This window comes from Triturus cristatus, chromosome 12, assembly GCF_964204655.1.
Source record: "Triturus cristatus chromosome 12, aTriCri1.1, whole genome shotgun sequence".
NCBI classification, from domain to species: domain Eukaryota; kingdom Metazoa; phylum Chordata; class Amphibia; order Caudata; family Salamandridae; genus Triturus; species Triturus cristatus.
The window spans coordinates 381,859,954-381,932,042 of NC_140595.1; positions in this window are offsets into that span (position 1 = coordinate 381,859,954).

Below are 72,089 nucleotides of genomic sequence, written 5' to 3' on the forward strand. Positions count from 1 at the left end.
CAGCTAGAAGTGCATTAAACACATTGCTATATGTTCATTTCATGTTAGTTTTGCTTTATTGTACTTTGTAAAAGCCATTTTATAGAATGAGTGTCCAATCCCTTCCTGTGATTCTCTCCATTGGGTTTGGGTGCATTCCCAGGACTGTCACTATGGGGTCACTTGGTATCCAAAATCTTATCACCTTTTTAATGTGGCTTAACAGCTCTCACCCTATATGGTTAGTTTCCGACATGACCATGCTATGGGTATCATGCCACACTCCCTCCAGTGCTTGCCAATGGAATTTTCGTACATTTTCTTAAGGTTTTATTAAGTCATATACCAATAATAAATTATGTTGTGCCATGTTTCTCTGTTCTAGACACTACGTGAGATATCTGATACGTTTTTCTAAGTACTACTTCATTCAGTCTCCGTTATTTCCTGCTGCCCCATTTTTGCCTCCTGAGTCATAAGTGGCCAACTCGGGGTTTTCTCACATGAAGATGAGAACAGCATATATTTTACTAAACATTCATTTCATGCAGTCAGAGGTTACAATTAGCTTTTCGAAAGGCATCAGATCTCCCATGAGGCTCTGTCACATTTCAGTGGCAAAAATAATACAGTTCCAGTCAATTACCCTTGTCTCCCTCCCCCCACCCACCGTACATGCAAAAACATACTGTAACCCTAGTAATATAACTCCCTCAGTGGGGAATAGAAATACTCAGGGTGTCATTATGATGTAATTCTTACTGCCAACCCCCACCTCTGTATTATTCCACTCCCAACATGAAACCCCTCGCATATGTTTTCAGTGTCACTGTTCAGCTTCTCAGTTTACAAAGACTTATCTACGTAGTTCCAATCTTATTAGAAGTTCTCCAATTCGCAGTTTCTTTTAGTCGACACCGCTGGGTCACTTGCCTGACACTTTACTCTCAAAAGTGCTGTAAATCATGGAGTGTACTCTCACTCGTGGTCACTGATGTCATGTACTGGATCTTGTTTGCGTAGGCCTAAGATGACAAACGCAACAGTGTGCCCCGGACATCTAGCCTAATTATGCATTCTCCCTTCCTGCCACAAACTGGAAAGCCCATACATCGTCTCCAACACCGGTATCACCCCCCATTTCACCATCCAGTTTTGCTGCTGACACGCTGTGGTGTAATGGGCCCTAGGCCCACCTGCTAATAAATGATTGACACAGACACCGTTAGTAGGGTACTAAAACTGGGCACAAACACATGCACCCGGGCTCTTTATTGGCAGGGTCACCTGACCGGTGATGCCTGTGTTGGATGGGTGTGGGGAGGGTGTATGGGTCAGCCCTCCTGGGAGTGGCTGATAAAATACTAGACTGTGTCCAGCAAGACACAACATTCCGCCAAAGTTTTATTAAAAACAAAAAACAAAGTCCAACTTGTGGGAAGAAAGGAAAAGCAACTACAAAACAACTGAAGTCTCACAGCTTCGTGAGGCAGTCCGCAGGAAAGTGGTGGACAGGTGAAGCTGGCGGCACCCGGGCATCTCGGAATGCACCCATAATTTAACCAGGTACTTCTGGACACAAACTCAGTGCTGAGGAAGTCCGGATCCCTCTATATCATGCCAGTTAGGGTGACAGTCCGCCTATGTGATACTGATCAGTCCAGCATGCTCTTGCTGTGATGCAGTTGGCAGTTTTCCTGTTCAAACTTGGTGCATCATGAGCATCGGCCGAGTCCATTGTGAATGCTTAACAATGGTGTTGCTTGATCCACTGAAGACGGTTTTGGTGTGCTGTGACCTGTTGAAGTCTGGGTTACACAGCCTGGCTACCTCCTGAAATCCATCGGTGGGGCAAAGTCAAGTCCATCACTCATGCTTGTGGGAGGGCCCTTGGTTGGGTTGCCATGGGACTGTCTGCGGGCTGCACTGGGGGTGCATATGAGTGCATATTGACAACCGCAAAACCACCTCAGAGCCACTACCTAGTCACTCGTGCAGCATCAGGAGTGGTTGTGTCCTGGTCAGAACATGCTCTCACTACCGGGATCAAGATGCAAGCCTGTTGAGCAGGTGTCACTGATTCTTCAGATCATCACCGGTGGTTCTTGTCATTTTGCATGGTAAAGGTACAGGACTCAGGCTTGTTATTTGATGCTCCCTGGGTGGTAGTGATGCACATGGCAAATGATGGAGTGGAGGTCATTATACGACTTGTACGGTAGGTGGAAATGACTCATATGGAAGAAGGGTGACTGGAGGGACTTTGCAACCATGTAGCTCGTGGTATACTTGGTGCAGCTTTTGTTTGGCATGTGTGTTTGCAAGCAGGGATGCCGCTTGCTCTAGGTCGCCGGTGACAGGTGGCTGGACGGTCACACTGTGAAGCATCAGCCAGATACACAGTTTGCGCATGCAGGCTGCTTACGTTTGATACTCATTTGGTACTCCCGCTGAGCTGTCTCCCGTGATGACACTGCACCTCGGTGGCTGGCCTGTGTTTGCAGGTGCACTCAGATAGCGGTATGAGTCCTCATTCTTGTACCCTTGTTAATTTCCCCTGCGTACCTGTGGTTGTCCTTTCTCTCCACTCCTTTTCTTCTTCACAATGTGCCAATGTGCCACACTCTCCTCTTCTTACTTGCTGTGAGATGTGACAGCAGGCCACATGTTATCAGCTCTTCTCACAGGGACATCCTGACAGCTCTGTCGTGTCCATTGGAGTGCGCATCTTCTCCCATCATGGGCCACTCACCGGTCTGGTCGTGTCTGTAGTACTGGGCCTCTTCTCAGGTGTGTCAGCCATTTAGTGGACAGCAGCATTTTGAGGACGGCAGTGTGCTTTGATGGATCCTGTCTGCATCCTCTTCCATACCTTCTTTCTTTTCCTCAACAAGGTATTCCAGGTGCAAACTCAGGATTGCTGTGGGAGATTAGGGTCTCATCGCATTTGTGGTAGTGGCAGCATGCCACTAGGGGACATTCAACTCTCTCTATGCCTGTAATGGGCCGATGCATGACACAGTCTAAAGGCAGTGTTGGGGGTACTCTCTGAATAGTCTCTGGCCCATTATGGGCAGTGTTAATGTAGTTAGGGTGAATACGATCTCCTTTTCATGTTCGAGCCACACAGGACTCCTCCTCTGAGATCTCCTTGGTGCTTTGCTTTATTGATGGCGGGTAACCACCTTTCTGCCTCCTCTTCACTCGAGGGTGCAGTGCTTGCGCCTCAAAGCTGAGCCATTGTGGTGCTGGATCCTGCCTAGGTTCATGCTTGTTTGAAAGGTTTGGTCACTTCGCGTGACACTCCCCTTGATAGGCCAACAATAGCCATTTGGTGCTAGGGTGGCTGACTGGTGCAGGCTCCTTTGTGCAGCCATTCATGGTCTATGCGTCCCACTGAGTAAATGCTTAGTCTGTTTCACACCTTGCACATGGTGGCTGCTCCTCTCTCATTCTTCCCACCACTTACACTCTTCCGCCACTCTCCTTTTAATGTAATGGCTCCAGTCTACTTTTCCTCCGTGCTCCTTTTAATGTATCGGCTCCAGTCTTTGGCAGAGCATTGTGCAGTGGTGGGTGTAATGGTGCTGGCCAATGCAGCAAGGCTGCTGCTAGAAGCACACGGTCTCTTGCGGCAGCCACTGGGGGGTGCTGTTGTACTGTACCATGGGCCTGTAACAACCTCTCACTTTCTATGCCCAGGTCCGCCTTCCACCTGGCTGAGCTTGCAGTGGTCTTGGTGCTTCTTGGCAGCTGCATCTCCTCTGGTGTATGGGAGATTGGGAGCTGTTCATTCAGGTACTTGGGCTGCTATGGGGAGAGGGTGCAGTTTTTCTTCGGGTCAGTCTCTCAGGCTGTATTTGCTCCTGTCGTGTAGTGGTGGGCACTTGCCATCAGGGTGATAATGCCCTCTTCCTTCTTTACTGAGAGTGACAGCCAGCATCTCTCCTCTCCTAAGGCGCTTGTAGTGACTGGCGTTCCCCACCAGGAGGTGTGCAGTGTAGTTCTCACTGTGCCAGTCTCTGTGTGCAGCGTTACAACAAACAAATGATGGACGGAATGCTGACAATGCAGACATTCTCCCCCAGTCAAGAGATCTGGGTTAAATCCATCGTTCTTTTGCCCACTACGCCACCCCAGTTCAGACATGGCCATATGCAAATCAGTCTTGACCCTGTGCCTCAAGGGAACAGTCCAGCCCGAACTGCCAAGCCATGTCTTCCCTGGACCGGAATCAAGCATCCTAGGGCCGGTTTCTGGCTATCAGCCGTCATCAGCCAGGATAGCTTGACTCCAGTGGCGTAGTGAGCATGGGTCCCACGTCTGGGAATACCCATCCCACTTAGGGCGAAAAGCGTTACAACAAACAAATGATGGACGGAATGCTGACAATGCAGACATTCTCCCCCAGTCAAGAGATCTGGGTTAGATCCATCGTTCTTTTGCCCACTACGCCACCCCAGTTCAGACATGGCCATATGCAAATCAGTCTCGACCCTGTGCCTCAAGGGAACAGTCCAGCCCGAACTGCCAAGCCATGTCTTCCCTGGACCGGAATCAAGCATCCTAGGGCCGGTTTCTGGCTATCAGCCGTCATCAGCCAGGATAGCTTGACTCCAGTGGCGTAGTGAGCATGGGCCCCACGTCTGGGAATACCCATCCCACTTAGGGCGAAAAGCGTTACAACAAACAAATGATGGACGGAATGCTGACAATGCAGACATTCTCCCCCAGTCAAGAGATCTGGGTTAAATCCATCGTTCTTTTGCCCACTACGCCACCCCAGTTCAGACATGGCCATATGCAAATCAGTCTTGACCCTGTGCCTTATGGGAACAGTCCAGCCCGAACTGCCAAGCCATGTCTTCCCTGGACCGGAATCAAGCATCCTAGGACCGGTTTCTGACTATCAGCCGTCATCACCCAGGATAGCTTGACTCCAGTGGCGTAGTGAGCACGGGTCCCACGTCTGGGAATACCCATCCCACTTAGGGCGAAAAGCGTTACCACAAACAAATGATGGACGGAATGCTGACAATGCAGACATTCTCCCCCAGTCAAGCGATCTGGGTTAAATCCATCGTTCTTTTGCCCACTACGCCACCCCAGTTCAGACATGGCCATATGCAAATCAGTCTTGACCCTGTGCCTCATGAGAACAGTCCAGCCCGAACTGCCAAGCCATGTCTTCCCTGGACCGGAATCAAGCATCCTAGGACCGTTTTCTGGCTATCAGTCGTCATCAGCCAGGATAGCTTGACTCCAGTGGCGTAGTGAGCACGGGTCCCACGTCTGGGAATACCCATCCCACTTAGGGCGAAAAGCGTTACAACAAACAAATGATGGACGGAATGCTGACAATGCAGACATTCTCCCCCAGTCAAGAGATCTGAGTTAAATCCATCGTTCTTTTGCCCACTACGCCACCCCAGTTCAGACATGGCCATATGCAAATCAGTCTTGACCCTGTGCCTCATGGGAACAGTCCAGCCCGAACTGCCAAGCCATGTCTTCCCTGGACCGGAATCAAGCATCCTAGGACCGGTTTCTGGCTATCAGCCGTCATCAGCCAGGATAGCTTTACTCCAGTGGCGTAGTGAGCACGGGTCCCACGTCTGGGAATACCCATCCCACTTAGGGCGAAAAGCGTTACAACAAACAAATGATGGACGGAATGCTGAAAATGCAGACATTCTCCCCCAGTCAAGAGATCTGGGTTAAATCCATCATTCTTTTGCCCACTACGCCACCCCAGTTCAGACATGGCCATATGCAAATCAGTCTTGACCCTGTGCCTCATGGGAACAGTCCAGCCCGAACTGCCAAGCCATGTCTTCCCTGGACCGGAATCAAGCATCCTAGGACCGGTTTCTGGCTATCAGCCGTCATCACCCAGGATAGCTTGACTCCAGTGGCGTAGTGAGCACGGGTCCCACGTCTGGGAATACCCATCCCACTTAGGGCGAAAAGCGTTACCACAAACAAATGATGGACGGAATGCTGACAATGCAGACATTCTCCCCCAGTCAAGCGATCTGGGTTAAATCCATCGTTCTTTTGCCCACTACGCCACCCCAGTTCAGACATGGCCATATGCAAATCAGTCTTGACCCTGTGCCTCATGAGAACAGTCCAGCCCGAACTGCCAAGCCATGTCTTCCCTGGACCGGAATCAAGCATCCTAGGACCGTTTTCTGGCTATCAGCCGTCATCAGCCAGGATAGCTTGACTCCAGTGGCGTAGTGAGCACGGGTCCCACGTCTGGGAATACCCATCCCACTTAGGGCGAAAAGCGTTACAACAAACAAATGATGGACGGAATGCTGACAATGCAGACATTCTCCCCCAGTCAAGAGATCTGGGTTAAATCCATCGTTCTTTTGCCCACTACGCCACCCCAGTTCAGACATGGCCATATGCAAATCAGTCTTGACCCTGTGCCTCATGGGAACAGTCCAGCCCGAACTGCCAAGCCATGTCTTCCCTGGACCGGAATCAAGCATCCTAGGACCGGTTTCTGGCTATCAGCCGTCATCAGCCAGGATAGCTTTACTCCAGTGGCGTAGTGAGCACGGGTCCGACGTCTGGGAATACCCATTCCACTTAGGGCGAAAAGCGTTACAACAAACAAATGATGGACGGAATGCTGGAAATGCAGACATTCTCCCCCAGTCAAGAGATCTGGGTTAAATCCATCGTTCTTTTGCCCACTACGCCACCCCAGGTAAGACATGGCCATATGCAAATCAGTCTTGACCCTGTGCCTCATGGGAACAGTCCAGCCCGAACTGCCAAGCCATGTCTTCCCTGGACCGGAATCAAGCATCCTAGGACCGGTTTCTGGCTATCAGCCGTCATCAGCCAGGATAGCTGGACTCCAGTGGCGTAGTCAGCACGGGTCCCACGTCTGGGAATACACATCCCACTTAGGGCGAAAAGCGTTACAACAAACAAATGATGGACGGAATGCTGACAATGCAGACATTCTCCCCCAGTCAAGAGATCTGGGTAAATCCATTGTTCTTTTGCCACTACGCCACCCCAGTTCAGACATGGCCATATGCAAATCAGTCTTGACCCTGTGCCTCATGACTGGGGGAGAATGTATGCATTGTCAGCATTCCGTCCATCATTTGTTTGTTGTAACGCTTTTCGCCCTAAGTGGGATGGGTATTCCCAGACGTGGGACCCGTGCTCACTACGCCACTGGAGTCAAGCTATCCTGGCTGATGACGGCTGATAGCCAGAAACCGGTCCTAGGATGCTTGATTCCGGTCCAGGGAAGACATGGCTTGGCAGTTCGGGCTGGACTGTTCCCATGAGGCACAGGGTCAAGACTGATTTGCATATGGCCATGTCTAAACTGGGGTGGTGTAGTGGGCAAAAGAACGATGGATTTAACCCAGATCTCTTAACTGGGGGAGAATGTATGCATTGTCAGCATTCCGTCCATCATTTGTTTGTTGTAACGCTTTTCGCCCTAAGTGGGATGGGTATTCCCAGACGTGGGACCCGTGCTCACTACGTCACTGGAGTCAAGCTATCCTGGCTGATGACGGCTGATAGCCAGAAACCCATCCTAGGATGCTTGATTCCAGTCCAGGGAAGACATGGCTTGGCAGTTCGGGCTGGACTGTTCCCATGAGGCACAGGGTCAAGACTGATTTGCATATGGCCATGTCTAAACTGGGGTGGTGTAGTGGGCAAAAGAACGATGGATTTAACCCAGATCTCTTGACTGGGGGAGAATGTATGCATTGTCAGCATTCCGTCCATCATTTGTTTGTTGTAAGTCTCTGTGTTCATTCAGACAGGGAGCTGTTCATGGACCTTGTTTGCAATGTAATTTGGGTGGAGACATGGGCCTTGAGTCTCATGCTCCCACTAACTGATTCTGCGCTGATGCAGCTTGTGTGAGCGCATTGGGGCTTCTTTTACATGCTTCACTGTTTTCAGGGGCTTATGTGCTTTACTGGCTATGGGGGGCCTCCCTCAGTCTCTTTTTAGGTCTTGCCTAGCGATGCAGCACATGCATTGCTCGCCTTGACGAGACCTATTGTTGTCGGTTTGGTGGGCGAAGAGGGACAGGACATGTGCACGTGTACGGGCGGACAGAAGATGTGCACACTTATGGGTCATGTGTACGCGTGCACTTCTCCTGTCTCGAACGGGTCATGTCTCTGCGTGCACATCTCCTGTCCCTCTCTGTCTCTTGCTCGCTGTGCCTGCGTGGACAGGAGATGTGCACGCGGAAACAGCTTGTTAAAGCTGGCAGCGCACGTTTGGAATAGACACAAATCTGTCTGTGCCCCGCACCCTTGAAGACACGTGAATGCCGGGCAGCTGGGGTTTCAAGCCGCAAATCCATTGACTTATTTTTATTTGAGTCTGTTTGATTCCTATCTTTTTGCTGCATTGTGATGTCCCTGTGTGCACTTAGTTGAATACCTCATGAGCATTTATTAAAATTGCTCACCGCGGCAGGGACAGATGACTGACATGCGTCTCGGGCGCCCTCAATCGGAAGTCTGGCCGTGGCTTCTTTTGCCGTCCTACTAGATGGAGGGCCAGTGAATACACTAATGTAAAACCTGTAAATATAGGCAATCAAGTAACACCAATGAAAAATTCAAAGGGGAGGAAACATCTTACCCAGCTCTGCTTCAACCCAATGTAGCACCCAAATAGCTTTCCCGTTCTCTACCGGGCAAAATACGCCTGCACAGCACGCCACAAGATTTAGTTTCATAGTTTATTAAAAGGAGGACACCCTTTTAATAACCCCAGAGTGGGATGTCCTGTTACGTCACAGGGACACATAGTGGTAACAACTAGACCACCTACATGTCTGAGACTGTCTAAATAGCTGCGTAGAGGTAACAACTAGACCCCCTACATGTGTGAGAGACTGCCTAAATTGCAGCGTTCCAACAGATAGCTGAGGCACTATAAATGCATGACAATGCAGTGCAGTGATGCGCACCACCACACTGAAATGAGTTAGTCAAACACCTGATACTTGGTAGGGCTGGATAACCACTTGATCACCCTGTCCTTCATAGCTGTATGTGGTGGCTGTTTGCTGTGCAGATAATCCCAGAGCTTGCTGTTCGAGCTCACCTCTACCGTATCAAAGCTGCCACCAGAAAGGCGACACGGGCGTCGAGGTGCACTGTGGAAGACCAGCAAGCACCTTAAAGGATTTTTTATCATTCCAGGGATACAGGAGAGGATAGCGATCACAAAGGAACACAAGTTTTCTTTCTTTCTTTCTTTCTTTCTTTCTTTCTTTCTTTCTTTCTTTCTTTCTTTCTTTCTTTCTTTCTTTCTTTCTTTCTCTTTCTTTCTTCCTCTCTCTCTTTCTCACTTTCTTTCTTTCTTTCTCCCTCCCTTTCTGTCTCCCTTTCTTTATTTCTCCCTTTCTTTCACTCTCTCTTTCTTTCTTTCTTTCTTTCTGTCTTTCTTTCTTTCTTTCTTTCTTTCTTTCTTTCTTTCTTTCTTTCTTTCTCCCTCCCTTTCTCCCTCCCTTTCTCTCTCCATCTTTCTCCCTCCCTTCCTCCCTCCCTTTCTTTTTTCTTTCCTTCTCCCTCCCTCCCTCCCTCCCTCTCTTTCTTTTTTCTCCCTCTTTCTTTCTGTCTTTCTCTTTCTGTCTTTCTCTCATTCTGTCTTTCTGTCTTTCTCTTTCTCTCTCTTACTTTCTGTCTTTCTTTTTTCTCTTTCTTTCTTTTTTCTCTTTTTTTTTCTCCCTCTTTCTTTCTCTCTTTCTCTTTCTTTCTTTCTATCTAATTGCCGATTCCTCACCGATCCCCCTCCTCAGAAAATTGGCCTCTTCATCCAAAAGATCCTCTTAAACTCTGCACACTGGTCAAAACAAACATTGTTTTTTTATGCAACTTTGTGTTCTTGGCACGAAAACAGTCACAAAAAAACTGATGTCAGCGGACTGCGGTGGCACCTATAGGAGCACTGTGAAGTCATTTTCAATGCAGAGTCGAATGACGCCACCTATCCATGCACAGATGTACTGCTTATGCTTTTTTGCCCATTACATCATGCTGTATGGAGTAATGTGTCATTTGCCATTAGTTAACTTCATTCTGTATGCCTCCAAACACTATTTTCTCTACGCTTTCTCAACGTTTTTTTCAATTTTTATAACATGGGCACCGAACGCATTTGCAATGCAATAGGTCTCGCATTTGCAAAAGTTTAAGCTATTGCCATTGTAAATGACAATGCCTTTTAATTATCTGCTTTAAAAACAACACATAAATAAAAGGCATTGTCATGTCAGTAGCTCAAACTCTCATAAATGCGAGACCTATTGCATTGCAAATGCTTGTTCTCTTTTCTGATGGAGGAGTGGGGGCCTGTTGCCATTAGTGGGCACACAGTGCACAGTGTCTCAGCTCCATGTTGAAGCATAGGCTGGTCACTGCTTCATTCCTCCGGTGCCCTGGGATGGGGTGTGTTGCATCATGCGTGTGGGGTTGGAGACAGTATTCATAGCTGTTCAGGGGTTAACCAAAAAAGTCCCCTCCAGCCTCTCTGGAGAGCAGGTAAAAAAATTGGGGGGGAAGTGCCCGATTGCTGGGCTGCAACTCCTGCAGGCTATGCTTTTGTATTTCAGACAGGATAGAGGGGGTACTGCATTCAAATGGGATGCAAGAAGGTTTCTCTTCTTCCTTCTAAATGTTTTTTTTACTGTGTGTCGAGGCTGCCTTATTTCCAGTCATTACTGTATGCAGCATTTTTCACAGGCCTCGGCAACTGTCCTGATGTAGCGGGCCTCGCGAGGCCTCAATATTTCACCACAAGCCACTATGGGGTCACACTCCAGGCACTGGACAGGTAGGTGCAGATGCTCTCTGGAGTCGCGAAAGCTTTACAGATGATGCAAGTCATTTCAGGCCTCGCAGGAGCGGATGCAGGACAAGTCACGGCCATGCAGGTGCGACCTCTGTCATCGCCTGCTCCAGGGTAAGTGCTGTTCCTTGACAAAAGAGGGCTGTAGAGGCAGGTGTTATGCATTCAGGGCAGGTAGCCGTCTCAGGCTACAATGTAGCACTCTCCTGGGCCCAGGAGTGCTGCTGCATTTCATGTGTTCTGCAGCAGCCTTCCTAGCGCTGCAGTCAACCCTCCTTTCCTTGGGTTTTACTGTACTTTCTGCGGGGGTGATGCCCCTAGGGAAAACAGCCATGAGCCAATCCATGCTCTACTACCTTGCTGGCGGAGCCTCATCAGGCCACCGTACACCGTTAGTCTCAGCAGGTGAGTGTAGAACAGAGTCCAGGTTTCTCCGGGGCTGTGAATGTTTAGGGGGCTTTTTAAAACCTGTACTGATCATCCTCTGCGGACAGGGCCTCCTCTCCACCGGTATCAGTCGGTAGCATGCAGGTGTTTCAAGCACAGTGCTGGATATGCCATTCACCCCTGTTTAGGGAACCTCACTGCAGGGCCGGTCAATACGGCAGGTGTCAGCCGATATGCTGGGCTTTGTCTCACCTCAAGGGGGCCGGGCACATCTGACATCGGCGTCCCCACAATGGTGCTATCTGGGCTTCTTCGCACTGCACGCCGACTCACTCAAGCTCACAGCAGAAGTCCGGCAGCAGTAGTGATGAGGGGTAGGAGATAAGCAGTCTCCATTTCCTCCTCCTTCACGGAGAGGTGACAGTCCACCCTCTTCTCAGAGCAATGTGTAGGCAGTCGCAGCAGGGCCTACAGGAGTTTTTGTTCCTCCAGGCATGTGATAGCAGTGGTGCCTTAATACAGGTATCCCGCCATTTTACAGAAGATGGCAGCACAGCAGGTGGGGTCAGACACACTCATCCCCAATGTGGTGTTGGGGGCCCCAGGCCCACATGCTAATATATGATTGACACAGACACCGTTAGTAGAGTACTAAAACTGGCCACAAGCATGTGCACTGGGCTCTATTATTGGCAGAGTCACCTGACTGGTGATGCCTGTATTGGATGGGTGTGGGGTGGGTGTATGGGCCAGCCCTCATGGAAGTGGTTGGAAAACACTAGACTGTGTCCAGCAGGACACAACACATGCTATTTTAAGACCTTTGTTATCCTTGGGGTCACCAGATGCAGCAAACTACAACAGCCAGTAGGGTAATGCAAAATGATGGACTCCCCTGCAGAATGTGAAGCTGGATCTCCCATATTGTACAGATATTCATCGGTTTTGATCTGAAGGTTTGAGTGGCCCCTGAATGGTTGGGAGCCCCTTGCACCGAAGGGGCTAAAGGGTCCTGCGTTAAACCCTTCACAAGAGCATCCACATTTCTGCAGTGCTACCTACACTGAGTAAGGAGCTATTTTACACTTTTGTTCTACCACAGCCAAAATAAATTCCGTCAGTAGTTTTTATGGTCAAAAGTAATGTATATATAGCACTGCACATATTAAAAAATGAAACACAGAAATAGGCTAGGGGCCATATTTATGACCGAGTTTGCGTTGCTCTTGCACGACACAACATGGTGCATGAGCAACGCAAACCTAAAGTCAGATTTTGGAAGCCATGCAAAGCCATTTTGCGTGGCTCCAAAAATCTTGAGTAGCGCAACTCAGCACAAATTGCTGTGTTGCATCACTCTGCCCTGGGAAGGCGTTCCATGGGCACTGCGTGGGTGTTCCCACGAACCTCCATGATTTTTGACACATTGTCAGATTACAAGACCTTGTAAACCTGGGAATGCACCAAAAAGAAATGCCTGCCCTGGAGAGACATAACAAGGAGAAATATCTTTATTTCTTCTTGTTACTCCCACTTTCGATGAGAGGAATATGCCTCATATCAGCATTGTTTATATGCAGGAAGGTGTCCTTTCCTGAACAAAAACAATCCTGCATGCAACGTAGGCACCCTTGCACCATGGTGCAAGGGTGCCTGCATTGATGCTAGTCAGACTGTTTTGCGCCAGTGCAGGGGGAAAAGTCAGGACTGTGCTGTATGCCTTAGATACAGCGCAATGCTGCCCTTTCCTAGTGATGCAGTGCAACGCAGCAAGGTGTCTTGGTGCACTGCACCACTATTTCATAAATAGGTCCCTACGACTAAGCATCCTTCTATTGAAGCTTAGCCACTGAAAGAAGGAGGGCTTGCTGCTTCTAACAGGCTGTTTGATACCAGACAATTCCCAACAGGTGACAGAGCGGCTGATGACCCAGCTCATGTAGTTTGATATCACCTTTACATACGCGCTTATCACTTCAAAACTCTGCCACTTTCTCAGGGAAATCTGCTCATAAGACTGGCAAAAATATTCTCCTCACCATCATGTCTTTAATTACTGTTATTGTGAATATAGGTGCAATTATTGCAAACAAATTGTAAGCCTCCACATTCTTCCATGAATGCCTATGGAACTCACATTGTCCTTCCCACTAAATCACATAATTAACATTGTCCCTGCAGCACCAATAAAATACACCCAGGAATCTGTGGATGTCCCTGTGTGCAGCACTGCTCATAAACAGTATGGGTCACGTGTCCAGAAGTGAAGAAGAATCTGGAATTTCAGAAGTCAAGGGGTGAGAGCCAGTTTCAGTTCGCTTAACGTGCTGGCAGGGGAGAAGCACGGGGCCGGACTGACTGTAGCGGGCACCAGGCATATCTGCAATATTGGCCCCCTGTTACAAAAGTGGCGGCAGTGCTAAAGTGGCCAGCAGCAGTGCTCCTCACTCCCCCCGGGGTAGTCCAGCTGAATTGCCAGGGTGGTTTGTGTTCCCAGCCCGGCCCCTAGGAAGCATGAACAACACAGCGGACCCTGCCAGCCGCCATCTTCCCCTATCCTCCCCCATTATACTTAGCTATCTCATTAGATGGGAGTTTTATCATAAATAAATATTAACAAATGAGCAGCACTAGAATAGGTAAACTAATCTGATTGAGGTAATCAGTTAATGCACTGACGTTTCTTGGTCTGAATTTAAAAAAAAAAACGGTTATCTTCGGTTTCCTTGGCCCTTTAAATAAAATTTAAAAAAACATGTATTATTTCAACATCATTTTTTTTATTTCATTTTACACACAATACGCATCACTTCCCATGGCAGTGCCACGTATCCACACAAAAATGATTTTTGTATACAAAGAAAACCTCTGCGTAAAAAACATTGATGTCTGGAAAGACGTTTTACTCTTTCGTCTTGCTTTTTTAACTGGAACTAAAGCAGTGCTCTGACAAGGTAAGCACTGCAAACAAAGAACCGTGAGAAAATAGAAATTATTGAAGTCCTGAAAAAGACTGCTGTAGGCTACTTTTTCACACTTTGCTGCTTGAGTTTAGGGATTATAGTGTGACAGCTCTACTCTCCTGCAGGCATCCTTACAGCCCCAATTACATTATTTACTACTTGTAAAGCGGTATTCTATCACAGGTCCTTCAAATCCTGCTGCTAGTTCAAGTTCAAGGGAACACAGTTCTCCTAAAAAATGGATTTCTGTCCAACGCACATTAATACTGGTCATAATATAGAACATTGATAAGAGGCCTATATATCCTATTTCATAATTTTCTTTATGGAAGGCTCTAAGTCTTGGCTGCCAAAGTATAGTAAAAGCACATAACATTGACCACAAAAGGGTGTATTTTTAGGTATGACTTAGAATTTGACTTTTTTTAAGTTCACACCAACTTTTTGTTATTCTTTTAAAATGCTGTTAGCATGAGTTGTCGTTTTGTAAGTTCTCCCCCACTTTTTGTTATTCTTTAAAAATACTGTTTGCATGAGTTGTCTTTTTTTAAGTTCACACCTCCTTTTTGTTATTCTTTTAAAATACTGTTAGCATGAGTTGTCTTTTTTTACGTTCACACCTACTTTTTGTAATTCTTTTAAAATACTGTTAGCATGAGTTTCTTTTAGAATGCACAAAAACTAAGACCGTCCTTCTGCCTAGACATTTTTAAAACAAAGTTAATTCTTTAGATACTTTCAAACACATTCTTTGGATCAAGCAGGGTTAATAGCAGTAAGATTACTGGAGCACCTTATTTTCAAATTTGCCTCAGTTCTTTTTCAGACCCTGGGTATAATCAGACACATATTTCGTCTGGCAGATCTGGATTCTGTCGAAACATGTTCAGCTGGAAATTGGTTCCAACACAATTATTATATCTTGCAAGAGGGTTTTGCTGTTATCAGAGGGTTCCTAAACAGACACACATTTCTTCACTTTATAACGAGAGATGAGCTGGAATTAAAAATATTCACTTCCGTACAGTGAGGGTCATGCCAATTTAAAACTGCATTTTGAAATTGCTTCATTTCACCTCCTCATTCTACGTCTCTAATTCCAGCTGATGGTAGGAAGAGTGAAAACGTAAGATATTCAGCACCCATCCTCTGCAACCATGGAGCGGCCTACCCTTGTTTACCAAGTAGAATGCGGATGTGATTCTCGAAACACAGAATGGCACATTTACTAAACTTTCCCACATTGCCAGGCAGCAAGAAAAGTTGCTGGAAAGCGCTGTGTGACAAAGCGAGAGCAGAAATGCTCCATATATACAAAAATATAGCGCCAACACAAGCACCCTTACACCATAGTGCAATAGAGTGGTACAGGCAGGATTGTTTTTCTGGAGTAAGGGGGGCAATTCCTACACACAAACAATGCTAAAGGAATTTTCCTCTTTCTATGTGTGCTGCAGAATGCAGCACAAGTTGAAAGAGAAAAAACAAGGAGAAATAAAAATATTTCTCCTTGTTACTCCTCACTTGGGAAGTAGTAGCATTTTGATGCATTCCCAGGTTTACTAGTGTTAATAAATATGGGAATTCGCCAAAATCCATGGTTTATGCAAGGGAACGCCCATGCTCCACTCATGGAATGCCTTCCAAATTGAAATGCATCGTAACACAGCAAAAGCAGCTGCCTTGCATTGCATTGATTTACGAAGTCATGCAAGGTCGCACAAATCAGGGCTTGCGTCGCTTTGTAAATATTACTGAATCCTTTGGGTTGCCCTTGCGTCCCCTTGCGTGAGGCATAGATATTGAAAAGGCTTCATAAATGTGGGACAGGGTACTATTCACAAATTAATTGTGAGTATAATCATTCAAGGTACTAAAGGGATTCAAAGGCCCTGATTCATCGAATTTATCTGAATCAAGGAGCTATTTATTTCACCTCATAAATAACAATACCCAATGTTACATTATTTATTGGGTGTGATAAATAGAGCTAATAATAACGTTTTTGTGGAATAACATATGGATTTTGGTGATTCATGGTAAGATAAATGCCATAAACCTTTTCCCTCAACAGGCTTGACATGTCTAAATTTAATGAAGATTGAGGTATTTTATGCACCCCGTCATTATTGGGTGCGGTAAATAGCACCCAAATCGGAATTCCGGCCACTGTGCAAACCAGAATTTGTGCAGGGGTAAGAAAACACCAACCCACTCATAATCAGGCCCAAAGTCAGCTAAATAATAAACACAATTCTTTTCAGTGTGAACGACAACAGTCACTAAATTAACCTGTGCTAAACCCTCTGGTAGTTTGGCACTAAATCAGTCAGGCTTATCTTAGATGCAATGTGTAAAGTATTAAAGTGTGTAAGGTGAAAACACAACACGAGAAAAATAAATAAACATAATAGATAAAATTACACCAAAACAACAAAGATCCAATCAGAAGAACCTTAGATATGAGTTTCTAAAGTTCCACTCAGAGCTATATGGTCATGCTGGACTTGTAGAGTCACAAATTATGGCCGACCGTGATAGAGTGCAGGTCAGATACAGGAACCAAACTAGAACCATTGAAGAGTTACCTTCTTAACTTCAGAGCAAAGGGTACCATTTGTGCTGGTCAGGGCCACAAGAAGAAGGTTGTCGACGCAAGGAGCAGGCTGAATGTCACAGACTGTCATTTCTGTAGCTCAAAAAGTCAGTTGTCGCTGGAGCTTTGCGATGTCGATCATCGCGGGCTGTTACTATTGGCACAAAGTGCAGGTCCTGCATTGTTGATAGTCGCGGACCCTCACTGTCGGCAAGTAGAGCAGGGCCAACTGGGTGTTCGCGTTGGCGGTTGTCATGGGCAGTCGATCTTGGTACAAAGAGGTCACTGCACGGTTACGAGGAGCTCAAAATGTCTGTATCTTTACTTTTTTCTCTGGAGGAATTCACACTGATGGCACAAGCGTCCAGAACCTGGGGAAGCAGCTCTTGGGGAACAGGGCTAACTCCAGCAAAGTCCAGCAGTAGGGCTCAAGCAGGTCAAGGCAAATCCAGTTGATGCTGGTCATCTGGGCAGTTGCAAGGAGGCCTGTGGAAGCTTGTTGAGTAGCTCACAGAGGAGGCAAAGCAACTGACTCCTGGAGTCCCTATGGGTAGCCTAGATTCAAGGCAAGCAGGTCCAATATTCCTTCTTCAGTTAGCAAGGCAGTCCATTTACCTCAAATAGCAGGACAGTCCTTTTCCTAAATCTTTAACAGGTCCAGGAGTCTTTTAATAAGAAGTTCTGAAGGTCCCACATTTACATCTAGGCTCAGTCTTTGTGTGGAAAATTCCCTGGCCTACCCTTAAACTGATTCCAGTCTCTTCTTTCCCTGTGTTTGGCTTCAAAATGTCCAGTGGCAAAATCAAGGGCAGGCCTGGTGTCAGGTTATTTTGTGTGTAATGCAGGCAGGGCCCTTTGAAGTGTAGTCATTGTAGGGCACAACTCCTCCCTTGCCATTCTGTCAGGACCTCAGTGAAACAACCTCAATTAAATTAAAAGCCTGACCCCAGGTGCACCTCCAGAGAATCAATTAGTGGGTCGAACAACAATGGGTTTGCATGTAGGCTATTGTGTCATTGAGGCTTGTGAGATTAAGCATGACCATGGGCGAATGGCTACTCAGCAGTGCTCCCCCCCCCATTACGCTGTGGTACCTTTCACTTTTTTCAGCTGTAGGAACTATGCACTTTGCTTCGTTGCTGTTGTTTTAAAACATGTTTGCAGAGTTTTGTGTCATAGTCCTAATCAACATTACAAATCCCAAACTATGACTGTTACTAATAGGAAACTCGAGAAGTCTTCTATTAGCGAGTGATATAGCAAATCAACTACTGTGCATAATAAACAATAAGTGTCATAGTAGTCTTTCAACTATGTCAATCATAAGTCGCACAGCACAGACTTCCTAAACACACTATGTTATGTAGAACATGGAGTCGGGCTGAAGCTGACAGCAGTCTGTCTCCTTTACTGGCATGAAAAAAAGTAACGCTGGGGAGCTTTCCATCCCATGTAGTGAAACATAGAAAAGCATAAGCAGGGTCTTCAAAAGTCTTTGAGAGCATAATATTCCCCTATAGCAAAAAGGTCCAATATGCCATGGTTTTCAAAATTCACATTTTTACTTCACCTTGTGCTACAACTTGTCCTTTAATAAGTCTTTGGATTCTTCCGCCCTTTTACTGGAGGAAAAGGTTTGCACAATGGCTTTGTCTGTAACATTTAGCTCCAAATACTAACATTTAGCCAAGCTATGCATACATAGCCAAGTCACTAGAGAAGCTATAATGATGCTATTAATTATGTCAATTGCATTTGGTATGTTTGGTATTTGGTATGTATCTGGTGCAGTTCGGGTTACTCAATTTCCCCTTACTTCCACGGACAGAATGATTCCTCAGTCACACGCACATACACACATCACACGCTGGTGGGGCCCATAACACCAACATTCATTCTCTCAAACTATCCGTGCCTACAAAGGGACATCAGATCCGAACCACAACTGTTCTCTTCGATAGAGGAAAACCACTTCTCCTGAATCACCCTAACGATTCCTCCATCAATAGGTCGATCGAATCATTTAGTTGTTATTTAGTTCAATGATACTTTAACTCTCAACTACTCAATAAACATTTCAATGAAATAATCACCCAACACAGTAATTCAAATAATGATTTTCTTTTATCTCTTTTAAATGCAGGTTAAATCCTAATAATGCAATATCATCTTTTGTCATATTTACCTATTCTGGCTAATTGTCGTTTTCTAAGTCAGATCTGGTCCTCAGCAAATTCGTCAGAGTTCTCGTTTATCATATAAAGTCACCGTCCTCTCCGTCAGCATAAGGATCTCTGATCATTTATTCTCCGTCAGTAGCTTCTGAATAAATGGTGCGAACCTTACTTCCCTCTCTAGTCTACTAATATTTATACTAAAATTTACATATCAAAGTTACATTTTCTCATTTCCCAGGAATACGATTGGCTGAATTCAAATGCATCTCAGTACATTAGGAAACATTTTCAAATGTTCCCATGCGGAAGAAGTCTCAAAGCAAATGTATGGGAAAGAATAATCCGTGGTCCTAAATGTATCAGTTCGTTGGAAACAGGTTGGGTTGGACAGTTCATATTCTCAATTGCAACAATTTCTTCACGTTCAGGGGCATTGGCACCTCGCCCAGGGTAGTCTTCATGGGCATGGTCTGACAGGTCACCCAAGGGACACGAACGAAGTCAGTGCAGGCGCCTTTCTCCATTGTTCAAATGGTGAAGTAATGTACTTTAGTTAGGTTTCAGTCAGCGGCCATCTTTTGGTAGGCCAGAATAGTCAACTTAAGCAAAGAAACACAAAAATCGTAATTAATACATGGAAATGATTAAAACAGTGTTATTCCCCTGCTAATACCCTTATGTGTATGCATTTATCTAGCCATATGCAACATCCAAAGCCGTTAATGCTGGTTTATTTAAGCGCAAATCACATTAACATTACTCAAGCAACATTTATCGTTTTAATATGCATACAAACTTAGTTCACCTATTAATTTTAGCCATGCAATGCATTCCCACGTATAGTCTTTCTGTTAATAAGGTTGGTTTAGTTCTGTCACATCAAGCTATTAATTATTATAATTAATTATTCATCATTTTAATATAAACATATATAAATGGATTGGGTATATAAAAGAAAATATTTTACCCGCTCCATCAATCCCCCCTTTGGTGATTTTATCACCACAAACAAAACCCACAAAAATCTATTTATTTTCCCCTTTAATGGAAATTCAAAATGTTTTCTTGCTCAATTAAAATTCTGTCTCTCCTTCATCTTCTCTTTTTGTTTTGCCATACATACTCTCCTTCCATTCTTCCAATTCTATCTCGTTAAAATCTCTTTCTTGTTTCTTTTCCTTCTTTTTGATAATTTCTCGTCTAATTTTCTTTTTATTTCTTCTATGTCTGCAACACATACATCCTAATCTAAGCATTAATAATATGAAAATCACACACGTTAATGGAAATAATATTTTCCCTAATATACTACTACCTAATTTACTTAAGAAAGTTTTAATAGCAGCCATCTTATTACTAATTTTAGTCCAGATAATTTCAACCTCCAGTGGTTTTATTTCATCGTGCAGTTCTGTAATATTTTTAATATATACTTTTAGATCTTTGCTTTCATCAGGAATGTAAGTGCAACAATGTTGAACTTTCAGCATTCCACAGACTCCACCCTCTTTTGCCAATAAGATATCAAGGGCAAGTCGATTTTGCATAATCATAGCACGCATAGCAACCATTTCAGTATTTACCAAAAGAAATCCTCCAGCGGTGCTTGTTGACAAGCGATCCACTATGGTTGACAATTTCCGAATATTATTTGCATTCAAAGATATTCCCACTGCTGGTATCAAGGCTCCAAAAATATCACCTACAATTTCTAACCAAGTTTCTCTTCTGCTACGCATTAGTAGGTTATGTGGTACACTATTTTCTACTCTATCCATGTGAAAGATTTTTGGAAAGACCAGGCCAACATAACATGTGCCATACCAATGGTCGGGCAACCTGTAATAAGCCTTGTTCCCAGAAATATAATACAGTCCAGGAAAAACTGGATCTTCTCCGCCTCTAAATCCCCATCCAGATGCAATAAAATATGTATCATGACACTCACTTGTCCCTATATAATAATAATCCTCTTTCTCTTATAATGCATAATTTGCCTTTCTGTGGTGAATCTATAGCTATTGTTGGTCTAGCATCACCCTTTATCTCCTTTTTCCCATCTATTTCCCAAATGTTTTTCCCCCTCTTTATGTCCTTCTGCATTTTTATGTATTTTCAATCTCCTTTCTTCGACCATATCTAAAAATGTTTTCTCTTCTGTCTTCAAACTGCAAGTTAAATTGTTCCTAAAAATATATTCTAAAGTTAGTTCTTTAGTCTCTCTAAAAATCTCACCTAGTACATTAGCAGTTTTAGCTGGATTCAATTCATTATTCATGGGCAATTGTCCAAGAATGTTATCTATATTAGACAGATTATATTCTAATTTCCCTACTTGATAAAATATACTGGTTAAGACGCTACATATTATTCCATAAGTTGCTGGAAGGTGATGATAAGTCACCCCTTCTGAAACAGAGGCAGGTAACTGCATACATACGTAGCAATCCCTTACGTCCATTGTTTTTACATATTCATACAATAATTTTGAAAAAACGTTGCTAGAAAAATCAGTTGTAGACCTATCCTTGTGCATATGCTCAGTGCTTGTTTTAAATGGAACTACCTTTTGTGGACTCTTCACTATGTTAGTCATATTCTCTGTATGCCCTTCTAGTGTATCTAAAGTTACTTTGAAAGAGATCAAAAGAGCGAGTACGCTCCATTGAAGCATTAATAGTCCTGTACAACAACAACATGTCTTGCACCATCTCCTCATAAAGGTACATCTACTCTTGTTATCATCTATGTTAGCCATCTTGTTAAAATTGACCGTGTCTTTTGACTTAGCCTCTTCTACTCCGCTTCTTGTATTTTCCCTGCAAGAGTTAGGCCCTTATCAGATTATCCAAAAATTCTTCAGTTTCTTTTTCACTCCTTTATATTTTCTCCAAGAACCTTCTTGAAATCACTCAGCTTGGCCTCTCATCGTTTTTCACCTCCTTCTCATCATCCACATACAGAATTTCCTGATCTTCCGCTTCTTCTCCGATATCGGATAGGATAACTCTCAGGATTTCCGCTGTTTCTTCTTCCTTCACCACTTTCAGTAAAGTCTCCTCTGGATTTCCTTGACTATCTACCTCTTCTCCTTGTTCAGGCAGTGCCACGTACGTCCATTCAGGTGACTTATACTTCTGGTTTGTTTGGTTTTCTCGATCGTTTGTTTCCTTCAGTCACTTCTGTCTCTCCCTAATTTTTCTCTGTGCTGACTTGTTACTTCATTCACTTGTTCAGCTTCTGAGGGTTTGACTCGTGTCAATCGATATCTCAGTCTCTTTATTTTGTTTGGCCAAAGGTCTCCTTTAGCATTCCTTCTTGTTTTGCCGTCTTTACTGTTTCTTTCCTCGATCCAAGTTCTCTTCCTTAGAATTCGACCTTCTGGTTCACTGTCTTCAGATTCTGTCTCATTTGACATTTCTTTTTCACCAGCTACTTTCTCCACCTTTTGTGTTGGCCCTACTTCTGTCCCTCCTTGGGTCTCCGACATGCAATATTTCTGTTTGCTGATTATCCCTTCACCCAACTCAGTGTTGGTTGTCCCTACACCTCCTCGGGGGTCTTCCGCAGCAATCTGTCCCTCCCTCTCTATTTCTGTCCCTTCTTCTTCTACAAGAATCTTCTCAGGTAGAACTTCTTCTACTCTTTTGTCTGGTGTAAATGTCACTTCTGACTGGACATTCTTTTCTTTTCTCTTCTTCTTTCTGTGCTCGCCACTGGCGTTTTGCTCGTCTCCAGAATCTGAACCATCTGAAATCTGTAATCTTTTCCTCAAAATTTCTTCTCTTGGAGTCGGAACTAGTCTTGGCTCCTTTTCTCCCCTTTCAGGATTTTCTTTTGACTTTGCATTCTCATTGCCTGAATCATCACTCAATTCTGAATCATCTAAATATTATTTTCCAATGCTATCTGCTGGATTTGGAACTCTCAAAGTGTGACTTGCATGTATCCAATTTTTCAGTCCAGCACATTTCACAGCAGTTGTTGTAGTCAAGATAACTTGCCTTGGCCTTCCCCACCTTGGAACCAAGCAATTCCCTCTTCTGTGAACTTTTATTCTCACCCAGTCACCTGGGCTCAGGTCATGGGCTGGTTTTCTCTCAAGGGTGGTGGCGTCCGCTCCAACCTGGTGAAACAAAGAATAGACTGCGTCAGCCAGGCCTTTACAGTTATCCAAAATCATGTCATCAGTTATTGTCATCAATTTGTTGACTGGAACAAATATGTGTCTCATGCCTCGTCCCATGATAATTTTGTGGGGACTCAAACCTGTAGTTCTGTCTGGAGTAGATCTGATTGTCATCAGGACTAGAGGCAAGACATCAGGCCATTTCATTCCTGTGGCTAAACACATTTTCCCTATTCTGTTTTTGATCGTACCATTCATTTGCTCAACCACAATGCAGTTTTTGTTGTACACCCAATGCTTCACAAATGAATGCCATGATCTCATTGTAAAAGTGTCTTTCTCTGTCTGATTCTATGGTCACTGGGAACCCGTATCTTGGGATAAATTCCCTCAACAAGAGCTTGGCCACTGTGATTCCATCATTTCTTCTTGTTGGGTAAGCCTCCACCCACCTTGAGAATAGACAAACTACCACCAGAACATACCTCAACTTGTTATAAGGAGGCATTTCAATGAAATCTATTTGCATTCTGGTGAAGGGTCCTCCCTCTCGGCCTATTGTACCTAGGCTCACCACTGTTTTCCTTCCAGGATTGTACTGCTGACATATTAGGCATCTTTGGCAGAGACTTTCTGCTATCAACCTGAATTTTGCATTGTACCAGGTCTGCCTAAAAGCCCTTATCATGGGATCTCTTCCCAGATGTCCTTGGCCATGATACATCCGTGCCATGGTTGACATCATGCTATCAGGCATTACTGGTCTTCCATCCCGATAGACCCACACATGATCTTTTTCCCTTGGTGCACAACCTGCTTTTACCCACTGCTTCATTTCTTCATCTCCTGCTTCATCCTGCAACTGCCTCACTTCTTCCCATGTTCCCACAACGTTAGTAAACTTTATGGAGCAAGAAAACATTTCCTTCTCCTTTGCCCTATTGATTGAATACTGATTTCGGGCACAGTACTGAGCCATGTCATTGGCATATCGATTTCCAGTAGTGATATAATCACTACCTTGACTATGAGCAGCACATTTTACTACTGACAGTTCCTTTTGCAACTGTATTGCTTCAAGCAATTTTCCCACCACTTCTGCATTCTTTATAGGAGTTCCACTTGAGGTCAGGAAACCTCTCTGTAGCCAAAGTTGGCCAAAATCGTGGACCACTCCAAAGCCGTACTGGCTGTCTGTTATCACAGTCACTCTCACATTCTTCCCAATTTTGCATGCCCTTGTCAATGCCACTAGTTCTGCTACTTGAGCGGATTTAACTCCTTTCAAGTGTGATGCTTCTATGACTGCAGCAACTGTGCATATAGCATAGGCCACACTCAACAATCCTTCGTCTGTTCTCAAGCATGACCCATCCACAAACAGCACATAATCACTTTCTGGCAATGGTAAATCTTTTATGTCTGGTCGAGGTTTCGTGCAAAAGTCAAGCACATCCAAGCAATCATGGTCAACATCATCTCTTACCTCCACTCTCTCTGCATCAGGCAAAAGTGTCGCTGGATTCACATTCACACATCTTTCCAGACTCACATTGGTTGCACCTAGAATGACCTTCTCATACTTAGTCAGCCGACTATGTGACATGAACTGTGTTCGGCTCCTCGTTAAGAGGATTGCCACATTATGAGGTACAAACACTCTTACTGGATACCCCATCACGATTCCCTCACTCTGCTCTAGGCTTCGGCATGTAGCAGCTACTGCTTTCAGACATCCTGGCAGACCTACCGCCACTGGATCTAACATTGACGAAAAATATGCAACTGGTCTCCTTTGCCTTCCATGTTTCTGTATTAACACTGAGAGTGCACATCCATTTCTCTCACTGCAGTATAACTCAAATTCTTTCTCGTAGTCTGGCATTCCCAGAGCTGGGGCTTCGCAAAGGCTTTTCTTTAACTGTCTGAATGCTGTCAATTCTTCTTTGTTCAGTTCAAGGGGGTCTTTAACATCACTTTTCTTTAATTTTACCAATGGTTTGGCAATCAGGGAAAAGTTACTTATCCACTGACGACAGTAACCAACCATCCCTAAGAACATTCTCACCTCTCTTTGGGTCATTGGAGCTCTCATTCCTCTAATAATTCTGATCCTGTCTATAGTTACTTTTCTCAGCCCTTTTTCAATGGTATGACCTAAATATTGTACTTCTTTTTTACAGTATTGCAATTTTGTCGGAGATACCTTTAGTCCTCCGTCTGCCAAATGATTCAGCAAAGCTATTGTGTCCGTTTCACAAGCTTCGCGTGTTTTTGACGCCACCAATAGGTCGTCAATATACTGGACCAAAACTGAATTTTCAGGCATGGTAAGACTTTCCAGAGATTTCTTTAGCAACTGATTGAAAATGGAGGGGCTCTCTGTGTACCCCTGTGGGATTCGGCACCATGCCAAAATACGCTCTCCAAACCGAAATGCAAAAATCGGCTGGCTGTCATGATGCAATGGAATGGAAAAGAAAGCATGACACAAATCAATTACTGTATACCATTCTGCATCATGGGGAATCTGATACAAAATCACTGATGGATTTTGAACAATGGGCCAACATGACACAACGATTTTGTTAATCCTTCTCAAATCTTGCACAATCCTGAACTTCCCATTGGGCTTTTTCAGTCCCATTATAGGTGAGTTACATGGACTGCTCATTATTCCTCTCAACACTCCTTGTTGAATCATTTTCTCAATTAAAGGTGTCACCCCTTCAATTATTTCAGGTGTCAGTCTATATTGGGGAATGTTTGGATAAACTACTCCCTCTTTTAGTGTAATCTTTACTGGATCTATATTTCTCATAAGGCCTACATCTTCTCCAGTAAAGTCCCAGACTCCTGCCTTCACTGGCTGCTTCAATTCTTTGGGTAATTCATCTGGGTTAAATACTGCATAAGTTCCTGTAATTCCATTTTCTTGATTAGCTATTGTCATCTTATACAATACATCCTCATCTGGTGTCTCGAAAGCTATTCCATCTGGAGTACAGAATATGGTGCAATTCATTTTGCACAGTAGGTCCCTTCCTAACAGATTCACAGAACTAGTATCACACACCACGAATCAGTGCATGTCTGTGAATTTCCCTATTTTAACCTTTACCGGTTCGGTAAGGTAGGTCCTTATCTGGGTGTTTGACACACCAACTACTTGGATTGTTTCATCTGAGAGAGGAAGATTTTTCACATCTGCTGACCTGACAGTAGTTCGCGTAGCTCCAGTGTCTACTAGAAAAGTAATATTTTCATCATTAACTTTCCCAACCACAAATGGTCCTGTCTGATCTATTTCTAGAGTTGCGCCAAGTACGCACCCTTCTTCTTCTCTTCGGCACCGTCAATAAGTCTCCTCTGACTCACTCTCGTCATTTCGCAGCCAATATTGTGACACAGCACTCGCGCGTTGCGGTTTGTTTACCTGTTCTTCATTGTAGAATCCCGCTTCTTTGCTATATCTTTGGGTGTTCCTGCTTTGCGGTAATGGCGGTTTTGGCACCTGATTCTGTGGATTAACAGCCTTCTGCTGTTGCTGCGGTGGGCCACTCACCTCACACTGCACCTGTGGATTAAATGATGGATTTTCATTATTAGTACTTGGTGGATATTTACACTCGGATTTCCAATGCCCTAACCTTCCGCAATTGTGGCATGGAAACTTCTTTTTAGCTTCTTCTATATTACCCTTTCCTTTTCCTTGGCCAAATCTCGGTTTAATGCCTGGGTTATTGGCTTGTTCAACCAGCTGATCTTCCTGTCTCTCTGCAACTTTCACTTGAGCCCACATTGCCTTTTCTTTTAGTTTTCGCTGCTTTGCCTCAATCTCATCACAAAAGTATTTAGCATGCCTTAGGATCTCATCTATTTTCTTGCTTTGCCAGTCTACGGTATGCTGCTTGATCATTTCCCCAATTTCGGGACGCAAACCATACACAAATCTGTACACAAAATGACTTAGATCCTTTTCTCCCAGATTGTCATATCCACTAAACTGTTTGAAAGCTAATATTAGCCTTTCATAGTAAGCATGAACTGATTCTTTCGCTTCTTGATGTGTTCGATCTATTTTAACCCAGTCTGTTTCTTTGGGAGACACTTTGTTTTTCAAAAACACCATAACTTGTTCATATTTCTTCATTACCTCAGGGTCTGGTGCTCCTGTTTTGGGATCTCTCGGGTATTCTTTAGTTGGCCAATCTATGACTATTTTGCATTCTGCCCATAAGTCTGCTGGCACTATTATGTCAAATAGGCTATTTAGATCAATCCACAGTACCTTTGACAACTTAACAAATCTATCTACCTGTCTGTACCACTCGACTGGCTTTTCTCGCAATCAAGGGAAATCATTTGTAAATGACAAAATGTCTTGTCTTGTCCATGGGACATGCACATATCCCCCTCCAGGAATCTCTCTCATGGGACATTCTGTCACTACCTTTTCCTTTTCTCTCACAGGAAATGCTGGAAAAGTTTGAGGTATCATCCCGTTTCCTATACCACCTGCTTTTCCATTTGTCCACATCTCCCCATTTCCTCAACACGGTGATTATGTCCTTAATCTGCCCTATTCGTCCTGCAGTGTTCAGATTTTCAATATCCTTTTCCGTGAAATACACTCGGTAAGGCTTCTGTAAAGCTTTTACCTTGTCCATGTCAATTCCCATTTCACTTGCTATTTCCGCTAGTCTGTCATGTAAATTCTTGGCTCTCCAAGTGATACTTTTACACAGGAATAATAATTCTTCATCCTGGTAATTTTTCAGCTTTTCTGTGGGAGTTGTCCTTACTATTAATTCTTCTAACACCATGCGTAATTTTGCCACATCAATGGTTTGGGATTCCTTCTCTTTACCTTGCAAGCCCTTCAGCCATTCGCTCAATTCGTCTGTAGTTATACCCACTGATTTTTCTACATTCCCTGGTTCTGTCAGTCTCTGTGGTTCTAATATTGGTCCCCCAATCATTCTGCTTCTTTCTACAGTATCAGGATTATAAAATGGGTTATTTGACACATGTAGTTCACCTTCACTCATGGTGTGTCTCCAAGGATTCTCTTTTGCTCTCATCAGGGGCTGTTCCACTTGCCAATTGTTCACATACGGAACTGTTAGACCATGCTCACTTTCTTTCTGCTTCTCAAAAATGGGCATAACTGGACCTATGGTTACAGGGACTGTAACTGATTCTAGATTTTTAGTCAATTCTCTTATTTTCTCTGTCAGTTCTAACGTGGTTTTTGCTAACTCCCTCGAATTTTCACTCTCAACCTTATTTTCCATCTCTCTTTCCCTAAGAGAATTCCTTCTCTTTACCTCTGGAGTCGTAACTTCTGTCTTAATGATTCGCAGACTTTCCCTCACTGGTGTACCTGCGGTCCGTGTTTCTGATTCCTGCCTGTACGGAGGTGGACTTTTGTAAAACATATCATCCAAGACATCATCTTCTATCTCATTTGCTCCGTACCTTCTGGGTTCTACATTATGCTTTTTCTCTATGCATTTCCTTCCCTCACTTTCCCCTGCAGTTCTTACGGGAAACAGTCCTTCAGTCATACTTGCGTCTCGCCACCTTCTCATTCGATCACAATGAGTTTCACGATCATTTGGCCGTCCGAACATATATCTATATCTACTGCCATTTCTCTGTTTTTCTGGCTCATGCATCTCGTCTTCCCACTCTGTCAAGGCCTCAAACTGCGGAGGTCTAGGTCGTGGATCTAAGCTCATCATCCTCTCCCTTAAATTCTTTAATATTGCCAAATTAAAGGAACCATTTTCTGGAAACGCTAAAACTCCGTCTTCCTTTGTATATTTTGCCCAATTATCTAACCAAATGCTAGTATGGTACCCATATTTCGCAACCATAAAGGATGCGGGAGTTTTCGTCGGAGGAAGTAACTGTCCTTCCCTAGTCACAATCTCTTTGTCTTTCACAAACCATCCTTTTATTTTACTAAACAAGGATTTTTTCTTTTTCTCGGGTGAATTATAATACATCTTCCTTTCTCTCGTGAACCCTTTAGTCTTTACTGCAACTGTACGATCTTTAGTCCAATAGCAATGCGACTCTCACTCACGCACCAATCCTGGCGCGTCTACGTCACTGTCACAATCTCCAATCCCTGCGCGACTCACACTAACGCACCAATCCTGGAGCGTCTACGTCACCCTCTACTTCTCCAATCCTAGCGCGATTTTACACTGACGTACCAATCCAGAGCGTTTTACCCCTCTGACTAGCCATCCAATCCCAGCGCGGTCTTTCTGACGTCAGCAGTCGCTGCAGCAGCTCCTGCTCCTGACTCCTGTCTTCAGTCTATCCCTCCTTTACAAAACTACTCGGTAGACTTTGTTTCAATTTTACAATACGGTTAGTTACAACGTATAAACATCTCCATTGTCTGCTCCGCTAACCACAGAATAGCAAAAGACCTTTCCCACGAGAATCCTGTTTTCTCCGAGAGCAGCGCTTACCTCTGCCCTACTACAGAATCGTTACGTCCGTTGGCAAAGTAGCACATCCCTCTACTTCACCCTTCTACCAAGCATCAATTAACTGTTTTCTCCAGAATTAAGACACATAGTTGGAAACGCAATGCTCCTGAGAAATAAATCCAGAGTTTCGCAATTAATCCGAAAGCCTTTTCATTCACGCACTTTCACACCAGAAAAAGTAGTACATTCACACAGAATCCTGTGTTTCCTGAAAACAGCGAACCGTCTGTCCTACTACAGAATTATAACATACGTTAACAAAGCAGCGCTTACCTCTACTTTGTCCTTCTACCAAGCTCAGAGAACACCTGTTACCTTTTCAGTGATAAGCGTTATCGGTATGCCAATTGGTTTCCTGGTACCTAAGACTAAGCCTGGGCAAAGCACTACGCTACGCTCGCGTAGTTTGCGAAGTTCGCGCTACTTCGCACTACGCGAATTGCACGTAGCACAGTGCGAACACGCGTAGCTTAGTGTTGCGTAGTGCTGCGGTCATTTTTTGCTTGCTCGCGGTCCTCAACGTCAAGTTGGCGACAGCGAGCAAGCAAAATGACATCCCGGCGAGACTTTTTCCTTGTTCGCGATTAGCAACATCAAGTTGGCGATCGCGAGCATGGAAAATAAACCTCCCGGCGAGATTCCCAACGCGAGGAGGTCAGGTTTCTCATTGCGAGTGGTCACGTATGCTCGTGACTGCTCGCGATGAGAAACTACCAGTTCGCGTTGAGAAAGCTGCCGCTCGAGTAAAAATCTACTCGAGCAGCAGAACACTACAGCTCGCACTGTGCAAGATGCCATTTTCAATGATTGCACAGTGCCGGTTGCTTGTCCGCACTGTGCAATCATTGAAAACGACATCTGGCACAGTGCGAACAAGGTACTACGCAGTTCGCGAAGTGCTACGTGTAGCTCGCGTAGTGCGAAGTGCACTTTGCGTAGCTTCGCGAAGTGCTACTTCGCGAACTACGCCCACTGTTACCCAAGACCAAAATTTCACAGGTAACCCTTTGCTATCATTCACACTTCTCTCACACAGAAAATCTCACTAATGGTAACACTCGGCGATGCTACAGAATCGAACCCAGACAATGCGCCGTGCAACTTCTATTGTCACACGTTTCTCCCGTGTACCTACGGGCAACCACAATTCTGTCTTTTCCCAGAGCAGCACTTACCTCTGCTCTGCTACGGAACTGTTACCAATTCCCGACTTCCTACATCCCAGAAGCCGTACAGACAACATAAAACTCAATACGACTTCAACATATAGTGTTAGTACATATATCAATACCAATCAATAATCGATAAGCTATATACATGCCAAAATCATTAAACCAAAACAATAAAAACCATCTCTAGCTACCAGAAATACTGGTGCAGTTCGGGTTACTCAATTTCCCCTTACTTCCACGGACAGAATGATTCCTCAGTCACACGCACATACACACATCACACCCTGGTGGGGCCCGTAACACCAATATTCATTCTCTCAAACTATCCGTGCCTACAAAGGGACATCAGATCCGAACCACAACTGTTCTCTTCGATAGAGGAAAACCACTTCTCCTGAATCACCCTAACGATTCCTTCAATCAATAGGTCGATCGAATCATTTAGTTGTTATTTAGTTCAATGATACTTTAACTGTCAACTACTCAATAAACATTTCAATGAAATAATCACCCAACACAGTAATTCAAATAATGATTTTCTTTTATCTATTTTAAATGCAGGTTAAATCCTAATAATGCAATATCATCTTTTGTCGTATTTACCTATTCTGGCTAATTGTTGTTTTCTAAGTCAGATCTGGTCCTCAGCAAATTCGTCAGAGTTCTCGTTTATCATATAAAGTCACCGTCCTCTCCGTCAGCATAAGGATCTCTGATCATTGATTCTCCGTCAGTAGCTTCTGAATAAATGGCGCGAAGCTTACTTCCCTCTCTAGTCTACTAATATTTATACTAAAATTTACATATCAAAGTTACATTTTCTCATTTCCCAGGAATACGATTGGCGGAATTCAAATGCATCTCAGTACATTAGGAAACATTTTCAAATTTTCCCATGTGGAAGAAGTCTCAAAGCAAATGTATGGGAAAGAATAATCCGTGGTCCTAAATGTATCAGTTCGTTGGAAACAGGTTGGGTTCGACAGTTCATATTCTCAATTGCAACAATTTCTTCACGTTCAGGGGCATTGGCACCTCGCCCAGGGTAGTCTTCATGGGCATGGTCTGACAGGTCACCCAAGGGACACGAACGAAGTCAGTGCAGGCGCCTTTCTCCATTGTTCAAATTGTGAAGTAATGTACTTTAGTTAGGTTTCAGTCGGCGGCCATCTTTTGGTAGGCCAGAATAGTCAACTTAAGCAAAGAAACACAAAAATCGTAATTAATACATGGAAAGTTTTGTCCTATCTCCCCGGCCATTCCAATTTATCATCATCAGGCCCTAGGGGCAGAATTGTGGGGAGCCAGTAATGTGACCCCTTTAGTAACAGCTGAACATTGACAGTTGACAGGCTTACCTATAAGCACTCCCCTGCTCCATCTTAGACTAGATTTAGGGCTTAAATCAATCTCTGATAGGACAGGTGTGAGACCTACCCTTTACTGGAGAAGCATTTGGGCCACTCAGCTATGTTCCTACTGCCCGGGCTTGGACGAAATCTTGCGTATATCTGGCTCATGTAACATACCCTGGTTAAGATATGTAAAAGCGACATTTGTAAAGCTTGTGGGAGAGAGCCTATGGAATACTCCAGGAGAGGCAGGGACTACCTCTAATTTGCATATTAAATCCTTCTACTGACAATATAAAGAGAGTTTTCTATCCACGCAGATAAATCCTGGTACTCTAACCCACGCTTTCCTCACAGTGAATGATTCCTTTTTGGAAGAGTGTTTCCTGGATGAGATAGACCCTGCACAAGCCAGGATGGTGTTCTTACAGTTACAATATGGAACATTGCCCCTTCACTCCTTCACTGAAAAATGGGCACAAGCTCATAGGGTGGAGGATAGGCGGTGTCCATCCTGTGGTGACAATAGAGAAATACTCAAGCATGTTATATTCTTTTGTCAGGCCTACCTGAACAGTAGGGAGAGTTGGATAAAACCGCTGTGCCGCAAGCTGGATGTTAGGGGCAGAAAGAGGTCTTAAGAATCATGAAATCCGACACTAGTCAGTTGATGGCTGTTGCAGTCTCTTGATTTCTGATTTCGATGAGGAGAGTCAGACATAAATTAAGCATTGTTCCAGGTGAATCTCTTTTTGGCCCTGTATCTACTGCATAAAGCATTAATGTTGTTGCCTTTATAACCTATAACCTGAACACTTGGTTAAATAGTCTATAGGCCTATCATAAATATTTCATTAATTTTCTATATATTGATTTTAAGGATATGAAATGAACATGGATTTTTAAATAGTGGGGTTTTTAAAATCTACTGTGAAATCCAGGGCCTGTATGGATGTTTAGACAATGGATGATCTATGTAGGATCTATTAGTTTTGAAGGCTTAGCTTGTGCCATAAAGTAAATATGATAGGAAGATATGTTCTCCTGGTACATTGCACTTTATGGTCACTGATTAATTTGGGAGGCTGGGTATTGGGTTCTATTTGTGAATTGTGTATGGGGTTTTACTTTTTAAATCATGTTTTAATGTATTACTCTTTTCAGGTACATGTAATCTTTGTAACTTTTATGGTTCTCCGAAGTGAAACCGAATAAAGTTTATTTGATTGATTGATTATTAAATGGTTTTAAAGTTTTATGACAGATAGGATCTATATCTTCTATTTTATAAAATGTGTTTTTTTTCACATGTACCTTTGTGGCTATTGTGCCCAAATAAAAACTTTGAATGAATGAATGATTGCCATTGTGGGTCTGCCATGCCTCATGCTACATATGGGGGCACATTTTGCACTAAAACCTATAGCGCAAAATCCCATTTGGAGTGAGCAGCTGCTTGTGTTTACTGGTATATTCGCATTCTTCCCCTGCAATCACAATGATGTAACATGGTATGATGGCATAATCTCATGCATTTCACGTAACAAGTGTAGTAAGAAATGCTGGAAATAATGAAAGATTAAACTGGAATAATTGAAATTTTACCTGTGCCTATGTTAAATCTGAAAAGCAAAATATCAATGCTACTGATTCACAGAGAGCTTTCATCCAGCACATTTGGGCATTTGATTGATTGCCATCTTGTCTCTGCCTTGCCTCATAGGTCACACCATAGCAGAAAGGGGATCATCATTATTACCTAGCAGCACAGTGGCAGAAGGGCTGTAAGTCAACGATTTCCTCAGCTATCGCTCCACTAGTGAAAACCCGGCAGGTTTCCCACATCTACCTTAGTAAGTGCATTCATGAGATTGGAGTATATGGCATCTGCCATTTTTGAGTGAATACTCAATTTTTGCCAAACTGTATGACCTCCCTATGTTTCTTCATCTTTCGCTTGCACAGTTTTGCAGTCCTTCCTCTCAGTAATAATGATAAGAGTTGTCCCATATCACATTCACCAGTCTTGAGGTGGAGGGTTCAAGACTAGATTCTGAGGGGCAGATTTACAAGCCCCGTACGCCACATTTGCGCCGTCGTTGCGTCACTTTTTCGAATCAGCGGTGGCACAAAGCCAGAGCCATGCTGCCGGGTATTTACAATGTGACGCATCTAGGGAGATGCTTCACCTTGTATAGCCCTGCGCCACATGTGGGCGTTCCGGCATGGGGGAGGCGTTGTGGCGCAGGAACGCCTCCTAAAAGTGGCTGAGTGAAATCTACAAGATTTCACTCAGTCACTTTTACGGCCATGCTGCGTCAAAACCCTGCGCCTGCTTGAAGCAGGCGTAAGGATTGACGCAGCATGTTATGCATAGGGGCACCCCGAGCCTTGCTAGAGCTGCGTCACGCTTGCGACGCGACTCAGGCAATGCGTCACCTTTACTGCAGCAGATGCGTCATGCATCTGTCTATTCTTGCCCCATGGTGGCGCAAGAGGTGACTGCCTTGACGCAAAATAACTGGCGCATCCCTGCTGATATGCAGGGATGCGCCAGTTATTGTAAATCTGCCCCTGAATTTTCAGTTGTTTGGGACACCTTCTGTCGACCCACACACTCCTTATACTCTCACTGGTGGTGGACCTTGAGAAAGAAAGCCACCACCATTATTGTGAATGAATATTGCTGACTGCTCTTTCATCTAGAATTGACATACCTTATATGTTGCAAACACAGTGTTCAGCTTCTGAGATGCTCATGGCAGTACAAGTGCAAACACCAAAGATGTCGCTGGGTTGTCTGTCATCTCTTGTGGCTGAGGCTGAGTTCTTAGATTCGGTTTTAGTGATGCATGTGTAGTAGTGGGTTAGGTGGTAGGAATTTCCTCATTTGCCATATTGAAATAATTGTTTTCAGCTAAATGCAAAAACTAATGTGAGACCCTAAAAAAGGGTGGTAGTACAGAATATAAATTAGGAAATGTATGGTTACCATTAATGTTTGATGCAAGGATGTTTTTTGCTCTACAAAAACACAACTGCCAAAATCAGTAGCTACCCACGTTCTAGTTATTTGCATTGTTCCTCTACTCCTGCCCTATATTTTTTCACAAATGTCACCATAATTATGCAAAATTTAGGGAATTGTGTATGGCAAATGTATGGAAAGCTGGGTTTTTGTTGCAGTACACCCACACACTTTTTGACTGGTGTTTGATGTAACTTTGAGTGAGCTTAACTGGATCCCTGTTAACAAGGTTCCCAGTACCTATGTTCTTTCCCTAAAAAACTGAACCATAATTGTCACAACTCCAGCAACCCCTGTAAGTCCCTAGTAAATTGCACCCCTGGTACCAAGGGCATTGGGGCTGAAGAGGGTCCACTAGGGTTGCAGCACAAATTTTGCAACCCTAAGGACCCCTCACCGAGATCATGCACACTACCTTTGCAGGCTGTGTGTCTTGGTGCAGATAAAACTGAAGAGTGGACATGGCACACATCCTTGTGTGCCATGACCACCTACACAGCATGAAGTATAGGTAAGTCACTCCTACTGAAGGCCTTAAAGCCCTAAGGCAGGGTGCACTATATCCCATGTGTGGAAATATCTGCAAGAGCAGATATGACCCTAGAATATGTAAGTATATGCTTGAATACTGTAAGTGCACCGGGAAGCCATTGAGAGTGTCTGGGCTGGATACTTTTCATTACAAGTTTTTTATTTCCATGATGGCTTCTCTGTACCCTAAGATGTTTGGTTGCAAATATTTCATCTTAATAAATCCTCACTGATGCCAGTACAGAATTTTATCAGTACATGCAAACACAAGACCCTTTTAGGGGGTACCCTGAAAACCTACCAAGCACTGGTGTGGTTTCTGACTAGTCTTAGCCAGCCTGCCACCACCAGACATGTTTCTGACCTCAAGGGGTGGGAGCCAGTGCTCTGAGAACCAAGGAACAAAGCCAGCTCTAGACGTAGGTGATTCACACCTGCTCCAGGCCGGGAGGGCTTGCCAGCGTGGGACGCTTCAAAGGTGATGCCACCTTTATAATGCAACCCTGACATCCCCAGATAGTGGAGAATGCCACCCCCCTTTCCTGCTCCCCTTCTGGTGGGAGAACATGCAGGAAAAATAGTTAGATAAGGAGTTGTGCCTACAAACAGCCAGCATCACCCCTAAGGGGAAAACAGCCATCACATTGCATGCGTTACAAAGCATGCAATTATAATGCGGTCGTTACAACGACCTTATTGTTACATTGCAGTACCATTACAATGCAAGTCGTTACAGTGACTTGCTCTATCAGGCGCTCTAAACTAAGGAATAGTATAATTTACTATTCCAACACCTTCCCTACTGTTGCACACACTGGAGTAGGAGCAGTAAATTATAATATTTCTAAGTCCAGCATGCCCCCTAGAGCAAGTCATTGTAACGACTTGCGTTGTAATGGTACTGCGATGTAACAACTAGGTTGTTGTAATGACCGCGTTGTAATCGCATGCGTTGTAAACGTATGTGATGTAAAAAGCTATGTTCCCCCTAAGGTGGGGCAGGCGATGTCGACACTACTTTTCCAATTCCTCCATCTTGTGTTGGTAGGAACTCAACCTATCAGGGCTAGGGTAGGGGCCTATTGAAATAGAGACAAAATAATCTTCAAGCAATTTATTGCAATGCAGCACGGCAGTATGTCCTTCCAGCTGAAGGCTCCCAAAGTAACTGAATTCACCCTGGGCATAAACATAGAATTCCAAAGCAGAACAAGGAAAGCAGAACATAGAATGCATTATAAATAATAACTAAGAGCATGCCACAGCTAACAAGGTGCATGCACTTAAAGGTACATAACCTAGAATATAACAGGGCGCTTCCCATGGGAAGTGGACACTTAGAGGGTGTAGACACCCTAAATGTAGGTAGCCCATTGGCTTCTACCTGTCACCCCCTTTATTGCCCTTAAATGTAGTATTTAGGTGGCATTTCCAGACCCTGAACCTAGAGTGGATGGACTTAAGAAGAGCTGCTGACCAGAGACTTGCTGCAGAAAATTGGCACCAAACCCTGCTGGCTTCTTCCATGACTTAACAATCATGGTGTGCTGTCTCGTCCCGGAACTGTGAGGCCTCAATGAGCCCCAGAGCACCACCAGCCTTCGAACAATTGCTGAGAACCTCCCTTGGAGTAGAGGATCTACTCCCCTGTACTCTTCTGGCATCAAACCGCAAAGCCAGGTTTACCGATCGTCTACTCCCTGGATACTTCGAAGCAGTGCCCAAGCCAGAAGAGGTGCATCAGCTCTTGTGTGTCCAATCTGTCCCCCCCACCTAGAGAGAGGACATCAGGACCTATCAGAGCCATGCCATGCCAATACCCAGGGCACTGGTCCCCCTACACCGAAGACCGAGAAGAAAGAGTCCAATCCGAACTCCAACAACCCAAGACACAGACACCTATCGAGGGACTTCAGAACCCCTGAGATCTACTCAGGGGCAGGCAGGTTGCAGGTCCCTGCAACCTGCCTGCCCCTGACCGCGAGGACCATCTCGACGCACAACCCTTGGCTGCCCTATCTGTTCTGCACCCAGCCAACTTTGCCTGGGTAACAACGAACCTGCTGTGCTTCGGTGGTCCTAAGGCACTTGTGACCTGCTCCCTCGATTAGGACCCACCAGACTTACCCGGACAAGGTGACAAAAGGGCAACACAAACCCTTAAGTGAGATTTACTATGCCACTCAGATCCACCTTATGTGGCTCTGCATGACATAGTAAATCAGTAGTAACACAAGGCAGCACAAGTTGCTACCTTGTATTACTCTGCCCCAAGAAGTCATTCTATGGGTGTAGTGGGAGTGTTTCCATGCATCCACCCAGATTTAATAACACCAGTAAACCTGAGAGTGCATCGAAATTCTATGTTTCCCAGGAGAGGCATTACGAGGAGAAATATTCTTATTTCTCTTAGTTTCTTCCTCTTTTTATTTTTTATGCATTCTGCAGAACACATAGAGGCATATTGTTAAAGATCTATTCTCGAGTTATTGGCACTTTATCGCAGCCAAAGTCGAGATAAATCTATCGCCCCATTCACAAGCCGGTGCAAACAGCCGATGCCACCAGTTTTCCGGTGATAGCATCCTCAAAAAACATTGCCACAGATTACCCCGGCAACTAACGAGATGCAGAATAGGCGTTCCCAAGCAACAATCTGCGACAACACCACTCCACAACATTCTCAACGACCATCCAGATCGGCGATAAGATCACAAAACAGGCGATAAGGCGCGTTAGCAGCAGGAAACTAACACCTGCTCTGACCTGGTGTAAAGTCTGACGACAACCGGCAGCAGACAAGGGAGCACAGCCCAGAGCCGAACATGAAGAACAACAGATGCCCCCGAGCAACTGAACATGCAGCCCAGAGCCCCAATAGGGCAACATCACACACCGCCACCACCACCCCCCGGACCCCACCCACCCCTCCCCTCGGACAAAGAGAATGCACATCAACTCCACGAAACCATGAACCAAACAAATCGCCTGAAGTCGTACAATCACAACACCTAACATACAGGTGTAGCCAGAAAAATGGAAACACACATTCATACCACATAATCTAAATAGACCTTAATTACAGATCAAACAAAAAACAACAATCATGAAGAGTCACGGCGGGTCTTCTCTGGGCATTCCGTAAGTCACAGCCTGGAAAACAGAAAGACAGATTAGAAGGTGTGTCATGCGCCCATCAAAGGACGGAGAGAGAGTGACAGAGAGAGAGAGAGGGAGAGAGAGATAGAGCGAGATAGAGAGAGAGAGAGAGAGAGAGAGAGAGAGAGAGAGAGAGAGAGAGAGAGAAAGAGAAAAAGAGATAGGGAGAGAGAAAGAGAGAGAGAAAGAGTGGAAGACTCCGGACATGCTTTTATTTTGGGCTGGACAAGGAAGTAACTAATGTGTGTGTGTTCGTTCTAATGTCGGTGCCACCCGGCATGCAATCGGAAATGTCTCACCATGTGACCCAAGTCCCACAGCATAAGCAACATGGATGTAAGGTGAAATCATTGACCCTACATGCACCCATACCTCCACACTTGCAAGATCATAGACATGACACATCGTAGTGAAAATGAATGTTTAATGCACATTCAATGGAGTGTTTTAGCTGGAGCAGTACAGGGCTATGCAAACCCCACCTTGCAGCGTTGGCCTGTCGATGGTCAGCCAGAGTCTTTCAGGGAATGACAAGTATGTCAGTAGAGGAGGAGTTCAATCCGCAGTCTGATATTTGCGTCATTGGTTATCAAACAGAATATGGCAGTCCATGTTGAGTTCCGAGGTGAGTGTTGCAGAGTGCATCAGTGGACAGTGGAAGGGGATGATGCAGAGGGAAGAACCAAGCAGAAACAGGCCATATGGCGGACATAAATGCTACCGCTTCCTTCTGACCACAAGGGCAGATTCATCCGCATCTTCGTCCTCTGCTGTTTCAGGTGCCTCACATGTGGGTGGTGGTGTTCTGTCCCCAGCACTGTGTGGTAGTGACACCTCAGGGGCCAGAGGTGGAATGTCTGCTGCACTGTGTGGCACTGACACATCAGGGGCCGGAGATGTGGATGGAGTGGTAGCAGTTGCATGCATCAGCGCAAGACCTTGTGGCAGTAATACAATCAACAGGAGGACAAAGTTCCTATGTCAGGTTGCAAAAAGTCACCCATGCATCAGGGTGCAAAAAGTCACCCGTGTAATGAAACGAGAAGGAAAGAGGAAAAAAGACATTAAAGGAAAGAAGAGATCCTAGGTATGGAAGACCCAAATGTGAGAGGGAAGATTAATCTACATCCTCTGCTGCCCTCACACACCCCAAGGGGTGTCATGCTTCATCATCGGGCGTTTGCTCCTCGTAGGGCCGGCGCTGCAATTCCCTACGGGTCCCCCGAAGGGTCACTTTGTCGGAGATCTTTTGGAGGATAGCTGGATGGTGCATGAGGGTGTGTGGGGAGTGGGTCATGGAGAGGGTAATGAAAATATGTGCAGTGTAAAAGGATGGTGAAATGTATTCAAGGGTAAACATGCAGCGATATGATTTATTAGTATACCCTTGGCAGTCCACAAAACTGCTAGAAAAAGTTATTGACCCAAAAGGCCTATTTGCCAAGTTGTCAATATACAAGGCCAACATGTTTCGCGCCTCCATTGCCCGTAGGTCGTTAGCGCTTCTTCAGGACCAACATGATGAAAAAGTGAAGTGCACGTGAAAGGTTGAATATAAAGATAAAAATTAATTAATTAACCCTCTTATCTCAGCCAGGGCGGGGCAGAAACCTGTATACCCTCATTGTGGTTACAGCTGCTAAATGGAGGCCGCTCCTGAATGGTGCCTAGGAAAAAGAACAAACAGGTAGACCACAAATGAGCACCAGTAACGACTTGATGCTTCGCAGTGTGCCACTTCTGTGTGCACAGCAATTACATAAGAAAAGAAAGAAATAGACAAGCACACAAGACAGGTCAAATGAAACTAGTCTAAAAAGCCCCAGCCATAAGTGACGGCTAAATAGGCGACATAGGAACCATTCTCCTGTCATAGGACGTGTAGCCCAATACATACAGCACAAGGAGAATCATCCTGCCGTCATAAATACATCAAATAAGATTGTAAATTATAAAAAAGCATGCTCACCAAGAACTGCTTATAGAGTATCTCCAATGGTCAGAGGGATGGACGCCCGTGTATAACCGGGCTGTGGAAACAGTAAAACAGAACAGGAACAGAGAGGCACTATATCAGAACATCAATAATGCTGATCAAAATGCCCGCAGTCATACAATTCCTGCATCTATTGAATACTTACAAATATATGCGGGTGCTGCCTCCTATACACCTACCCCTATCCAAGTGTCTGCCGAAAGAAAATAACTCACGGCAAATCGCGGGGTCAAATGGAGTGACCGGGTCAGGTGTTTGGCGGAATCCTTAACAGGAAGGTCCTGACAGGAAGGAACATAGTGCGCATGTGCGAGTAAGGAGAATGAATGCGCATGTGCATTCGTCGGGCACACTACTCGCCCGCTCCTGCGCACCGGCTTGGTAAAGGAAAGAGAAGGGATAGTCAACGGTAATGCCCTAATAAAAGCTGGCCGTTATAATGCCAAGAACTCGTGCTCAATATCCTTCACATAAAGATAGATTTGATAAATAGAAATACTCCTAATGTCACACCTAGACCACACCTCGCACTAAAAGAAATATAACTTTGTATTACTGGTGCCAAATTAGGAACAACTCCTCCTAAATGATAATTACATGAGGAACTTGTGGGGGTCTGAAAAATAAAAAATCAATAAGGTGGTAGCCCAAAAAATGCCACTACATACATTACTCAAATCTTAACATTAGAAGAGTAAAGCAATGAATAAGGGCACCGCCCTGGCAAAGGAGTCCAGGCGTAATATGGAACCAGCTCACACTCATACTATGATCCTGTCTCGTGTGCTTGACAGAAAACAGAAATAGAAATAGACAGGTCCCTCGGCTGAACCGCCGTACATAATCTATTAACCAAAAAAGAGGGGGGGACCAAGGAGCTGATTAAGGTCCAGTGTCCGCGCTCCTTATACTAGTATTACAATCAACAAGAGGACAAAGTTCCTTTGTCAGGGTGCAAAAAGTCACCCATGCATCAGGGTGCAAAAAGTCACCCGTGTAATGAAACGAGAAGGAAAGAGGAAAAAAGACAATAAAGGAAAGAAGAGATCCTAGGTATGGAAGACCCAAATGTGAGAGGGAAGATTATTCTACATCCTCTGCTGCCCTCACACACCCCAAGGGGTGTCATGCTTCATCATCGGGCGTTTGCTCCTCGTAGGGCCGGCGCTGCAATTCCCTACGGGTCCCCCGAAGGATCACTTTGTCATTCGCTCTACGTATCATCTCGAAGCTACCAATGATTAGACAACCCAGAACATGCGACTTAGAGTACTCTCAGGAATGGTGGGAATCAGAAATACCTGTTTGTTATTATTCTCATATCAGTCCACAACAAGAGTAATCAGAGACACAGTAAAGTTTAAAATGTTTATTTTATAAACTACGTGTCCTAAGATGCAGTACTTTGGCTAACATAAGCAGACAAATGATTAAGTATAAAACCATCAGCATTGTTACAATACCATAGAAAATGAAGGGAGAAATCATGTCACAAATGGTAGTGGAATACAACCACCCTCCCTTCATTAGTAAGCTAGGATTATTAGACTAATAGAAGGTCTCTAGGTTTGAATGGGGAACCCCATACCGTAAATATCAGCTTAGGTGAATCACATCACAGGATCACCTTGCTCTGTGTCTGGAAAAAGTCTTCTCCAAAGTGATTATCTCATGCATGAAAACTGCAATATTAAAGGCGCTCGAATTTCAGATATTTGCAGCTGTGTGCATGTTATGGCTAGAGCGTGGGCCCATCAACCTGAATTCAAAAGCATACATTGTTTGTTGGCCCTGACCTTGTCTGCACACAATGTTGAGACCAAGGTGCGGTGCACATCTAGAGATGTGAACAACAGACCGTTCTCATGTGAAGAAAAGGCAAGCAAGCAGTTTTCATATAATAACATCTATCTGCAGTGTCGTGTCAAAAGCAGCAAAAGTGGCAAGATGACATTTTACCTTCTAAGGCGCTTATGCTAACATAGCAATGTGTGTACCTGGTCCTTTGTCTCCACTACAGAACAGTAGTTGATGGTGTTCTATCACCTCCGTTATCAGGATCCTGTTTTACTGCGGACTGAACCCTTTCTTCCTACTCTTCTTCTTCTTCTCCTTGCCCTTCCATGACCCCGAGGTCCCAGGCTGGTCCTCCGGGGGGCTTGTGGGGTTCTGGTTGTCCTCTGCACTTGCTCCAGCTGACTCCATTGTGCTTCGCTGTTTGGCTTTTGTATGTGTTTTCTTTCAACTTTTGTAGTGCATTTTCCCGCATGTCGTGTGGGGATTGCAGGTCTGTGGCTGATTTTCGCAGATTTTTGTATCAGGATTGGTTCATCGCTGCTTTTTTTGCGTTGGTGTATCGCATTATTGCGTCGTCACGTTGATTATAACACGTTCGTATGACACGTTGTCGTGAAACAATCGCATGGTGCCACTGGCTTGGGTATACCATGTTAACACGTAGTTATTTTCCCACCATAGACTGCGTTGTGAAGAGTTGCGTTGAGGTGAATTTGCGGTAGTTATCACACGTTCTTGAGAATATCCGCCATAGAAAGAGGAAAAAGACGGAGAGTATTGTTTTTGTTCGAGGAGATGTACCTTCCAGCAGAAAAACAATCCTGACTGTAACGCTGGCAATCTTGCACCAAAGCGCATGCGTGCCTGCGGGGAGCTAGGCTGCTACTATGCGCACCAGCGCAGAGAGAGACAGAGCAGAAAAACGGCATATGCAAGTGAATATGGTGCATTCCTACCCTCTCCATTAGATGCACTGCAATAAATTATCTTCTTGCATTGCCCTACACCAAATGTTACTAAATCTGCCCTTTGGTGTTTAACTAGGATTCTCCCCAGTCCACTCTCCTTCTTTCTACATATCCTGGTATGATGTCACTGGGCTGCTTGTGTTCACTGTGGGCCTCACAAAGCTAGACTTACACTTTTGTGCAAGGTTAAGTCTTTTTTGCTAGTCATAAACTATGAGTTAATAATAAGTTAATGACTCCAAAGACGTTGCAGTCAGAGCGTAGAACTCAACACATAAATCAACAGGACAGGTCTATCTTTTCATGTGCGGAGTTCTCTGCCCCAATTGCGAAGTCTCTGCGGCTGTAAACTTAGTATTAACTCGTAGTTTGTGAATACCAAAAAAGTATACTTACAAAAAAGTGTAAGTTTACCCTAGAGCACCCAGCAAGCACATTGCTGTCCTACTGCACATGTCCTAACATCGCAGCTGTCACTCTTTAACACACTCAAGGCAGCCACTGAGCAAATTTCAGCCCACGGCTCTTGTCTCAGAATTCTTGTTACTCCCCCAAAGAAAATTAGAGCCACGCTCCAGAATACCTTCAGAGAGAAACAGAGTCATTCTGTGAGCCACCCGCTCCAGGTCAAGAGGTCTACTCATCCAAGAGCAGCATAAGTGCCCGTGGTGGTGCCTTCAGTGTTTAATGGGTGTGATAAAGACCGCATCCTTTGTCTTTTGTCAGATACATTTCAGCAGGTCAAACATGCCAAAATATAACTGAGAAAAAGTCATGGGAAATGGCAGGACCTATGAATTTTGGTTGCACAAAGTACTAACATTTGTATGATATAATCAATTTTTGAGGGCTCAGCTTGTAATAAGTTTTATGTATCAGACAAATTAAATTCCAATTGGTTATGTTGTGATGAATATGGCACAGACAAACGAGTGCTAAGTCACCTAGGCATATACTGCACTTTCCAATTAGATCAATTGGCATGACATCACACCTACATAATAACAATCATATCATCTTAACAATGGCCAGTTCTGAAAGACTTTTTCAATAGTTGAGGTTGCAATAAATTAATAATTAAATTGTAAACAAGCAACGTATAAAAAGAAGAGAAACACCTACTACGGTATCTTTTTAAAACGTTGTCTAAAGTCACAAATGTCCTGCAAGGCTGAACTATTGTCTCTAATCCATCAAAAGGCTACATCTCACTGCTGTACAATGCATCCACTTTAACAAATATGACTATTGCATTATTTTTATTGTATAGTATTGTATAGTGCTGTTTAGAATTGAAGATGGCCTAAGGTTGTAGCCGTATACAACTGCTATAGCTGAATGAATACTCAAAGGGGCATATTCACAAGAAACTATCGCCGAATCAACGGCACTTTATCGCAGCCAAAGTTGCGATAAAAATACCTCCCCATTCACAAGCTGGTGTAAACAGCCCACAGCACCAGTTTACCCGCAATAGCAGCCGCAAAAAACATCGCCACAGAGGACCTGCGCAACTATTGCTAATGAGATAGAGTGGGCATTCCGGTGCCCAAATCCGCGACAATATCACACCACAACATTCTCAACGACCAGCCACATCTGCGATAAAAACACAAAACAGGCGATAAGGCGTGTTAGCACCAGGTAATCTACACCTTCTCTGACCTGGTGTAAAGTCGGATGGCAGCCTGCACCACAAAAGGGTGACCAGCCCAGGGCCACACCCGAAGGGCAACAGAAGCCATGGAGCAACCCATCATGAGGCCTGGACACCCAAGAGGGCCACAACACCCTCTGACACCACACCCAGGCCCGCAACACCCCCCCTCCCGGGACCACCCCCAACCCTGGACCAAGAAACTGCACACCAACACCACAAATCTCAATGCAAACATTTTGCCTGAAGTCGTACAAGCAGGAAAATCAACAGACATGCGTGGCAAGGAAATGTAGACTCAGTCAAACACCAATGCAATCACCAACACAAAACACCATACAAACAAAATCCGAGACAACCCATAGGATGAGTCCTAGTGGCTCCGCACTGGACAATCCGTAGCACACAACCTGGAAGACTAAATCCAAGAGAAGAAGGTGTGCCATGCGTCCAACAAAGGAAAGAGAGGGAGAGAGCGAGGGAGAAAGATGGAGTGAGATTGCACAAGCAGCGCAAGGCACCTCGGGCATCTGCCTCCACATACCAACACGTGTGTGTGTGTATCACCATCCGTACACCATGACCCCAAGGCCCTGTCCCAATCTCAGCACCAAGCCACATCACATTCCGAAAATGCAAATAGTAGTCAGACAAACATCTGGGATGAAAGCTCCATTGTTCCAATGCAGAAGGCGGGGGGACACCTGGACCTCCGATCTTCGTCCAGAATGTGCCTGGAGCACCCTGAGAGAGATGCCATGGCAGACGAGGATGACTCCCACACCACACATTCCCCAAATGAACTATCCGATTCATCCACACCCCACAAACAGAAGCCCCTGCCTGTGGTACCCCCGCATGGCATGGCATGCCCTTGACACTCACGGAAACAGCAACCCACTCTTTCCAACTTTGCACACACAACCAAATTATTGCTCAGAGCTGTGGCATATCCTCCACACAACTGCCGCAGTTCAGAAGAGTGCCCGTTCCACGAGACGCACCAACGCAATGGCAGGCCATACCGGGCACATGCACAACCCCCGTCACGGTGAACAGTACTGTGCATGTATGCTGCATTTACTGGGAGCAGTGCCACTGGCAGTGCTGCGGATCGGCTACCGGCTCAGTGGCTGCACTGCCTATGTCACCTACGTCCAGCCCTGGCTCCACTGCTGAACATGCACAATCGAATGTCCCAAGAATGTCTGTCTATCCAACACAACTGTTGATGAATTGGACTATGACTTGTGTCTGCGCCCCCTGTTGGATCACGAACAGGAGTGTAACTGGGACAGCCATGCATGGGATGCCTTGACATACTGCGTATGCATTGGTAGTTGTGCATGGGAGATTGCACAATTCCACTGTGTGCAGTGACAACATCGAGGCATTCCCCTATTGGGCTTTGTTGCGGATTGGTGAAACGGTGTGGGCCGAGCACACCTGCCCAGACAACTTAATGGATTGGCTCACCCTGGGGTTCCTTGAACACGACAACAACGTACTTTTGGAACACATTGCACATGAAGCTGCATGGGTATTCATGGACGAGTAACTAAGTTGCTGCAGCCACATCCGATTGGCACCCACAGCACATGTCCCAACAACTTGTTGCATCGTGGGGATAGCTCACACATCCCACCACAACAGAGGATACATCTGCCTTCGTCCGGGCTCTGGATGCATGTATGTGGAACAACGTGTGTGTACACACACCTGTTCAAGGTGATGCAGGTCCATGCCCGGTGCTACACCGCGTCGCTTGGCAACTTTGCCAATTCGGACACACTGCTGGGGGAGAGCACACACATGGCAATGTAGCACGACATGTGAACCTGTCAGACCCTCACACCTGATCACTGTTAGCAGAGCAGACAATTGGCGCACTCCGGAGGCAGAGCACTATGCAGATGCCATGGGCAGTGAGTTGTGCCCCCTAACACGGGGAAATGGGCAGATGCCAAAAAACACATGACTCATCCAGCAAGGCAAGGTGGACTGAGAGCGTTGCCATCCATGATGAATGTTGCCCATTTTAGCCCCAACATTTTCTGAACTTCGACATGTACCCATGCTACGTGTAAGTGTCTTAAGCATGTCCCTGCCTGTTGTGGCCCTTGCCTCATCCGTACTGACACGCACATGCCAATAAAATCTATGCAACTCCAATGGTGTCTAACTGTGAGGTGTGTTGTTTGGATTGTCCACTCTTGCGCCACAATGAGCATCGTCCCTACACAGGGAGGAACTGACTGATGCATGTGCAATGGGGGAGAGTCCCTTTGGTAAGCTCCACCTCTGTGAGCAAGACCTTGTTATTGGATAGGTGCTGGACGCCATGTGCACTTACGTGACTTCAGCAATGTGAGTATGGTGTCCAACCCCTGACCATGTGGTGCAATGTTATATTTCACAACAGAATGTGTCCACACAGATGTGTGTGAGTAGGTATGTGACGTGAACATATGGTGTCACATGTGCTGTAGGACACCACTCCTGGCCTGCTTTTGTTTGGGTCAGTCCTACACACAGCCCTATTCAATACATGGACGTGTGCCTACATTGGGGGTTGTGAGATTGTTGTTGATGTGCAATTGGGACACAGCTAGTACTCGCCTTTACAGTCATCCAATTGGCCATGTGTCTCAGGGATACACATGCACATAGATGTCAGTTACCAGGGTGTACCTTCATGTGCAATCATTGTACCTACATCCAGCCATATCTCCTCACATGAGTGAACATAGTGATAACACATCTGTGTGACTTAGAATGTTTTATTGACATTCAGGTGATTGCGGAAGCTGGGGCTGTACATGACCATTCAAGCCCACATCACATGGAAGCCCATTGGTGTGCCAACCAGAGTACTTTGGGGATTGCACAGTGATCGGGAAGAGGGAGAGTGCAGTCCGCAGCAGGATAGCTGTGTAATTGGCCAGTGGTGAAGAAATGGCAGACTGTGTAGGGATCCGGGTGAAAGTCACAGAGTGTTCCAAGGGTCACTATGAGGTGTTTCCCAGGCCATGATACATAGGTCATAACCAGGCAGGGACAGGCCATACAGTGATGATGGCTGCTACTGCCTTCTTCCCACACAGTAGTTCACATCCCCTTCTTACACCCCTGATATGCGTTCTGTGTCCGGTGTGTCCGATGTGTGTGGCGGGGTGATGGCTGCATCACTGTGTGTCACTGACACATCAGACTGCAAAGGTGATGGGGCAACATCACTGTGTGCAACAGACACATCAGGGGTCGGAGCTGTGTGTGTGTCGATGTTCCCACTGCAGTCATCTGGGAACGGCTCAGTGGCAGCAATTGCAAGATGAAGTACTGCAGGGCATTGAAGTCCCCAGCTACTACTCGCTGGTGTCCATCTGTGTCAGACATCCTTCCAGCCTGCATCCGCTCCATGGTCTCCATTGACCTCCGCATCTGTCCCAACTCTGTACTGTCATGGCTGGTGTCTGTCTGCCCACACAATTCTTGTGTACGATTCATGGCACCAGCGAGGTCAGCCAAGGTCTGTGGCAGAGCATGGTGTGGACAGGGGATGTCCAGTAGGGACTGTACGTGGTCCATGATGGGACTCAGACACCCACGTATGGCATCGAGTTTGGCTGCCATGAGCTTAAAATCCACCCGCAGCTGTTCAGCCAACTCCACGTGGGAAGACCACACACCTTGTATGTGCTCCATGTATTGGTCGGGGGGGTCCTGGGAGACAGCCGTGGTGGTGTGTGCTTCCTGCTGTTTGGTCTGTGCAGGTGGTGGGGTTACCTCGAGGCAGATGGCCCGCCCTGCTCCTGGGGGTGGGGTGCAGAGGCTGTCCAGTATCCGTTGGAGGGTATCTTGACATATGTGCAGGTTGTCCTCTACATCATCAATGATGGGCTTTGTATTCTGCTCTGCAGTAAGTGTTGATTGTCCCTCTGCAATGTTAAGGGGAGATGCAGATTAACAGAGTTTCAAATGTGTATTGTTGTTTTGCATGTTTACATTCAGACTGCATGCCAATGTACATTATGAATGTTTTGGGGGAGATGACTATTCGATGGCAGTCAGTTTGTTTTCCCAATACATGACTGTTAGATTTGGGGGTCTCTAGTTGGCACAGGTAGGTACTTGTGACAAATAGGGACCCTTGCCTCTAGTCAGCGTAAGGGGGGTACACTCCTAAAATAACCCCTGTTCACCCATCTTGTTAGCTTGGCATGAGCAGACAGGCTTATCTCAGAGGCAGTGAGTAAAGCATTTGTGAACACATACAGTAATCAAGTGACAACACTACAGATGGACACCACACAGGTTTTATATAAAAAAATAAGTATTCTTTATATAGATTTAACACAAGACCATAAACGACAAAAATCCACAATACTGTTACTTAAGATGGTAGTTTTAGCTTAGTTCTTTTTAGTTCTTAACCCCTTGTGTGCCCCGCCCTTTCCCCGCCCTGTGCCGGGCGTTGAATTAGTGGGCGGTGTTCATGACGAGATAGTCTCGTCATGGGCACAGCGCAACCGCGCTCCATGACGAGACTATCTCGTCATGGGCACTGAAGGGGTTAAAGTGCGACACTCTTAGTTTAATATACCTTTTAGATGCGACACGCAGGGCAACAAAAGTGTTGCAAGGACGGTGATGCGTTGAAGATTTTTGTGCAAAGAAATAAAGACGTGAAGATCTTCCTGATGCGGCAAGCTTCTCCAATGCAGCGAGATGTCTCGGCTCGATGCGTCAGCTGCAGCGGCGACACCCTTGTCCAGTGATGCGACAACAGCGGCTTTGGCGGCAACACTCTTCTCCAACGATGTGAGACGCTTCCGCTCGATGCGACAGTTTCAGCGGCGACACCCTTGTTCAGTGATGCGACGGCAGCAGCTCCGATGGCGGCACGCTTCTTCTTCGTTGCGAGACTCTTCTCGTGATGTGGTGCAATGCGACAGCTCTAGCGGCGACACCCTTGTTCAGAGATGCGACGGCAGCGGCTGCGACGGCAACACGCTTCTTCAGTGTTGCGGGACGCTTCTCATGAGGCAGTGCAATGCGACAGCTACAGCGGCGACACCCTTGTTGAGTGATGCGACGTCAGCGGCTGCGATGGCGACACGCTTCTTCTCCGTGAGTCGCGCTTCCAGCTCTTGTGACACGCAGTCCCTCAGAAGGCCCAAAATAGCAGCAGGCACTTCCAAAGAACTCTGGGGAGCTGGGGGTTGAAGTCTGTTGTCCCTGAGACTTCAGCAGGAGGCAAGCTCTTTTCCAAGCCCTCGGAGATTCTTATACAAGTTGAATCAAAATGCACACAAAGTCCTTTCTCCTTTCTTTGGCAGTCAGGCAACCACTGCAGGCCAATCCCCCAAGCAGCACTTCAGCTTAGGGATAGTCTCTCCTCAGTTTCTTCTGGTTCCACTCCTCAGCAAAGGTTTCTTCTTGTTTCCCAAAGTGATCTAAAATTCTTGGGTTGGGGTCCCAATATTTATACTAAGTTTTCCTTTGTTCTCTGAAGACAGAGAGGCCTTTACCTAGTCCAAACCAGTTCTGGTCAGTCCCAGAGCACTTTGTTTACATGACTCCTTCTTTCCTTTCAGGGTGCAGGGTAGAGACATCAGACGCACCACAGGAGGTGGAGCCAGCATTGTGGAGGGAAGGCACAGGCCTATTCAGGTCCCGGGTGCAACTCCTCCCTCCCATCTAGATGCAGATCTCTCTATTCACCACTGGGCTGCCTCACCCTGTCTCCTGGAATTCCCCAGCCCTGTCACTCAAAATCCAGATAAGGAATACACAGCCTAGCAGAGGCAGGTTTGAATGGTTAGACAAGAAAATGCCTTCTTTCTTAAAAGTGGTATTTTCAAACACAGAATGTTAAAACCAACATCACTAAAAGATGCATTTTATCATTCTGAGTTCAGGCATATTAAATTCAAATTTCTACCATGTTACCTGAGTCAGTTAGGATTATAAGATGTAATAATCAAACTGCCCATTCTGGTCTATGGAGAACAGGTAGCCTTGCAATAGTGAAAAAATGAAAATGGCTGTAATTCACTATTAGAGCATGCCACACACACCAGGGCATGTCCTACCTTATTCTTACAATGCACCCTGCCCTTGGGCCTACCATAGGGGTGTCTGATATGAAGAAAAGGGAAGGTTTAGGGACTGGCAAGTGGGTGCACTTGCCCAGTCAGCATGACAGTACCAGACTGCACACAGGCTCTGCAATGGCAGGCCTTAGACACACTTTTACAGGCTGCTTCTGTGGGTGGCACAACCAGTGCTGTAACCCCACCAACAGCAATTGGATTTACAAACCCTGGGCACTCCTGGTGCACTGTACTAGGGTCTGACAGGTAAACCAAACCAACCAATCATGGAATCACTAATTCATACATCAATTTACAATAGGGAGCACTTGCACTGTGGCACTGGACAGCAGTGGTACAGTGCCCAAAGCATCTAACACCAGCAAAAACACATGAGGCAACATCAAAAAGTGGAAGGGAGACCCACACCAAGGTGCCAGGTCTAACAATGACGGATGTGTGGTGGTAGCCATTCATTATCATCACACTGTATCAGGCAATGCCAGATTTGAGTGGACTGTTACTACGCATGAACAGAACCTGTTGTGGGCTCTGTCCTGTGGTGTGGCACATTGTACTACATTGCCGTCGTTGCTGATTTTCTGTGATTGCTTTGTGTGTGTGCTGCATTGTGGAGGAGTTGCCCCTGCAGCTCTGATTTTGTGTGGCCTTCTCCCTTTGAGGCAGAGTGCCTTTGAATTGTGTGCTTTTCTGGGCCAGATTTGCTTTTGACTTGGGTCATATGTGCTCTTGGACAGATTTTGTGGCCTGGTGCATTGTTCGTCTACTGCATGTATTGTAAGGCATGGGTTGTGGGTGCACGTGGACATATCAGGGTGTGACCTGCTCCTTTACGGATGTGATCCGCACTGGACTACCTCCATGTCGATTCGTGGGCCATGTCATTATTTTGGGCTGCTGCCATGCTATCGGACATGCAGTGTTACTTGCAGAGTCAGTGTGGGACACAGAGCCGCTGCTTTTCTGGATTCGGCACATGTGCATGGGTCGGTGAGGATATTGGTGATGGGGGGCCCCTCTGTACACATTGTGGATAGGGGCCTACTTGGCATTTCTGTGTGTGCAGCAGTGTGCCAAGGCAATCAGGGACATGTTCCACAGCCATTGTGGGTGTGTAGTGTGCTACGCATACATGTGCATGTGTGCCATTGTGCCCATCTCCCCCCATCCCTGGTCGATACTCACCATGTTGCTGTTGTGTCAGATCGTATTGTGCTGTGTCCAGGCCCCCCAATCCTTCCACCATCTCCTCACTGCTGACTGTGGCCATCATTTGCTCCAGCTCATCCAGCTCCTCCTGTGTTGCAGGAGGCCCACCTCCAGTCGCAGTTGCTGCCTCCCTGTTGTCGGCAAGCTTATGTTTGGTCTGCCTTTTCAGATCATGCCAGAGCCTCTTGACCTCCTCCAGTGACCTCCTGGACACTCCGACTGCATTGACGTTGGGTACGATGGCCTGCCATATTTCGGTTTGGGTTGCCAGTGCCGCAGTGGAGGTGCCGAACAGTTGTTAATGGTGTTCGGACACCTATCTTATCTTATCTTAACAGTGTTTTGTAGACAGCTTGTTCACTGGTTGGTTTCATGGCACTTAGAGAACTAGGGGTTGCCGGTCTGGAACAGATTATTCATAGGCCTGTGTGAATAACCAGGTTTTGAGGGATTTCCTGAAATTAAGCAGGTTGGTACTGAGTCTGATTTCCAGGGGGATGAAGTTCCACAATCATGGATCTAGGGTCGCGAACCTGCAACCCCCTTGGTGTTTCAGTTTGTAGGTGGGTACCGTCAGAAGGTGGAGTTGGGCTGAATGAAGGTTCCCAGTGGGGGTATAGCGAGAGATTAGATTTTTGAAGAATTTGGGGCAGCGCCCGTTTAGGGCCTTGAACATCAGGCAGCCGATTTTAAAAGCGCAGCGCTGGGGGACAGGAAGCCAATGCAGTTTTCTGAGGAGGGGGGAAGCATATCGCCATCTGGGCTGTTTGTGTATTAGTCAAGCCGCTTGGTTCTGTACCAGCTGAAGTCGCTTGGTGAGGCGGAGTGGGAGTCCCAGGTAAGTAGCGTTTGCGTAGTCTAGCCGAGACCTCCGTGACGAGAATCCGGTCTTCCTGAGGACTGAACTCCGTCTTCCTCTTCCTCTTGCCCTTCCATGAACGCGGGGTTCCTGGCTGGTCCTCCGTGGGGCTTGTGGTGTTGGGCTTGTACTCTGCACTCAGTCCGGGTGCATCCATGTTGCTACGCAGTTTGAAATGTGTTTTGGCTTTTTTTTCCTTGCTTTTATGTTGCTTTTTCCCGCCAGGTGCATGGGATTTGCAGGCCTGTGGCTGGTCTTCGCTGATTTGTGTATCGCGATTGTCCTCATTGCATGATTTTTCGCGTTTTGCATTTTTGGGGCGTGACGTCGATTTTGACTCTTTTGATGCCTTATCTGGTGTCTATCAAATGGTACCGCCTTGTTGTGAATTCCACGTTGACACGGGGTTATTTTCCCGCGATGGGCTACGATATTGAAAGTTGCGTCATGCTACTCTTGTGGCAGTTATCACACGTTCTTGTGAATATACCCCAAAGTTGTGACAAAACACAGCACCAAATGCACCACTCAATTCATATAATGCAAATACGTCCAAGTCTTCATATTCCAAAAAGTTCTTCTTTATTGTTCAATTTAAAATGTGAATTTTTTTGACAACAGCAAAACAGCCGACGCGTTTCGTCCAACTCTGGACTTCTTCAGGGCTGCAACAAATTTATATACACAAAAATACAAAAAATAAGTGACATACATAAAGACAAAAGCACAAATAGCACATACAGTACATTTATAGATATTTAAAAAACATGTAGAACAAAAACATGTTGTATTCAATAGTAACAGACTAGTACGAGCACATCATAATGCGGCTAAAAAGGCTACAATGAAAAACAACAACATTCCAGTAAGGAAGTGTGAATATTGAAATATCAAAACAATGTTATAGTGAGACATAGGGGCACACCTCAACATATGTCACATGTTTAGAATAAACCTAAAACATCATTAGGAGGAACGAAGAACTTGAAAAAAAGAGTATCGATAAAGAAACGAGAAAAAAGGAGAGACGTCACCCAAGTGAGGTAAGGGGAAAGCAGTCAAGTAAAGGAAACCAGCTAGTGATGACAAAACCAAGGAATGGAGAGAGACGAGGACAGCGTATTCAGCCAGATAAATGTTCAATCTATACCCACCTAAGATCGTAGGTTGAAATATAAGCCCATACGATACTGAATGGCTCAAAATGGGGAGTCTAACACGAACCAAACGGATATGATGTATCCTTGGTAAAAGATCACAGTCCCTGAAAGGGAAAGACAGTCACATCAGAGACCCTATGGAGGAACAAGAAGATTCTCCGGAACAATTGTCGTAGCGTGGTCAAAGTGTAAACCTACTTACTGTGTGGCAAAGGAAATGAATAATAATAATTGAAATTTGAATGTTCAGAAACGCTGTTCCTAAGCCATCAGTGACAAGCCATAGTCGAATAGTGGGTATAAACGCAAATTCCTCCAATGTTAAGAACAAATTAGTCTTATTGTGGGATACCTATGAAGAAAAAAGGGGGGGACATGTTTGAGGCATATATTTCACGAGGGGTAGGCGTCTAACGTTAAGATTATAGAGAGGCAGAAAGGGTCTAGCCAAATTCATAAAACATACAACACATGAACAAGGGTACAAAGGTGTGTAACAATAACACCAAAGTAAGTAATAGCCATGAATTCTGCCCATCCAGTGCTAGGCAAGATAAAAAGTGACAAGACTTAGGTAAAACCTAAGTTTAGCAAATAGCCATGGATTATGCCTAACCTGTGCTAGGTAAAAAAGTGACAGGACTTCTGTAAAACCTACGTTAAGTAAATACGGAGTGTCCAAGAAGTGACGGAGATATACGAAGAAAATTATATAGCCAAGAAACTCGCCGTAGCGCGCTAATATCATCGTGCACCATGACCCTCCATGAAGGCATGAGAGGAAGCTTCTTACCCGATTCAGTATCCAAGAACGTAGTAAGAGGAGAGCGTCCGCCCCGTCCGGTAACAGCGACAACCACTAGTCAAGAAAAACTTGTTTAAATAGTGGAAGGTATTAGGCTGGGATAGATAACACCTGTAAGCAATTCCCATGTGTCGGGAGTTCAAAACAGGGGTCAGGCGTCAGCCGAAGAGGAAAAGTATCGAGTAGCCGGTCGCCATATTGGAACGGTGAACAAAAGCCTGTATACCCGTTACCCGTATCGTTCTGTTAATGGGAAATTCATAAACATAGGTGTGCAGAAACACTCACCACTACACCTAATGTAAGTTCCCATAATGTTGTAGGGTCACCCGTAAGTAGTGCAGTGATAATCGAAAATTTAATTCAATGAAAATATATATTAATGCAAAAACGAACTGCTTTTCTAGACACGACCAAAATCAGCCGTACATGCCTAAGTATGAGCCTGGTTTTTATCTACAACAACAAAACATCTTAGAGAATGTTCGGAGCGTGCGTGTATGTACGGAGAACAACGGTCTCCACCAACGTCTGTCATAAGTCCGTCGCCATCTTTGAGTGGCCACAATACAAATAGTATACACATAATTACAAAAACGGACTACTTAACTAGACACGACCATAATAAGCCGTGCATACCAAAGTGTGAACCGGGTTAACATCTGAACCCACTAATCATCCTAAAGTGTGTATATGTGGTTGTACGGAGAAAACGATCTCCACCAGCATATGTCCTAAGTCCGCCCCCATCTTTAGGTGGCCAGAATACAGATCGCTTCCAAAAGTTGGAACCGATGTTCTAAGCGGCAAGTTGCTCCTAATCACCGGAGTAGCCAAGAGGTATTAACAAAGTAAAAGAAACCCAGTCTAGTTGGAGGGGATGCACCCCTAAACGTGAATCCATGAATAATAATAAACAAGTAATAGATGCCTCAAATCCGTCATATGCGCTACCCTGAAGGGGTAACCCCATGATTAACAATATCATAATAAGCAAACATGAGAAATGGCAGCCACGTTAAGAAAAACGGTCAGTCCCAGGTAGGCCAGGTGCAAAATATTAGGGGGACGAATGAAACCAGAAAAGAACCCCGCCGGGGAAACGCTGACAGGGTACTAAAGGTGTATTCCCAATGTCGGAAATCTACAATGTCGGGCAACAAACCCAAAGTAATGGTACCCATGAGTCATGTGTCATATGGGAAGGGGTGCCCAGAGGAACAATATGGGACGGGACGGGAATACAGTTTGGGGAACAGAGCATGGAATGAAATGAAATGTCAACACACAAATATGCTAAGTATTATGTCCAGCATGGACATTGGTGACGTAATTAGAAAGCATATCCAATTCGAATACAGCTTAAAAACACAGAGGTCATCTGGAGAGGGAAACGGTTGGGTGGTTTTGTAAATTTCAGAGAAAATAATGCATTTCGGATTCATTGTTATGACCCATCTCTACGCATCGAAGTCTACAAATCCAACTCGCTTCATTTCTCCTCAGGTCCTGTTCCCTATTCCCACCCCTAGGGGAGACCCGCATGTGATCAATGCCAAAAAACCACAGCTCATCCAGATTATGTTGCTGTTCCTGGCAGTGCAATGTTAGAGGGTATCTCAGATCCCCATTCTTGACTGCCCTCAGATGTTCCTGTATCCTGATTTTCAATTCTCTCTTCGTGCTACCTACATATATCTTATTGCATGGGCATCCCAGTATATATGTCACGAATTTAGTTCTGCATGTAATGATGTGTTTAATCGTATGCACTCTGCCAGTGTTAAATTCAAAGGTGCGGGTTCTGTTTTTACCTATTTTGCAGACGGAACACTGGGTGCATGTGAAAAACCCACCCTGGCCATCCCTCATCCAATTAGGGGCTTTGGGTGACAGAACCAAGCTGGGGCAAAGCATGTTTCTTAAGTTTTTTCCCCGTCTGTAGGTAACCTTAGGGTGTTTGGTGATCTCATTCCTGAGGCCAGGGACCTCCTCAAGTAATCTCCAGTGTTTACGTAGGATGTTGTAAATCCTGCTACTGTCCCTATTGTAACCCGTTACTAAGGCAGTAGGTGAACTTCTCCCTGTCATACTTGGTGTTCTCACTGCAAGTGTGCTTTCCTGATTAATATTCAATGCCCTTTTTTCAGTTTTATCCATCAGGCTGGCAGGATAACCTCTTTCCAAGAACCTCTTTTTCGTTTCTGTTAGATTTTGAACAAATGACTCATGGGTGCTACAGACCCTTCTCATTCTCACCATTTCACCGAATGGGATGTTGTTAACCACATGTCGGGGGTGAGCACTGTCATAGTGTAAAACACTGTTGCAGGCTGTAGTTTTGCGATGGATAGTGCTTTGTATTGTATTGTTGTTAGCAAAAAATTGAATGTCCAGGAACTCAATCCTCTCTCTGTTCCAGTTTATGGTCAGTCGGATATTGTACGGATTATCATTTAGATAGTTATAGTATTCCATGAGTTCTGGGACAGGTCCATTCCAGATGATGATAATATCGTCGATGTACCTGCCCCAGAATAATACATAATCCGTCCATGCAGAAGAGTGTCTGCCCCAGGCGTGCACCCGCTCATACCAGCCCATAAAAAGGCCGGCATAAGCGGGCGCAAACCTAGAGCCCATAGCAGTGCCCTGTATCTGTTGGTACCACCCATTGTCATGCATGAAGTAGTTTTTAGAGAGAATTATATCCGTCATCTCCATCAACATTTCATTGTGGCCCAGGTGGTCCGCCGTTCGTTGTCCCAGAAAGAACTCCAAGGCCCTAACACCAAACTCCTTTTTGATGCTGGTGTAGAGGCTGGTGACATCCAAGGTCACAAAAATCATTGAATCCAACCACTCCAAGCCCTCAAATTTCGAAAGGATATCCTTACCGTCCTTTGTATATGCAGGCAATTGTTGTACCAGAGGTTGGAGAAAGCCATCCACGTACTCAGATAATCTTTCCGTGGGGGAGTTGATACCTGAGATTATTGGGCGCCCCGGTGGGAAGGGGCCACCCTTGTGGACCTTGGGTAGAATGTATATACATGGAAAGGTGGGTTCCATGACCATCAGATATCTATACTCTTTCTCATCAATGAGCCCAATCTCGCGCCACTCAAAGAGTTTGTTGTTAATGTGATCGCATAGTTGTCTAATGGGATTAAGTGTAAGTCTCCTATAGCATGTGGCATCCGCCAACTGCCTCTCAATTTCCCCCATGTAGGCCTCCTTGTCCATCACGACAACATTGCCCCCTTTATCCGCCTCCCGGATAACTAGAGTGGGGTCCGATTTCAAATTTTTTAAAGCTTGATTCTCAGTCAGAGAGAGATTGAATTTAGTGTTGACCGTTCTGGGGTGAGCGGTTTTGAGTTTGTAGAGGTCACGTGTGACCCTCTCATGGAATGTGTCGATGTTAGGGTGTGTCCCTGATGGAATAAACTTGGATTTCAGTTGGAGTCCACTGTTAACACTTAAGTCCTCTGTTATGTTTAGTTCCATGCGGAGTGACTCTGTGTCTATCTCCGTTTCAGACTGAATTGAAAGCATGGATCTCAAAGTGTTAAATTCCGAGACCGTTTGTGCAGTATTAGTACGATTGGAAAAATCATCAATGCATGGAGGCAAAGTGTTTGCAAAGTGGTCTTTTAATTTAAGTTGTCGTACAAATTTGTAAACATCAACAAAAATATCTACATCATTGCCTGTTTGAGTTGGGCAAAAACCCAAACCCCTACTCAGAACGGTAATCTCCTCATCAAGAAGTTCTTTTTTTGAAAGGTTAATTATTTTCAAATTATCCGTCACATTCGTATTAATATCCCTCACTTCCTGATTCCTCCCTTCCTGGTTCTTGTCGTCCTTTCTGGGATTTCCTTCATTGTTTTTTTGTTTTTTTCGCTGTTCCTGCCATCTCCTACCACCTCGTCTAGTCTTTGTTCCTTTCCCACTGGTCTTCCACCCACCCTGACTTTCTCCATTTCTAATAAAAAAGATGAAGCGGTGTGGGGTTGGTTGTTATCAGTGGGTCTTGGGATAGTGTCCTCAGGGGCTATGGAACTGACGGAGGATGAGATTGAAGACACACTGCCCGCCAATGAGGAACCCATAGTGTCCTCACGTTGTCTCTTACCTTCCCCTGTCACTTTGATGTTATCGTATTTCCGGGCAAACGTGTAGACCCTCCCGTCCCTATAATCTTTGTCATCCCTGCGTATTTTTTTAACCTTCTTATCCTTTAGGTAGATCTGGTGGTCGTCCAGAATCTTGTCTAATATTTCATAGTTTTTCTTAGTGGCCTCCTTTAGGTCCATAGATGTTATTTCAGACTCTAATTCAGTGATCTCCTGTTCTAGCTTTTTTCCTTTACATTCTGCATTTTTAATGAGAATTCGCATCATCACAAATGATGCATCGTGTAAATTCTTTTCCCAATCTTTAAGGTCCCCCTCCTCGAGGTTCTCGAAGGTGGGGAAAATTAAAATTCTCAACCCCCTGGGGATTTTGTCATTTTCCATGTACTTGGTCAGGGTGGTGCCGTCCCACCACCGTGCCATCTCAGCCTTTTTTAGCCTTTCTAACTTTTGAAATTTGCTACGTAGTCCTTCGGAGCTGGGGGTGGTCGTTACCTGCCCTCCTGCCCCTGGGCTACTAACAAATAAGTCCTGTGCCAGCTCGTGTCTTCTGTCCTTAAACTGTGCCATAATAAACTCAATAAAAACAGGGTGGGATTCCGCTAGCCCTGTGTTTTTGACTTATACCCCAAAGTTGTCTCACTATCCTAGGATTCCAACTCTTGATTTGTTACAGGAGGCATATTAACTTACTGAGCTACCTTACAATTTTAAAACCTTTCTGTTTAGCTCTGATGGAGTAAATAGCTATTGTGAGTTCAACATAGGTCCAGGGAGGCTGGAGCCAGGGCAGAGGTTTGTACTAAACACTGACTCTGTCAAATAGTTCTATTAAGCATACATTCTGTATGTGGATAGCCTTAGAATCAGGCACATATTTGGCCCTACAGGAGAAATGCTGAGGACTTCTGTCAAAGATCAACAACACGTCTCTATTTTTTTTAAGACGAGAGGTTACTGATCACTGTCAATTGTTGCTACTCTGTACTCTCTGGAAAGGAGATGTAAACTAGGAGGGCTGAGTAGGGCGTGTTTGGCTATTTCATTCTCCCTTTTCATGTTCTGGCACCTGTGTAGCTCCTTAGACCCATCTAGAAAACATTCTGTCTTTGCAGTCTCTCAGTACCTGCTTGTTTATTCATTTATTCAGTGGTGATAAAGAAAGAGAAAAGAAAAACATGAGGCGTTAAAGACAGAAGTGATGGAGAAAGAAAAGAAAAACGAAAAGAAAAAAAATGGAAAGAGAGGCAAGAAAGGGATAGAGAAAGACAAAGGAATTGAAAGAAAGAGGAGCAGAGTAAAAGAAGAGGATGTTCTAAAGGGTGGAGCAACTAATGGGACAGTGCTATAGTGATAGCACATGCAGGGAAGGAAGATGAAGAGACTGGGAAAATCAAGTAAATGCGGGAAGAGTACAGCAATAAATTAGAAGAAATCATGGGTTTTATTTTGGCATAGGACCACCCTGTCACCTTTGAACCACAACCAACCACTTAGTGTTAACAATGTTGCAGCATATAACAAAAAAACTGTAATTCAGAACCTAAGTACAACAGAAGACAGAGCAACGTACATCTCTGAGGTTGGGGTGAACGTGATTAGGGCACCAGTGCACACTTTGCTCTTGTGCACTCCTGAATTTGTTCACCCCGGATTTGCACCATTACAGAAATTGACCGCCACACTGCTCTCCACCAGTTGCTGCCCTAGGAACTCCTAAGCAGCCTACAGATTCAACATGCTGTCGAAGAGCTGAGCTATCAGTAGTGATGGAGCTTTAGTGCCACAGGGATCCGAAGACCATTGAGGAAACCTATGACTTTTCTTTGCCCCCTACCGAAAGACGGGGAGGGGCGTGTGGGGGGGGTTGTTTGCTTGTGTTGGGTCCATGGCACTCTTGCTGAGCCACTGCTCAGAATGAGAAGGATAAGCATTAATATTCTGCAAGTGTTTATCTTTTTTAACATAAATATTCAGGGGCAGAATTACAAGAAAGTGACTCAGTGCGTGCTGCAAGTCATTTGTCTGCGCCGCACTGAGTCACTTTCAAAGCACAGGGATGCAACATTTTTACAATATGTCGCATCTCTGTGCTTCCCCCTGTGCTGGCGCACAAACTGCTGCCATGCGCCGGCGCAGGCACCCTTGCACCATGGTGCAAGGATGCCTGCGTCATTGGGGGATTGTTTTGTGCAGGAAGGGTTCCCTTCCTGCACAAAAACAATCTGAAATGCTGTTTTTCAACTTCTATGTGCGCTACATTAACACACATAGAAGTTGAAAAACGTAATTGTTTCAATGATTGTTTATGTGCAGGAAGGGACCCCTTCCTATGCATAAACAATCATTAGATGTGATTTCCTCTTTCTATGTGTGCTGCAGAATGCAGCATACATGGAAAAAGGGAAAAAACTAGGAGAATTGAAAACATTTCTCCTCAGTGCGCCTAGCATTCACGCGCATTTCCAGATTCACGATTGGTCCTAAATCTGGAAATGTGTCTGGTTCCATGGGTGATGCGAGGGAACACCCACAGCAACACCCATGGAACACCCCTTTCACGCAAACTGCTACGTGCAAAGGGGCCATATTTGCAAGGACAGGAAAAGTCACACAGGGTGGCTTTTCTTGTCCTTGTAAATATAGAGCAGTGAAATGTGCCACCCGTACATCACAAAAAGTGACACACTGGTGGCACAAGGGGCTTGTAAATCTACTCCTCGGCATTTCTCTGAACTTAGTAAATTCATTCATGCACTGCATTTGTTCACTTAACAAAACACAGCCGGATTGGACAGTAGTATGCCCTTGGTGGTATTCCCTGTTGTTTAAGATATTGCATTTGTTGCCACCTTTTGTTTCTTGCAAAGGCTAGAACATTCATCAACTGCTCTCATTAAAATGTACTAATTAATGAAAAATGAAAAATTCAGCACAAAGGTCAAAAGCAACTCAAGCAAGCTTGTTAAAAGCGCAATGCGCCACAGACTTTCCCCCCAAAAAGTTCATTCTTGACTCTTATTAACCCATCCAATTATGGGGCATATTATCAAGACAGGCGCTAAGATTATCGCCGCTTTAGATGTGAAGGACATCTAACCTGAGCTTCAATTGGAATTCCATAGAGCATATTATCAAGCCCATTATCGCCGTTTTAGCTGCGTTTTTTGCCACTAAAGCGGCGTTAATTTTAGCGCCTGTCTTGATAATATGCCCCTATATTTGTAGTACACAATGTGAGAAGCCCTCGTCAAAAGAGATGTCAAAAGCTTAACTGCACAGATAGCCATCTTCAGCGAAACACAGTGACCCACGTTTAGAGCCACACTTACAAGGAAATCAAGCTGGTTGATATACAACCATTGACCGAAAGTACAGGTTTTAAAGAGACAGAATTGCTGTTCAAACAAAAAAAAACACATATATTGCCACCTGTCATCCAATCAGTGAATTTCATAGTGATATCAAATTATGTGTTCGGTGACTGCACAGATAACTTTTAAAGCTTTGCCTAGCACCTTCCTTTGACATTATCATTAACAGAATACGTAATCCAAATTTGCAAATTGTGCAATTACCCAAATAAAGTGTAAACTTCTGTTTGTGCGATTTTTTACTTAGTGTTTTGCTCCACCTGTGCATTCATGTTAGACCTGCCAGCCTTAGGGTGGTCTTCCCCAACCTTTTTGCCTTTATCTTCCTCTTTTTTCTGAAATTCGTTTTTGTTGCGTCTAGGACTTTGCACGCTTCACTGCTGCTAACCAGCTCCAAAGTGCTTGTGCTTCCTTCCTTAAACATAGCAAAATCCATTTACACCTGATAGGCATTTTGAATTTACATATAAATCACTTGAAGAGTTGTATACCATATACCCAGGGCCGGTAAATGAAATGCTACTATTAACCCTGCATCACTTTATTGTGCCACCCACTTAATGACCCCTTAGAACACATGCCAGGCCTGCCCCTGCAGCCTGAATGCAGTTTTAAACTGCTGTTTAGACTTGCCAACAGAACCCCAGTACCAAGCCTGAAACCTCCCTTTTAAAGCATGTACGTTACACCCTTAGGTAGGCCTGGGTAGGCCATAGGGCATGGTGTATTCAAAGGTTGGATATGTAATTTTAAGTTTTACATGTCCTGGTAGTGAAAAACTGGCCAAATTTGTTTTTCACTACTGTGATGTCTACCTCGCCCATAGGATAACATAAGCTTGCTTTCTTTCATTTATGATACCTTTTGATTGTGAACAGGTGTTTTGTGTTTGTTGTCTGAGAAATTGTAATTAAAAATCCTCTCTAATTGTAAAGTTGCATTTTAAGTTTCAATTCTGAAAAAGCCACTTTTAGAAAAGTTGGTATTTTCCTGCCCTAACTATTTGGTGCATGCAGCCTGTTTCTGGGTCACATGACTGAGTGTAGTTGGCAGTTGGACTTTGTTTATTCCTTCCAGGCAACCACATAATAGAGGAATTAGGTGTGGGGGTGGAGTTGGGCACAACCCCACTTGCAACTGAATAGGTTGTGCTACTCCTTCACACAAAGGACTTGTCACCCCAGTGTTGTTCATGCAGCCAGTTTGGAGGCAGTGGAGGGGAGTCAGGCAACTTCAAACACTTCAAAGGGAAGTCTCTAGAAATGTCTTCTTTAAAGAAAGCACCAGGTAAAAAATAGGACCCTCAGACCCATTCTTCAGTTCACTTTCTGCGGAAAAACTCTTAGACGACTGCCTGTTGTGATGGCCTGCTGTGTACTCCAAAAGGCTGTTTTGCTGCATCTGGAAGGACTGATTTGTTGCCTAGAGACAGCCTTAAACCCTAAGAGGTCTGTCCTGCTGCCTGGGTCCTGTTTCATCACTTGAACCCTGTAATTGTTCATTTGCTACCTGGAGACTGCCTTTGACCCTCAAAGGCCTGCCCAGCTGCTTGAGCCGTGTTTCATCACTTGAACCCAGGACTATTGAAAGTGACTCCAACGGCTAGTTGGCTTGCCTCTTGATCAAAGCCTCAGGGACAGAAAAGCTTCCAACCATCTTGAACACACACTTGGATCTAAGCTGAGTGCGTCCTTACCCCTCGAGTGCTGCCCTTCCAGCCTTGGACCCTTGGTGGTACTGCTGAAGGTGCCCAAATAGCTAAAATCCAAAACATGGCACATGAAACATTTTTGGCAAAAACCTGCTCTTAGAATCAAGAGTAAGTTGGAACTAACCCGCTTGTCTATCCACCCAAGGTGCATCACCAGTTGGTTTAACTCTGCGGCCACTCCCGCTTTGTTCTAAACTCTATTCAGTAGTCCTTCCCTTAAGGGGTATCCAGCCTCATGAAACTCTCATAGGCTCCAGTCTCCAGCCTCATCCCACTGGAGGTTTTCAAATTCCAAAAAGAGATCTAGTTCAAAAGGAGAAATCTTCACTGCAACTTTGTCTAGTGGCTCCCAAACGACGACGACGAGGACACCGCCTGCAGCCTTGCCCCACTGAACTTTACCTTCAAGAACAATTTTCTTAAAAATGCATTCTATGTCCGAAGGTATGTACTGACTGGGCCTAATCCTCTGCTTGTATCCAACTCACACTCCATTGCTGTCGGACTTATTATTCGACTTTGACCCGATCTCATGCGACTGGATGTCTGCGATTGGCACTTTGATTTCGGTGTTAGTTTTTACCTTAAAATTTAAAGACTAATAACACCAATTTAACTGATTTTATTTTTGTCATTTTGGTGTCAAATGATCTACTCAAATTTACTCTATTTTCAAAATTTGGTATAGGAATTTTTTTTGCGTGCAGTGTTTTTTCACTTTATTGCTGTTTGTGTGCTGCATTAATACTTTACACAATAACCCTAAGTTAAGCCTGACTGCTTTTGTGCCAAGCTACCTAACGGTTAGCCACAGGTTAATATAATACATTTTGTGGTTCACCCTGACCGAGATTGTGGATGTTACTTGATCAGGGGTCAACACCATTCAACCAACAATCCAATTTCTCACAATAATCAAAAACGTTTTCCCTTCTTTGCAGGTGTCTGCCTCCCGACCAAATGAGAGGATGCCAGAGCAGTCACAAGTTGGGAGCAAGGGGTTGAGTGGGGTCAGACGCAATGTACAAAGTCACACCACAAAATGTATTTATTTATTTTATTTTGAGAGATTTATATAGGGCTGGCTAGACCCGGAGGTATCAGAGCGCTTTACATAAGGTTCCACAGAAATTACAAAATTACATCAGTTACATGTTACATCAGTTACTAGAAGCGCTGGCTAGACCCGTGGGTATCAGAGCGCTTTACATTAGGAATCACATTATTACACAGTTAAAAACAGTTTACAGGTTACATCGGTTTTACGAAACACATTTAAATAGTATGGAGGAAGGATAAATAGAGCAGATAGGGGTAAGGGTGTAGGTGGAAGGAGGGAGATAACGGCAGGAGAGATGAAGGAAGGTCTGCCCAATGTCCGGCTGGGTAGGTGACGGACGAGGAGGGAATTCACAGCCCATCTCCCCTATAGCTATCAGGGTAGCTCTACTGGGCAACGGTCAGGTAGCAAGGTCTCAGCTGTCACGGGAAGGTTCACAGGGTAAATGTCCTGAAGGGTGTGCAGGATCCAGGTAGGATAGGGGTAAGAGGGAAGGGTGTAGGGGGAAGGGGGAAGATAACGGCAGGAGAGACGAAGGAAGGTCTGTCCAATGTCCGGCTGGGTAGGTGACGGCCAAGGAGGGAATCCACAGTCCATCTCCCCTATAGCTATCGGGGTAGCCACACTGGGCAACGGTCAGGTAGCAAGGTCTCAGCGGTCGAGGGAAAGTTCACAGGGTAAATGTCCTGAAAGGGTGTGCAGGATACAGGTCGGTTGAGGGCTAAGATCAAGGTCTGGTCGATGACCAAGTAGGACCTTCCATGTAGATCTGAAACCAATGATTACTGTTTCAATCTATTTTGCGGCCTTTAAAAGGGGTTAGGCAAGGGATTCTGCCCCTGGTGTTACAGTCAGCCAGGCCCCATTTTAGCTTTCCCCATTTTATCCTTCCCCTATGTATTCTTAGGGGCCCCTAGGGTACTTGGCGCGTTGCTATCGGTGGCCTCCTTTCCCCGGCACCAACTCAGGGGTCATAGCGCCAGCTCTCTCTCCTTGATTACTTCGGAGCCAGACAGCCCACAGTTCACAGCCACTCTCCTTTCGCAGCCCAGTCGCCCACCACAGCCACCATTTTCTATTTCTTAGGGTCAGGCACTGAGGGTATCTTCATGCATGCCAGCGAGTTGCTCCTCAAACTTCTCCTCCAATGTCAGGGGACAAACGCCTCACCAAAAGGGTTTTTCAGTTGCAGCTCCCCCAACCAGTGATATCAAAAAGGGTGCTAAGGTCGTTTCACCAGGGAAGCCTCTGGTTGGGCGCCATCTTAAAGTCAGGCGCAGCCTCCCACCATTGGCTACTCACCAATGCCCCGCAAGTGCACAGATCGGTGTGGGATGATCCCCTTGAGCTGGCTCAATGCTGCCCACAACTCGTTGCCCGCTCACCTCCACAAGACTCCGCCGTCGCCGGGGTGCCTCAGTCTCTCACCCGGCTGCAAAGCGGCCGCAGGACTCCGCCTGACTAAGGGAGCAGAATCACAGGGGTGAGGAGCCTCGTCCGGCTCTCCTTCGTCCCTCTGTGGCTCTTGTCACGTTGTCTCCGGCTCCATCGCTGTCCGCCCGGACCTGCTGGGCCTGCGCTCAATCAGATCGTCTCTTGGTCTTTCTCGGCCGCGGTCCATGGCACCACCTTTGCTCACGGCCACGCTGATGCCAAATGTCAAAATCAGATGCCAAATCTTGGTTTCCTTAGAGTACATTACAATACCTCAATAAAGGTATAAAAAAACAGATGAATCAACCTGAAGGCCCCCATTACAGTTTCGCCCCAGGCTCTCACATAAACTTCAAAATCCTCGGAAATGCTTGTCTTTTTATGGTATCTGCATGGCCATAGATGGTCCTTCATGAGGGAACAAACACTGTTGGGTTTGCTTATAGTTTGCGAACACATAGGAGGCCTTTTTCTTAAAGGAGAGTTTCAGTTGATAAAGAGAACCCTCAGGGTGGAATTTGCAGACTCCTACCCGAGATAGGCATTCACCTCTGTAAAAGTAAACCATAGTTCAGCTGTGGTTCCTTCATGAGAGCAGGGGAGCATCACCACCCCGCCCACTGCGAGCTGTACTAAAGCAATGTGAACAATAAAATGGCAATGAAATTATTTAATTGCAATTTTATTATTCCCAAAGCGTGCCTCAGCCGCCAGCCTGCCCAGAAGCTGGGATAAATGAGGGGCATGTCCTCTTCTGCACAGGGGAGTAGTGAAGTGAATGGCCAGACATTGCAAAAGTGCACAAGTCAGTTTAGTCGACTGTCTTGAGCTGGCAAAACTGACTTGCGCACTTTGACGGTCTCCACTGAACTGTCTTAGACAGTTGTGTAGAGACCAAGTACAGGCCTACAGGGATTAAAGGTAGGGGTGGGCGGAACTCGCGTAATCGCGTTACGCAAATCTCCGCGAAACGGTAAAAAATCTCCACGAACACGCGGAAATTCCGCGAACACGCGGAATTGCTTGTTCGCGATGCTTTTTCCTGTTCACAATTGCTGTTTGCGTGCTCGGGGAGAAATATCTCACGAACACATATTTTAAGAACATGCCAGAGGGGATCTTCAAAAGCTGAGTGGACCACTTGTATTCAATAAATGTGGGTATGGAGCACTTTACAAATGGAACTTGACTGTTAAAGAAGGTCTGCAGCCTTTTATGAATGCCAATTAATATTATCATGTTGGCTATCAATACTACCTTTTTATTATGAACAGAAAAGGATTCAGTAAGTATTCAGCATGAACTGCATTCGAGCCTCCACAAAGTCACACAAAGCAGTGCAAATTTATGATATGGCATTCACTTTCCAGTGCAAAGATTTTTGCACTGAAAAGTGTCCTTTAGTAGTGTAAATAGGAATTTACATTGACTTGCACTACATTGTATCAAGAGGGTTTTCCAGGGGTGGTACCTGGGCATTCTACTTTTTGACTGCAAGCTCCACTTGCCAATATTGTTGGACTGGACTTTTCATTAAAAAATAACTCCTCACCCTAATAACCTGAGGCAGGTTCAAAGTAGGATAAATATTTGTCTTTCTCCTGGCATTTTGCATATTGAAAGAATGCTGGACTGTATAGTCCGCATCCAATGTGTGATATGTTTTTTTGAGAAGTGCCTATGTCTATTCCTATTTCTATGTCTATGCTAGACAGCACATGCACACCCCTACAGTATGGTGCAAAGGTGTGTGAGTGGCACTAGGAAGACCTAAAGTGCACCAGCACAGGGCAAGGCATAAGCAGTAGGTCATATTTATTAAATATAGCTGTACGTTGCTCTCTCCCCCGCAACTCAACACTGCAACTTTGCTTGCTGCACTATTTTTTTAATATGAACCTAAATGTCCTCCATTGCCTCCTCACCGCCACCAAAACAAAAGATTCATAATCCTAGAAAACGAAAGGGAACTGATGCACATAAGATATGCAACTTGACTGCAATATTGCACAGATAGGTTAGTTGCCTGGTCAAGTAACACATAAAAAGTCATCCTTTTGCCCTAATCACCCCCATGTGTGAAGACCCCTATGATGAAGCATGACACTATGGGATTCATAGTGTGTGAGGGGTATTTTAAAAACACTTAGTGCTTTTCCATGACATTTTATGGATCACTAAATACACCTTATTTAACATCACTAAAAAACAAAAAATATTAATTTGTTTTAATTTATATAGGGTAGAATCATATTGTTTATAAAAAGCATTGTATTATTATGCAAGGACATCATAAAAGATGAGGGGAAAACTGTCAATATCGTTTTACCCCATCGTAGATTTCTAACTGCTTAGGCTAACATGGGAATGCTTTATTAAACATTAATAAAAACCCAATTTTTGACAGGAGTGAGCTAGAAAACTAATTCAAGGTATTAAAATAAATAATAGTTACAATAAGTCTTGACAAGGTTGGACTTATTATATCTTTTTTAGGGAAGTAGTTTTAGAACTGCTTTCCTAAAGTTACCTAAAATCAGCCCTGTGGCAGCCTCTTCTGATTTTCCCAGTCTTTGGCAGGCTGAGCCAAGCTCCCTTAAACAGGTGAAGTGGCTTGGGCTGAGACAAATAGACCATCTGGTGGGAGGAGATCTGTGCCTGGAGAGGCCAGGACAGGAAGGGGGCTGGGTAGCCAAACTAGTCTTCAACGGGAGAAAGACATTTGGAACAGGAACCAGGCCCCCTTCTACTTCCTGCACCCCCAACCAGATTCAATTAAGCCTGTAATTCAATCAAGAGGGAACTGGGAGGTGAGTTTAGGAAAAAGATTGCACCTCCTATGGGTTGAGTTAGCCAGATGTGACCCTCCAGGAGAGTTTTTCTCAATTTTGTACTTTTGTGAGAATTGCTTTCTGGGACAAAAATATGTCACAATTCTAAATAAGTTGTCAAACCAAAGGCGTTGAACTGTGCCTTAGCCTGAAATCCAGGTTAGCCCTGTTGAAAGCTCCAGGGCTTTTTGCTGGTGACAATGAGAACCAAGACCTCCAAGAATCACCAAGGCAGCATGTTCCAGCAGGTCGCCATCATTGTACTGCATCCTGGCTTGCCGAGGAGACACACTCGACATTGAGGGAAAAAGAACCAAAAAGGTGACAGTGTGAAGGTAAAATTTTGACAGACCCCAACCACCCTAGCATATCGGACCTGCGCTCCATCGCTGTCAGCCTGAAACTTTGAGTTGGTCCCTCTCAAGCGCGACCAGATGTCCCCGTTGGCAGGGTATGCTTTTAGGCACTAGAAAGCACATTTTTGCATTTTTCTGTTGCTTTATGCAAGATTTGGTTTGAAGTCCACTTACAAGCACTGACACCCAAGATACCTTTGAGCATGCAATAGATATATTGGACATGTTCATTTTACTTCTTTCATAAAATTTTCAGCATGACACTTAGGAGTGATTCCTTTGAGAGCTTTTATCCCTGTTAATTGCATCTATTTGATCATATTGTTTGCTACTCTAGTCAAAACTTTCAGTCATTTTTTAACATGTATATGTTGTTAATGTAAGAAGATATGGTACTAGCTTGCAGCTGGATGCAAGCTAAATTACTTCAGACATGGCAAAACTGACTTCAGAGACACAAACTCTCTAAATAGTGTGCTACATTTGAATGCTAGAACTTTTTCTTCTTTATATTTCCTACTCAATCAACACCTCTTGAGTAACGGTAAACCTGCACATCTTTCTGATGCCAACTACCTTACCTGTTTGTTTAATTTCCTGAAGCCTGATTCTCTATCCTATCAGTATCTCTCAGAAGGGAATACAACATGGTCTATGCTGCCATTCAAACTTGTCAGTTAGTTCCTTCCCAGCACTAATCCCTTAGGGCAAGCCCATATCCTGATAGCTTGCTGAATCTTCTGCTAGCTCATGTGACACCTCACTGACACATATAGATGGAGTGTTCTGCTTTTTTGAGATGGAATCCCAAAATCTTTTAAACATACCATCCCCAAACAATTGACAAAAATAAAGTAATAAATATCATGAGTTGAATTCTTCTTCAACATTTTCAGCTTTGGATGACTTTTGTATTGAGGTTATTATTATACCTCTTCAGAAGCACTCAGACAACCTTGATCCTTCCCCTTCTTTTCTTGCCACCCACTTCCAGTCTCAAAGTATGTATTAGTTGTCTTTTGTGGTTTTGTTTTTGTAGCTGAATTTTAACAGTCTCTCATTACCCCCGCATCACTATTGTATTAACAAAAAACTTTGTGTAGTTTCACAACTTACAGGAAACACAATAAAGTTATTCCACAATTTAAGTGATACAGATATGTAATTTCCAGTTAGCGTAGAACATTTTATTAATGTCTCTTCCTCCTCAATGGAACTTTGATCTCTCCACACAGGGGCCGATTCACGGAACTAATCTGAGACAAGATCCTAAACGTACTACTTTTGGTATTCACAGAAGGCATTTAGTAGTAGTAAAGATTGGATTCCTAACTTTACTACTACTAAACTGAGACAAAATCCTAACTTTACGATTTTTGGTATTCACAAAAGGGATTTAGTAGTATCTCTCTGTCCTCTTCAATCCACTACATGTCCAGGCACAGTTACACAAGAAGTGCAGCTTGCCAGTCATTACGCGCAACACCAAAACGCTTCACACATAGACGATACTGTACTTATATTTTTACAACCATTCACCACTATACTGTGTATACAGAAGCTGTCTATCCCTCAATTCAGTCTCAAGCACAAGGACATAACACTCAATAGCAGCATTTCCCTGCTCTTCAGGAGCAACGCCACATCACCACTCTAATGAGCTAATGTACAATCAGAGTCATTCCCAACCAAGCACAACTGCCTACTCTCTCTAGTAAAAACCATTTTGGCACAGTGTCTGGATTGTGAATGACTATTAATAT